This window comes from Coptis chinensis, chromosome 2 (assembly GCF_015680905.1).
Source record: "Coptis chinensis isolate HL-2020 chromosome 2, ASM1568090v1, whole genome shotgun sequence".
NCBI lineage: Eukaryota > Viridiplantae > Streptophyta > Magnoliopsida > Ranunculales > Ranunculaceae > Coptis > Coptis chinensis.
Window position 1 is genome coordinate 15011370 of NC_141457.1, and position 72089 is coordinate 15083458.

Below are 72089 nucleotides of genomic sequence, written 5' to 3' on the forward strand. Positions count from 1 at the left end.
AACATGAGGAGCCTCAGGCACGTAGAGATGTACCCAGATCATGCGAAGCTGACTGGTATGCCAGTTGGAATTGGTGAACTGACAAGCTTTCAGACATTAAGCTTATTTGTGGTGAGTCCAACGAGGGAATTTGCTGGTATCCAAGAGCTTGGAAGACTTCATCAGCTTAAAGGACTGTTAATGATTAAAGGACTTCGGCATGTTCCTCATCAGAACGATGCTCAACAAGCTAACTTGATGAGTAAGAACCTTTCCGAGTTATACCTATTGTGGTCAGGTGATGGTGTTGATGTTGATTCCTCGCAGGAAATCAACAGCAAAGAGGTTTTAGAAGGACTCCAGCCCCATGCCAATGTACAAAAGTTGTGGATTGAAGGGTACCCAGGTGTGATCTTTCCTAGTTGGGTGGGAAGTTCTACGGCACTCCCTACATTAACATCCCTCACACTGAACGACATGCCTAATCTAGAAGGATGGTCGTCTGAACATCTACTCCCTAGTCGCCTTAAAGCACTGAGAATTGGGAAATGCCCAAAATTAACATTACCGACACTGCCATCTTCTATTGAAAAATTAACAGTTGAGAGATGCAATGATCCTACATTGAGTTCGGTGGAAAACCTCCCCCATCTTTCTTTCCTTGAGGTTTTTGGGTTTGATGAAATAGAAACTCTGAGAGAAGTTCCTCTAGGAAACCATACTTCTTTGGAAACCTTGTACATCATGAATTTCAGAAAACTAAAAAGCCTTTCCAACAATCTAGAAAATCTAACAACACTAGCAAACTTGAGGATTGTCGGTTGTGGAGAGTTGGATTCAATATCAGAAGGCTTACAAAATCTGGCCTCACTTCAAGATTTTCGGCTATGTGCTCTGCCAAAGCTAAAATCTCTGTCATTGCAAGCTCTAACAGCCCTCCAGATTTTGGAACTTAATACTTGTAGAATTTTGGATGTCTCAGTGGTAGAGTTTCAGCACCTTGTCGCTCTTCGAGAACTAAAACTTAGAAAGTTGCCTCAGTTGACATCATTGCCAGAGGGGATACGGAATGTTACTACTCTTGAGAATCTAGAAATCTGGAGTTGCCGGAGTATGACTAAGCTACCAGAATGGCTGCAACATCTGCCTGCACTTGTTAGCCTAAAGATTCAAGATTGTCATGCTGACCTACATAAACGATGTGAAAAGGACAACGGCGAGTACTGGCCCAAGATTTCCCACCTTCGAGTCTACAATGAAATTGCTTTTTGATCATACTTAGTGGACTATAAGGTATATTTTTCTGTCTCAATATATACATATGCATCTTGTTCACTGCCTTGTCTTGTAAATTTTAATCGTCCAGAGTACATCAGCCGATCAGCTATACAAAATTTGTTACCACAATTGCTTGTATTATATGAATCCGGTCAGTTTCTTAGGCGTCACATTTCCATTTCATCTCATATGGCACGTTCTTTAGGCTTTCCAGAGTTAATCAAATTTGTAATGTTCTTTATTTAGATAGTTCACTGTGGAAGTTTTTGCATTGTTTTTAGGAATTTGTTGTATAAAACAGCATTAAAGTCTAGCCAGCTTCCGCTTATAATCAAGTGGGGACATGCATATCAGTGTAGTTTATATAGGTGTGTGCCCGAACCCGTTGCATCTTTTTTCTTCACCCTCTCAATATATCTTTCTTGTCATGGTGAATAATGGTTTCAGCTGGAGACAGAGCTTCACATGGATGAGGGTGAAACTAATGTTCATACTTCGGAAGGAAAAGTGACTGCAACATAATTGGTAGATAACTGAAGGGGTGAAGGGGACAATTTGGTGGTTGGTGCAGTACAAAGGACGAATTGAAACCAAATGAATTTGGATACTTCAATTCGATCGTAGAGTCGGCACATCAATGCCACCTGGTTCAATCATTCTTATGTTTGTCTTACCACCATATGAAGTCACGAAGACAACAATTGTGGTGTGGACCGTGTTGAGGAACATTTACGATTTTTTGGATTCCTCGCAATTTGTTTTGCAAGCTCCAATGAGGGTCCATGATCACTGATCACTGTACGCTTATGTATAAGAAGATGAAGGAATTGTTAATATAATTATTTTGACTTGAAAAAGATGAAGATGTGTACTAGTTTATTTGATTTGACTCGAAAAAGAGTTGAAAGCTCAAGAGATTGGACTTCAAGGATCAAGGATACAAACATTTGGGTACATGCAAGAAATGTGACACTAGCTACTGATTCATAGAGAGCTGTGGGAACCAGGGCCGGCTCAAGAACATTTGAGGCCCTGGGCAAACGCCCAAATGAGGCCCTTTTAATATGAGTCATATTTGCATTATTAAGTAATAGAAAAGATTGTTTTAAAATACAAACATTTATATATGAGAATTCAATAAGAAAAAAGTATTTTTATTTCTGGAAGAATAATGATTTCTTAGCAAAAATGGAGAGTAAAGGGAAATTAGGCAGCAACCAGCATTTTCCTTGACAAGTGTTTGGAATTGGAGAATTGGACACCTTATAAGGTTATTCAAACAAAACTGTAAGCTGATTGAGCTCACATAAAACAAGGGCTTATTGGGCTTTATTGAAACTTTGAAAGAAACAAACACTGTAAATGATTGAGTGTATAAGGACTTACGGGCTTAACTGAAGAGCTGTTCTTCAGTACGCGAGATGTATCGTGCGCAGGTTATGTAGGCCATAGGATCAGTACTTCTGCCGTCCTATACACGCACCCCCCCTGGTATGAGTGGCTGTGATTTCACAGCGCACCATACGACCTGCGCAGGGTAGATTTAGCCTTAACTGAAAATGAAAGTCACAAATATACAAAAGAATTTTGTTGGACTTTAAATTATGTGGCCCCCTATAGGAAGAGGCCCAAATCAGCTACCTCACCTGCCTATAGGGTGAGCCGGCCCGGTGGGAACTATGATTGCCTATGAGAAATCCACGGGGTATTGCAGTAAACTTGTTGAAATCCACGGGGTATTGCAGTAAACTTGTTGCAGCTATTAGGGCATTAGGCTAAGTCCAATGGTGCGCTATGCCACCAAATATAACGAAAATTGTGATTCAATAGTGCGTCAAAACACCACCCCTCAACGCTATTGCTATTAATTTACCTATATACATCCCGAGTTTTAGCGGAATGGCGTATGGTCTACACGCCACTTTGAAAAGTGGGTAGAATATATTTGAGCTGCACGCCATTGCAAATGGTGGCTAGGAAAGAGAGAGAGGTAGGAAAAAGGGCAAAATGGGAAGAAAGAACAATAAATTTGGCCATTAAGAGTGGGGGCTAGCAATTTGTGAAATGTAGTTTTTGTCTTGTACACCTATTGCATTGGCGGGTGGGAGATTAACCATTGGGCCTAAAACGCGATCCTGCTAAACTCTAAACACTATTATATTGTGGTTTCGTCCGATGGCGCACCAAACTATTGGACTTAGCCTTAGAAAGTACTTCCCCGGTTTGAAAATCTAGAGATTACTCATTCTTACATTATGGGGTTATAGATGTCTTACCAACAAAACACAATGTAATCAAAGTGAAGTTTATATTATGTACTAATTAGCACTTTTTGGTAGGAAACTTCAAATGATTTCAAGTGAGGATGCTAGAAATATAAAATCTCGTTAAATCTTTGAGAGCTATACTTTTGTTCGTTTCTTTTTCTCGATAGGTGGCTTTGTTGGATGCTAACTTTGTACACTTTTACTTCACCCTCAGTCGGTGGCGGTTATAGCGATGACCTTCCAGAAATTCCAATAACGCTTTCATCCGATGCACAAGGTTTGTCAAGAGATGTGTTAAAATAGTGAAGTATCCAGCATTCAGATGGAGTGTTGGCCTTTGTCGCGAGCAACAATGACAAGATGGTTTTTAAAGAAGTAGGAACAATGAAAGCTAAGCTGCATTTGGGGTCCAAAGTGACTGTTATTTGAATGGAGCGATACGAGGGAGAGTGTGAAGGTAATATCCGGATCACAGCTAGTTCTATGAACACTAAGATTAATGACAACAAATTAACACTTGGACTGTCGAAAAAGAAATAGAAAGGCCGACACTTTTATATGTGATTCTATTAAAAGAATGTTGCATATCTGTTGAGCAACTCCCATGATTTTGTTTAATATAAGAAACAAATTTCATATTGCTCAGTGTGCCATTGTATTAATTGGATAATGAACTGTTGTTGATGCAAAATTGCTTGAAGAGCGTCAGGATTCTTTCGAAGACGCGTCCGAATTTTCAGAGCGTGTCAGGTAAGAAAATCTTACCAATTTCTTTTAGATTTCACCAATTTAGGCGATAGGTGATTAATGGATTCTTAATTTGCCTCAATCCCACGATCAAGGACTTTTCATATGAATAAAAATGAGAATCAAGAACAAATATTTCTTACTTAACAATTACTATTAAATCGATATAAACTAAATTAAAGACTATGAAATCAATCTAATTAAATAAATTCAATTGAAAGTGATGAACAAGTACAATAAACTAACCTTCAATGGCTTCAACAACACTCTTGAAGTATTTTATTCTAACTCTAAGTTTTACTTCTAAATTACAGAGAGCATGAATGAAAGACGTACAATAGTTTGAAGAATGGTTTTAAGTGTGAATGATGTCCTCTGCATTCTCCTGCATGTTTTCTTTTTATACTTGAAAGCTTGTAACTACTTCTAACTTCTTGTTGTGTATAATTGCTTGTAACTTCCTGTCTTCAGATATTAAATGTTGTCTTCTCTGCCATGTGTCATTAGTTTAAATGAGCACTCTTCAATAGTTTGAAAAATACATATCCTCCGATGTAGGATATGTATTTTTTGGAATAAACAACTGCAGAATTAAGGTATTGCCTTAGTATTTGATATTTAATATTTCAGTTCTTTTCTCTTTTCTGATAGATATTAATGTTGTAGCTGTCTCTCAGGATTGTTTTCTATTAATTAAATGTAAAAGATCAAAGGTAGCAAAGATAAACAGAAATACCAAATTGATCAAAATATGTTGACCCTAACTATAAACTCTTTGCAGGTGCCAACTAGCAAAGCTGGTAAAACCGTATGTTGGGTGATGATACCAGAGGTTTGGGGCTCGAACCCCGCTAGTATCAAAGAGTTACTGATTTCATTTAAAATAAGCTTGCTAATAAATAAAATAAAATAAAAAACTCTATCTCGTTGTTAAATGAATCTAATTAATCTCTAAATTGGAGAAGTAGATAGACTTATTATCATAGTACAAAATGCCTCCGTATTTCTAAAAATATATCAGTTTTTCAAAGAAACGACATAGAAATATAGCTTATATATAGATTTACTTTTAGAGAGTGATTTGGGTAGTGAAGATAAATAAAATAAGAAGATGATGGTAGATCTTACTTTCAAAGACTGGGTAAGAAGATGATGGTTCTGCAGTGAAGACTGTTCTTTGAGTGACAACTGATGTGTTTCTCAGTCCGTTACTGTAAACTCATCCTACCAGCATATTATCGTAATTTGTCATGACATTTTGAAAAATATCGATAATTTTCGATAAAGTGACTTAATTTCTCCGTTTGAAGCTTCAAGTTAAAATAGAAAAGGAGGGATCAACTTGATATCTGGCTTTATTATACCCGCATTCTACCATTGCCCTTTCTCCTTTCAATATGGGATTTAAAACTCATAACAACACTTCCGATCCTCATCTTCAATTGAATTAACCCATGCCAACAATTATATCATATCTTTTGTTCTTCTTTTTCTATCTTAAATTTTTTGTCAAAAAAAAAAACTCATGCGAATTTTTGGAAATTTATTAGATGTTGAGAATAGTAAACATGTATTTTTTTCGATAATTGAACTGAATTTAGTTTCATTTTTCCCTAACCAAATAAAATTTATTCTCCAAAACGAAATTACACATAAAAGCAAAAAAACGACTCTATGAAACATACAAGTTTTGTATGAGTACATACATAGATGTAATTATATTGACACTTGACACTACTATTTTTTTTATTGCTAAAAAATCACAAAAACATAAAAACAAAATCTTTCAATTCTCTCCAAATGTGTTCTTCCTTCAAAACCCCCCCGTATGAAAAACAAAATCATGTCAATCAGTTGAAGATGCATTTAAAATATCTATAAGTTAAGCAATTTGGATGTCAATCAATTAAAGATTTTATTAGTTACCTAAATAGAGAGCTCAACAGCGTGATATCCAAACTATAATATTTTAAGCAACAAAAAACTTTTTGTTCACCAATTAAATTTTTTATATTAGAAATATAGAAAGGGAAATGAGGAGTAAACCACAAAAGTTTTTAAATGAAGTCCCTTGAAATATATGGAGTTGAAGAGGTTGTTTGTAGTTAATAAGGTATTGTTGAGACCTTAGCTATTGCACCTTATCTCTATCTTTTCAACAATGTCTTATTGTCTTACTAGGTATAACCCGTGCCTTCGGCACGGTTGCCTACACATTTCTTGATGCATTTTGTTGTTATAAAAAGAAAGGTAACATACTTCAATATTCACTAAATATCATTTGTTTAGTGTTCATGAAAAAAAACATATATTCCTAAGACATGTAAATTTTAACATACAATTTATTTCTTTCAATTATATTACTCTGCGTTTTTGTGGTCGACACATTTTTATTTAGATATTTTAGCATGCAAGTTGTTGTTGTTGTTGTTGTTTGTTTGTTGTTGTTTTGTTTTGTTTTGTTTTTTTTTTTGACAAAAGAATATATTTAATTAGATTTTCAAAATAAATCATACAAAGGATCTAGAGGTCAAGCACACAATAAATTGAGCTGGAAGACCTTTCTGAATAGCAAAACTAATCCTACTTGTAGACACATATTCATTGGAACCAGTAGTCATCACATTGTTGTCCATTACTTTTCGCCAAATAAACTAAACTACTTTTGACGCTAAAAAATTAAATGTATCAAAGGCAAATGGAACAAAACCATATTGGTTAGTAACACATGGTCCTTCGTGTTTCTCCATTTTTGCTACAGTTGCGCTAGCTATTAGCTACTTCTCCTACACATAAATCTTCATTCCCAAACCCCATCATTGGAAACACTCTGGTAGCGTTAACACATACATGCTTACCCTTAAACCAATTATAAATCAACACATCTGCTGGTCGGAGCGTCTATCTACCAGTTATTTATTTATTTATTGTTATATATATATATATATATATATATCTGCAGCTTGGTTGGACTCTTTGAAAGTATGCATAATCTAGTTGATGTATAACCATATTTCTGCTATCGGATTATTAATTGTACAGTACCAGTGTGGCTTATCTATCTTGTTGTTGGTGTTGTTAACTACTCAATTTTGACCACAATGTCATAAACCCATATCGGATACTTGTTGCAGTAATTTAGCTAGTGCTTGCAAATCCTAGAACACAACTGACTAATTGCTAGAGTTGTCAGTATAAGCATTGAGTGTGTCCTGAATTCCTAATGAGACCTCCATATCCACACCCCTTGATCGGCAATATATTGTTCTCTAATACACTTTCGAATTCTGTAAAATATTTATCCAGTAAAACTCCAAGGACATGAGTACATTGTCCATATATTAGTTGCCTGTCGGAAAAAATAAAGTAGCTAGTGATGCAAAAAAAAAAAAAAAAAAAAAAAGTATGAAACCTGAATAGTGCCTACCTTCGAATCTAACAGAAGAAATTCAAAAAAAAAAAAAAAAAAACAGAAGAAATTTGAATCCCAGGAGGTGTTTTTATTTTTCAAATTAGTGGAGTCCCACAATCTTTATATCCATTATCACAGCCATATCCATTATCCACATTCTTGAGTTCCTGATGAGATATAGCTCCATATCCACAATCATTGATCGACAATGTTCCATCTTTGTTTAGCACATAACCCCCAGGTTCAGTCAAATCCATTATCACCGTTGAGCTGATTTTATATTATCATCACAACAAAATATCCTTACCTTGACAAAAAATTCACCACCAATCAATATAACCAAGCACAATGATAATCTTGATTTTGCTTGTTGAAACTATTAACGTTACTATTTGTAGATGGTTCTGTTTGTATGGGTGGAGACAAATAGGGGTGAAATAAATTTGTTGAGAGTAGAGTGAAACCTAATAGGCAGAACCTGCTTGGTGAAATAAGTAAATTTATAGAGCTAGGAATGGCACAAAAATAGAAAGAAGGAGAAGAATCTAACAGTGTGGGAGTAACTTTAGAGGAGGATTTAGTTAGAAATTAATGTTCGTTAAGAAAATAAAGTTAGGAAAATGTTCGTTAGACGTTATATATTGATTGTGTGGAGGTGGGAGTGACAACAAATTAGGAAAATGGGGAAGAATCCCATGTTGTTCAAGGAAATTTATTTCACCCAACTCTTCAAACTTCAATTGTCTCCTATCATACGGATGGTTTTCTCGAGTATAGCTTTGTGTTGCGTAACTCCAATCATCTCTTTCATTTTCTTTACCCCTCCCTTAAGCTCCATCTATGTGATCACTGCGTCTTTGATCAATTGGCTATAGTTGCAAATTAAATAACAGAGGAAAAGGGAGCCACCGAATAACAATGTAATTACGGATCTTTGGCACGAAATGTCATTGATATTTCTCGATTTCTATTTTTATGCTAATAAATTTGCACTAAATATGTGCCAAGTTTGAGTTCGAGTGATTGCACCTAACCCAATTTATGAACATGGTGTAAATTGTCTTCACTATTGGAAAATGTAACAATACGGAAATTGAACTAAGGTAAAATAATTACGCAAGGTAATAAATGGTTTTACAGGCCTTGGTCTAGCTAGTAACCTCAAAGAGGGAGGAAACCTCTATTTTTAAGCCTTAGAACCATGAATGTAGAAATTTACACTTATGAATGAAGAATGGGAATATGAGATAACATAAAATTACTGAAGTTGGTGATGAAAAAAATGCTCGTGGCATTAACAATTGTTGCGAATATAGAATATACGTGTCTAAATAGTTGGCGAGGTACACAACATACTCTCTTATAGCAACCTCGTTCCGTTAGATCTGCCTCCAATTAGTTTCTTTTATGTTAGTAAGTGATAACCACCCAAAACTGTATTATAAAAACCTGTAGAGACATAACATTTCGGTCAATTTTGTGCTTAATAATCATGAAATAATCGCATCTTCGTGCTTTTTGCAGGTTGGAGCAACTAATGTAAAAATGATGATAAAGCCAGCATTTAAGCACAGAATAGGGAGTATACACATGCCTTCCGATCAAGCCCATGTGAAGCCCAACAAATTCGGACTAAAGCCCAAAGACTCAAATAGTACAGAATCCAGTCAGAAACGGGATTATGTGCACAGAAGCATCAAACTTCCGGCTCATATCTCTTGAACCCGGGACTCGAATCGCGACGAGTGAGCTGCTCCGACGATCGGTCGCGATGAACTCTACAAATAGGCGGGAAGTTGTAAAATGCCAAAAGACCGGACTGCCAATCGACATCATGACGTGGACCCACTAGGTGGGCCCATAAGATTTGATGAGTCATCATGCAAGTCAAGACAAAGGTGCAAATAATTGGTGCAAATTTGACACCTTGCATGAAGTTAATGAGTTAGTTGGATTTAGGTGATGATTATCTAAAAATGAAAGGTGTCAAATGGGGGTTAGTTGTGGATAAGTGAAAAATAAATGAGAGGAGAGTGTTTCACGTGGGAGAAGAGAAAAAGGCTCTCTTATGTAAAGGGGGGCTGATTTTGGGAGTTGGAAGCTTTTACTTCCTTGACTTTTACTTTTCATTTACATCCATGTCTTTAATTTTGTTTTTTTAGTTCTTAGTTTTTAGAGAAAAGCTTGTAACTTGTTAATGGGGGAACTCTCTCTAGTTTTTAAAAACTCTTCTTCATTTAGGTAAACAGGTTGTAGTTTTCTTGTTTCATTCTCTTTCTTTTTCATTTCACATATCTTCTTGTAGTTTAATTCAATCCTAGGATCATGAGCTAAAACTCTCCCAAGGGGAGGGTTAATGATGCTCATGTGAGGATCATGCTACAAATTTAGGATTCCAAAATCACTACTTAAAAGACTTAGGTTCTATTTTTCATCCTGTCCCAAAATGACAGAGATTGACAATTATCTGATCAATTGTTGTAAAGTAGAACTAGGAGTTGGAATGATATTTCAGAGATGAAATATCATTTCAATTCTACATGCTAGCATGATATGTTTAGAGATAGGTATATTATGTTAGGGATTTGAGATGGTAGTGACCTGTTTCTAAAAGACTTGTAGCTAGGCCTTGCATGAGTAGGATTAATCCTTCCCTATCTATCTCTCTCTTTCATTTAACTATAAACAAACTTACAAATTTTAGATAACTTGTGTAAAAAAAATCTATCTATAAAATCCTTCTCACTTAGTTCTCCAAAGTGTAGATTCCAAATTGTGATCATTTAAATTCTTGTCTTAGAAGTTGGAATGAAATCCCTACTCGAACTAGATTGACATTCTCAAAGAAAAAAAACAGTGAGTAAGGAATTATTGAGTTTTAGCACGTAGTAAGTCAACTTCTAAAAACACTGAAAAGTGCTAAGATCAAATGGCGCCGCTGCCATTCTAAAGACCCAAGCACCTGTGCTTGCAAACTGGAATTGCTCCAAGGGGAAACCCCCCACGCTCATCCTTTCATATATTTCTTTTTCTTATGTTTTCTTCGTTTTTTTTTAAATTTCCCGCATTTTTTGCTCTTGATAAACATTCGGTTTTGGTTGAACCGACAGTTCCAAATGCTAGGACACTGGAAACTAGGCTACAACAATCACTAAGCTTCTTGTGAAACATTTGGTCTGTTGTTGTGCGCGTTTCTTTTATTTGGTGGACTTCTTGGGGAAGCTTGCGGGTTCCAAATTTTAAATATTTTTGCATGCTTCACATGTATGTAGTTATTATGTTGTAGTTAATGGACTATATTTTATGATTAGGTTAGTAATATGCATGAATCATGTGAATCTGAATTGAATATATATATGCGATTAACTCGGTCATGAATTACATATTAATGTATATATACATAAAAATAGAACTGTTCTGCATGGTTATCTATATATATATATCTAAGTCACATGTTTAGCATATATATTACTGAGTGAGTGATTATTTGCATGTTAGCATCTATAACTTAGGAGTTATACATAGTAATTAGGATGTGTTTTGGTATTTTGGCCATAACTTTGGCTACGGTTATCTGAATCACGAGTGTGAGCTCAATTTGGAAAGATCTCGACGGCGCGCACGCTGTCTCCACCGAGCTTTCCGAGGTCAAAATCAACTGTTTTCCCCTCCAAAATCATCATTTTAGAAAATGGTGTTGTTTAATAAGTCGATTTTGTCATGAAAGAGGAGAACATTCCAACGAGGGTTAAAATCTGAGTTGGGTAAGTTGTTTTTAAACCCTAAGGGGTGAAGCTGCTCTCTATATGACATTTGCAATCTCAATGAGTATTGACGAAATCGAATTATTATGCAATACAAAAGTTGTATTTTAGTCTAGGTAAAATACGTTGCCTGTTTAGTTTACGTTTTCACATTTTAGTATATATATGCGTACGTATAATATTTTCACATGCTACCATATCTAAATACGTATGAGTAATTCAAATTTGTTGCAGAATCGTAGATATCACGACTCACGCAATATCGATTTACAAATTAGCGTATATATAATGATATTATTGATGTATATTTGCCCTGCGACGTATGGAAATATTTATCGATGATACAACCTTGCCTATTCGTATAACTATACGTATGAGTAGAGTATCTTCACATGCTACTGCATCTAGTATAGTATGAGTAGATCGTATTTGTATGTTTGTATTTTCACCCTTGCATAAATCGTAAAAAAAAAAAAAAAAAAAAAAAAAAAAAAAAAAAACGACCTTGCATAAATTTTAATTCCATAACTCTTAATCATATTCCAACGGTGTCTAGGAAACTTGACAGATTGAGGTTACTTAATTAGAACCGTGCTTGCACGGAAAAACCTCCCTCATATCTCTCTTGTGACTTGGTCATTGGTTTATGTACACGTATTCCTAGTTTCATCGCTACTTCGTTAGCGAAGAACTTAGGCCTACATTGTTCAACTCTAATGATTAAACATAATTATAAAATTCAAGTAATAATAAGTTCCTTCACAATTAGATCTAAGTTTATGCTTGCATGAGATTAAGGTCCGGTTCTACTAAAGAATTTGAACATACTTATCGTAGAGAAAATACGATAAGCGGTTTCAAATAAGTTCTCACCTCCACAAAGTTCTTCATCTATTAATCAACAAGATTCCTTGTCACATTTTCCATCATTCATTATGGCTGACGAAAATCCAGCAGCTGAGAAGCCCCTTTCGGACTTCTATACAGCCTTACAGGAAGGACCTTCTTCCTGCATCAAACTTGAGGACATTGTCGGTGATTTTCGAATTCCGCCAAACGTTTTTAGTTTGTTACCTATGTATCATGGTTTGGATCATGAAAAACCGTACAATCATCTTCGTAGGCTACAACAAGTAGCCACAACATTTCACCATCCAGCCGTCTCTAAGGAACAACTCTTGCTTCGGCTGTTTCCATTCACTTTAGCGGATAAAGCGTCAATTTGGCTAGCAGGACAACAGGCACAATCCATAGACACATGGAATAAACTTGTTCAAGCTTTCATGCTTCAATTTTACACTCAGAAGAAAACTACTAAAATGCTTCAGAAAATTCAATTCTTTCGTCAAAATCCTCATGAATCCTTTATGGAAGCATGGAGTCGCTTCTTGATCTTCTTTTAGAATGTCCTCATCACCAACTAGACAAAGTCGTCCTTGTTCGCTCATTCTTTAATGGACTTTCGATCATCAAAAAGAAACTCTTGATATAATGAATCCACGGTTGCTTCATGGACAAAGGAGCTCTTGAAGCATATACTTTTCTTGACAAACAAGCGAAAAAAGGTACACATTGGGGTAACACTAATTCTTCTAGGTCATCTAAGGATAATGTTACAAAAGCTACGCCTATTTTGAGGTAAAACCCGATCCCCGTTGAAAAAAGCCGATAGAAACCCTCACTAAAAAAGTAGATGCTCTTGTAGTTCAAGTAAACGATCAACTTCCACAACGGGCCATGAACGTTAACACTTCCCCATGTGTTCTATGTCTTAGTCCGGACCATCTTGATGCTTATTGTCCCTTGTTACATGCTACCCCACCCAAACACGGAGGAGGCATGTGCATTCAATATTCCTAATGCACCATGGAGACAACATCCTAATTTAAACTTGGCCGAATAACCAACAAATGGCTCCTCCGGTTTTAGCAAATCCACTTGTTCGACCAATCAACAATTTTATTCCATACCGCCAAGGAAATAATCAATAATACAATACCAACAAAGTCAAAATCAATTTCAAAGTAATTCAAATGCTAACTATCAAAACAACCGCACCTTGTTCCGGCCAAATTTAATCCAAATTAAAACATAATCAACAACTTCTCAGCAATAATCGTGAATTAGTAACTATTGCACAACCTATGCCTCCTGCTACTGATAGGACAAGTGAGATGTTCTTCGCTTATATGAACCAACAATTACAAATCCTAACGTCTATCCAACAATCAATTCAACAATTAGCACAAGACAAGAGCCAGAAAGGCGTGTTTCCTGGCCAAGCAGTTCCGAACCCTAAGCCAGCAAACACTGCCTTTGAACTCACCAATATACCTGGTACAAGTACTCCAACCCAAGGTGAGGTGAATGCAATCACTACTCTTCGATCTGGGAAAACCGTTGATAATCAAATCCGTATGTCAGATGATAAAACAAAGCGATACGGATGTTCCAAGGAACCCGTTTGGATAATGACCCTCAAATGGACACACCAAGTTCAACAACGTCACAATCTAAACAATTGGGAAGCGAAACGGTGGACCCTTATGCCAAATTACGCCCTAAGGCACCATTTCCTGCCCGTTTGGCAAAGAATAAACCGGATGAAAACTTTGATGAAATTAGGGAAACCTTTAAAAATTTGACAATAAACTTACCTTTTCTCGATGCCCTAAAGCAATTACCAAAACATGCAAAATTTTTGAAAGACATGTGCACCACAAAAAGAAGAACAAATGTGCCTCAACAGGCTTTCCTTACTGAACAATTTCCTTCCATCCATCGAATACAATGGTATAGTAAAATACAAGGACCCGGTAGACCAACAGTTCCATGCACATTAGGTGATAAGTATACGGCTACGGCATTACTAGACCTAGGAGCTAGTGTGAACTTACTTCCTTATTACTTATTCAAACAACTAGGTCTACATGAGCTTAAACCTACCACGATGACTTTACAATTAGCCGATCGATCCATTAAGCATCCGAAAGGCATTGTGGAAAATGTCCTTGTAAAAGTCCAAGATTTTTTTTTATCCTGTAGATTTTGTCATTTTGGATACGAGAAGTTGCTCGTGACTCCATTCCTATCATATTAGGGCGTCCATTCCTCGCATGAATAATAATGCGCTCATAAAGCTGTAGGGATGGGTCCATGACCATGTCCTTCGAAATCTTTAAATCGAGGTTAATGTGTTCAAGTTGATGAAACAAATTCCAGAGAATGATATTGATGGTGAGATTAACATGATTGACACCCTCGGACAAGAATATTTCACAAACTCTTTTCCTGAAGATGAAGTACACCAATTCCATTCTTTTGGCGGTTCTCAATTTGATGTTGATGATTATTCAAAGGAGGTACATGAGTTTTAGAATCAATACCACCAATTGACTCTACTACCATCCTATCAAGCGACTTGGACGAACATAAATCTGTTTTCTCTGTGGAAGACGACTTTCCTCAAGAATCTTTAATACCCACTCCTCCCACCCCTGACTTAAAGCCTATTCCTTCGGACTTAAAATACGTACAATTAGATCCGGATGGTAGTCACCCAATTATCATATCATCACAATTGATTGGCGATCGGGAATCACGCGTTTAATTAAGGTCATTCAAGAACACCGTTACGCTATTGGATGGTCTCGATGACATTAAAGGCATTGACCCTACTGTGTGCACTTATCGCATACATCTTGAAGACAATGCCAAGACATCACATGAACCGCAACGTCGTCTAAATCCAACCATGAAGGATGTGGTACGGGAAGAAATTTTAAGGTTACTTGATGCGGTATTATTTACCCCATCTCGGATAGTGTTTGGGTAAGTCCAAATCCATGTTGTTCCCAAGAAGTCCGGAATTACGGTTGTGCGAAATGATAAAGATGAATGCATATCCGCTCGCATTCCAGTGAAGTGGCGAATATGCATTGACTATCGAAAACTTAATGCAGTCACTCGTAAGGATCATTTTCCACTTCCATTCATTGATCAGATGCTTGAACGGTTAGCGGGTCATGCATTTTATTATTTTCTTGATGGCTTTTCGGGATATTTTCAAATCGTCATAGATCCTGGCCGACCAAGAAAAACAACGTTCACCGCCCTTTTGGTACTTTTGCATATAAACGAATGCCATTTGGCCTTTGCAATGCACCGGTACATTCAACGCCAGTATGCTTCATATCTTCGATGATATGGTTGAACGCGTTTTATGGAAGTCTTCATGGACGCGATTTCTCATTATATGGTAGTTCTTTTGATAACCTGTTTATCAAATCTTGAAAAGGTTTTAATGCGTTGTGAAGAGAAAAATCTCGTTCTTAATTGGGAAAAATGTCATTTTATGGTTACAAAAGGAATAGTACTAGGTCACATTGTTTTGAAGGACGGAATCAAAGTCGATAAAGCAAAGATTGAAAAAATTGCTTCCTTTGCCTATACCAACTTCGGTTCGGGAAATACGTGCATTTTAGGACACGGGGGTTCTATAGGAGATTTATTCAAGATTTCTCAAAGGTTGCCCGACCTTTAACAAATCTCTTACTTAAAGATGCCGTATTTGACTTCACTTTCGATTGCAAACAAGCTTTTGAGACCTTAAAGTACGCCCTGACTACAGCTCCGATAATTCAACCACCTGATTGGTCTAAACCTTTTGAATTAATGTGTGACGCGAGTGACTACGCTATTGGAGCTGTGATAAGAGCCCAAAACTGTAGTTTTAACCCCTTAATAATCATACTTTTAGACCAATTATGTGAGTAATAATTAAGAGTTAATACTGATTACGTGTTTTTATGTATTTCAGGCTTCAAAGTCCATTATGTGCAGATATGCACCACTTTAGCGAGATAATGGAGCAAGGGTTGGTTGCTAAGAAGTTCTATGATTAAAGGCCAAGATTCAAGAAGACAAAGCCTTTGTAAAGCCTGGTCAAAAGATGAAAAGTCAAAGTCCACGCGGCGTAAACAAAGCACAAAGTCACAGAACTTCCTAAGACCATATCTTTGGACTCGGACCTCGAATTGGGTCTACCTTATGTCAAAACGACCGACTCGGAAAGAGCTTTCCAATGGTCCAAGCCTTGACCCAATCAGAGGAGAAAAAGTGGACAAAACATCTGTCGAAGCCAACTGCAGCTGAAGAGTCCTTTTTTGGACTGAAAGAATTGGGTTTTGGGCCTGATTCTCTGGCCCAAAACATGGCTCCAAGCCCATGCACGATTTTTGGATCTGAAACATATAAAAACAAAGTAAAACTTAGTTCTTAAGTTATCTAGTTTTATTTAGAAAACTAGTTCCTTGTAATGATAGCTAGGGTTAGGTTAGAAAAAGTAGATATAGATCCAATTAGTTTTTACATTCAATTAGTTAGTCTAAATTCATATTTAGTTTTTAGAATAAAGTATTAGTTCTTCATTTTCAATTTAGATTATTGCTTAAATTCTTATTTAGATTTAGTTGTCTTAAATTTATAAGTAGTTTTAGTTTAAACACCAAACACATCACTCTCACTGTTCCTTGTGTTTGATAAATTGAATTCTATTTAAGTCTTGAAGGTTTAAGAGTGGAACGAATCCTTACTCATTATATTGCATGATTATGTTTTGAGAGTAAGAAGAATTGATTTAAACGTAAGAACGGTAGGATTACGTATTAGTGTTCTTGTAGCATTAATATTTAGGATTCTACTGTTTTTTTGGTTATCAAATAAACGCCGCTGCCATCTTAATCTCGTTCAAGACAAGAATTCAATTGCTTGAATCCAAGGGGCAATCCCCCATTCTCTACCCACCCACCCTTTTAATTTTTCATTATTATTTCTTGAATTTTCGGACTGTTCACTGTTTTTAGCATAGGGGCTGCGGATTCACAGAGACAAACACTGCGGTGAAGGTATTTCTAAATTTTCGAAAATTCTGAAAATTTTCAGACATAATATTTAATGTGTTGTTGATTTACTGGAATATTTTCAGATTTTTCAAAGTTGGTTTACCTTGTGAAAAAAATACGATCTTTACAGTGCTGCATTTCAGTTTTCACACCGTATGTTCTTAAAAAACAGACGAATAAGGTTACTTAGGGAGCTCTAAAAATTCTATAATTTTTTCAGGAGTATCTATCCTAAGTCAGAAGTTTTTAGTAAAAATTTGACGAGTTTGTTATTTGTTTTGACCTCCTAAATAGTAGAGTGTTTCCAGTGTGTTTCTGCAGTGTTGCAAACACTTAATATCTGGAACACCAGCCGATAAGGAGAGGTTGTAGAACTCCAATTGCTCTAAAATTTTTACAGGAACAAGTAGGATCTGTTAGGAGTCTCCAGTAAAAATTTGGCAATTTTTGGATTTGTTTTGATGAGTTAACCATTCGGTTGTTTGTATTGTGTCCGAAAACCGTTTTGCAAACTTTGAAGGGCTGTAGAGGGACTTTCACAGCTCCGATTGATCTAAAATTTTACAGGATACTTGATAGACGTCTTAGCAAATTACTGTAAAACTTTCAGATTTTTTGGAGTACGATAAAAGGCCTAAAACTTGAAAACCCTGGAGCGCGACCCGCGCCCAAACCGAGCGCGACCCGCGCCAAAACACTGTAATTTCAACTTACCTTGAGTGCGACCGCGCCCAACCCGCGCTTAACCCGCGCCCTACAAGGAAAATTCATCGTGAACAGCCCGATTTTCACAGGAAAGTTCAAATTTCTATTCCTTAAAGTTATTTAGTGTTTCTAACTTGTTAAATACACTGAAATCGCGTATACAAGACGCTATTCGTAAGCGAAGCAATGAGGCATTCAGGTACTCCTTCTTTCACTCCTTGTTTCTTCTGTCAGAGGAGTTTTAATTCTAGTATAATCAGGCTTGTTTTCTTAAAACGAAATACCACACGCCTATCTAGAAATGTATGCTTAGAGTTGTGGTTGCATATTAATTGCCCTATAATATATTTGAAAAACCAATATGGCATATAAATATGTAGACCAACAATCATATGATAATTATGCAAACCCTTCACCATGTTCATGTTGTGGTAGTCCTGACCATTGGGCTTCTCAATGCCTATCATATCAAGAGCAATCTTGTAATTATTATGAGAACCCTTCACCATGTTCATGTTGTGGTAGTCCTGACCATTGGGCTTCTCAATGCCTATCATATCAAGAGCAATCTTGTAATCATTATGGGAACCCTTCACCATATTCATGTTGTGGTAGTACTGACCATTGGGCTTCTCAATGCCCATCATATCAAGAGCCTGAGCCTACTATAGGATATAGTAATAATTATGAGCCTCAATTTTCAAATTTTTATAGTGACTCATACAATCAAAAGTTTCCTAGTCATCCAAACTATTCATGTAATTCCACCAATAACAATCAACCACCATTCAAATTTCAACCTAACCCATCACAATGCGACATCAACCGAGTCACTCAAACGCCAATAACTATGACTATCAAACACCATACCAACCAGACCCACACCACTTAGCTTCACCTCATTAACAAAGATTCGATGAAATGATGGCCCAAACCAAAATAATACTTCGAAATCAACCGAACCTAAAGATACTAGGTTCACCTGCGCCAGACATTTCTACCATCCCAGAGATCGACACTATTCCCATAACTAACCCAGTCAACCTAGTTCACACCTACCCTACATTTCATGAACCATTACCTTCTGAAAACCCTCCCATTAACCATGATATAAACTCCACACCCCACCTGGATGAGAAAATTCTTGTAAACGACTCTTTAGGACTAGTTTCGGATGACCACTCAAACTTGAGCGATGTCTCCGAGAAACTTCCCACTGATCCACCTGACGATGAATATAATGATTACACTTTAGAAGATATTTATAAAGATGTGACGAAGGAAGAATTTGATAACTATTGGCATTTTCGTAATATGGACCCTCCTGTTGAGCATGTCCGGGCCTTTGAGTTTGCAAACCGCGACTTTCGGATGATGTCTCGACACATTCGAATGAGGCCATTGAGGATACTTGTAGTGTTTTAGAGGAAGAAGGTGAGGACATGGAGATTAACAATTCAAATCTAAGGCATGAACAAGTTAATGTGCAAGAAAACGAGGAAGTTACATCTTTAGAGCAATGTGAATCTCAATTCAGTTTGGCGGTGGAAATAAATAACAATGGAAGAAATAGAGGAAAATCTTAAAGATAAAGCCACGAACCACAACCTTGTGGATTCAAATTTAAGCCAGATGTAGAGTTCTTAAGAGCATGTGAGGATCCACCACCCGATGAACCACTAACCAACCACCATCCACCTGAGTTACCACCTCCTATAATCCAACCATCTACCACAACTAAGCCATCCTTTCACCCATCATTTAAAAGGAACATCGATTTTGCCCTTGAGCCAATTGCCTCAGAGACCATCTATAATTTTTTTCAACCTTCACAGTGAAGAGTGTTTGCCTAGCACACAATCCCATGAGTACACCATTCCGATAATTGAGAGACAAACTCTGACCGAGTGTAGTGAAAAACCTAGTTTGTCTTATTTTTTTTCATCTAAGCTTAATGAAAGACATCAGGATCCACACTTCATTCCCTTCTCACCTAAAGTATCGCTAATTCATCTTTGTGGTCATTCCAACTATTTAAAACAATTACAACATAATGGTTTGCATATGTTCTTTGATAGGATGCATAAGTTTTCATTCCTTTGCTTACATGTTTGCTTCCAATTATACAACATTATTCTGTTTGGGAGTACATTTAGTATCATGTTTTTATGGCTAGACCCCCAACTCTTCCGACTATTTGTTTATAGTTGACCACGCATCATCCACTTTGTGCCACCCCATTTCATGCTTGTTTGGGGTGTGTACCGCGATCTAGGAATCGGCGTAAAATGACCCCACATTAAGTCTCGAAATCGACTTTAAAAGACCCGTTTTAAAACAAATTTTTACAAACCTATTTTCAAAAATTGTTTTGGGGGGTGTTTGGTTTTCCATTCTTGATCACTCAAATTCCTATTCTTACCCCCACCTCGCTGCCTTGAAGAGTAGCTAGATTTCTTCTTGTTTGTTGTTTTGATGTTGTTTTTATTATTTTTTAGTAGATAGGATGTTACGTTGTTAAATTCGTAGTTAACTTTGAATTTGGTAGTTAAATGTTGTTTGAATTTCAATTTTAATGTAATGTCGTTCTTTTCAAATTGTGCATGGTTTTATTGTTAATCCCACCTTCCCAATTGTTTGGGGGTGGTATTATTTATTCTATCATGATTTGTAGAAGATCCTCCATTTTAGAGTTTGTTTTGGAGTGAAGGTTGAGAATATTGTCATAATTGGCATACCTATGATTAGATGTGGTGGTATGATGAAATCTAAGAGAGTTTAGAAGTTACTAGTCTAAATCCAAAGATAAAGATATTAGGGTTGTTATAGAATCAAGAATATGAGTTGTTTCCGCGTTTTGGGTTTTAAATTTTATTGTTTCGGAAATTGCCTTAAAGCTTTTTGGCAACTTACCGATTCGTTTTAACAATTCAAAACCTATAAAAACTTCATTCATTCTACACTCACAACCCACACTACACCTAACTTCCATTTCTCACCTTTCACTCCCACGTTTCCCACGTTTAAATCGCATTTTTCACGAATCAACACCTCGGAGGCCGCCCATACGCTTCTGAGGCCTTCAGCGCCCTACACTTTGTCGAAATTTTGTTCAGAGCCGGCCGCTACGCTTCAAGGTAGCGACTTCGCTCAAACACTGGAATTCCAAATACCGCAGAGCGCTGACTTCGACTTCAGTTAGTTGAAGCGCTTCGCACGACTTCCGTCGACCGAAAAAATTCCGTTTTCGCGGGTTGTTCCCGGTTCATTCGCGGTTGTTCCAGGCGTAGTTCGAGATGACATCTCCTATAATAATACCGGAACAGTCTTTCAAAGATTTGTTTCAAAGCACTACTTATGGTGCTTGGTTTTGTGAAGTGATCACACACGTGAAAGTGGGAACCGCTTATGGTTCTTGCTAGCATTTGTTCTTGGACTTGCTATGCCCGGCTGAAATACAAGACCCATGGTGCTATTGGGTAGATAATATGTATGTCTACACTTATGAGTTTTGCATGAGTCGTATGGGGCGGCATTTTCCGTATCGTCGACCAAGAGGAATATAACGTCGCCTCTTGGTAGCCTGTCCCATGAACATAGGAACTGTTATGTTTTGGATCATGCTAAACATTTTAGGGGAATGACATTTTTTCTACGTGAATGATGCCACTTGCAGGCGTCTTCCTTGCTTTAGCCACGGGGACGTATGTGCCATGACATGACCTTCCCGAACGTTGATGTCTAGTTTAGCTCGAGCCCATAGCATGAGGCATAAGTACCTTCTTATGCCCGTTTCTAATTTCCGTATTATGCTATGTTTCTTTCCTATTTTTTGTGCCCGTTTCACGGATTGGGTTGGGGTCGACATTGTGAGACCCACCAATTATATTATAAGATCTTTCCGTGCAATGACTTGGCAAGGGTGGAGGATACAACCTCATCAGGTTGCACCTTACACCCCATCCGACCAAGTGGCGCTTAATAGGTTAGCAATTATAGATGATAAATGGCGTGAAGCATGGCAAATTATCATGGCATGGCAGGACGCGAAGGAACCTCACTTCTTTATAGAAAAGGAGGATGACGAGTTAAACGCTGAAGTGGAGGTATGTTTTTAGTTTCAGTTAGTGTCTGCTTATGTCCCAAGCAATTTATTTCTTGTTAACCCCATAATGGATGGAACTCTTATAGAGTTCGTCCGTTTTTCTTTCTATATTAGTATGTTATAACCTTGTTTTGCGGATGTTCCAAATTTCCGCGCGTTTCCATGGTATTTTTCCTACACTCTCTATTTAAATACTTTGAGGACAAAGCATGTTTCTTGTTTGGGGGTGGGCATAGAAACACGTGTAATTAAGGCATCTGTTAGGATATAGATATGTATAATATGCACTTGTTTTCTAGTAAAAATTTCAAAAATTCAAAAATATAAATAAAAAAGTATGCTATACACTTAGGAATATTGGTATTGTTTTCTTTCTCTATGCTCTTAACAATTTAGAAGTCTCACATAGCTTTTGCATCAGAATAATTGTTAGAAACTTAGGTTAATATGTAGGTAATACTTTTTGCATCTATCTATAAATATATTACATGAGTATCTATGATTGTTAGCAGTAAGTTTCTGAAATCTAGGCTAGAGTACTTATTCTACAAATCCTGTGAGAATATAGCCTAAAGTCTTATATGAGTGAAACATTTGAGAAATGACACAAGGGAGAAGTAAAATCCGGATAGAGAAATCACACGTCCACTTGCTTGATCACTAAACCATATCCTAAGCGAGAATTTAGGCCCTCTTTGGATCGATATAGCCAGAAATTCAAACCTATGAATTATTTTCCGCTAGTCGCCCCACTGAGCCTTTCATTAGCCCTTCCATAAACCACAATTCCTTTACCATGTTAAAAAAACAAAATAAAAAATATATATAAAAAAAAAAAATCAATCAACCTACCCATTTTAGAATAAGTCTGAGAATAGAATGAGGAAGAAAGAAAAAGAGAAAAACCTGTGTAAACAAAAATTAGTTAGTTGCTTCAGGAAATAAAGAAAAGAAGTTTCCATCCAAAGAAAAAGAAAAAAAATAGAAATAAATCAAAACTCCAAAAATAGAATAAAAGGGAGTCAAAAGCCAAAGAAAAGAAAAAGAAAAATATGGCTAAGGATGGAAACAAAGTGTAGAAGCAAAAGTAAATAACAAGGTTTCTCTAGTTACATAATATGAAGACTTTATTATCTCAGACTTGTCCTTTTTGAATATCCATTTCCTTCCTTCTTAAACCATCTCCTAATCCCCGCAACACCTAATAAAGACCTCTAGCTCAATTAGGAATAGGTTAGTGTGATAGTAAGTGGCAGATGTGTTTGATCGACTCCGGCTTTCTTGTGTGTCATTGAGATTGTAAGGTAAAGTGTGCCCATCACAAGACCGGGAGTAGTGAAACTTGGCGGAAAAAATCGAGTGATTTTTGTCTTGACTTTGATGTGAGGACCTACTTAAGGACGCTATTCCGAGTTTCAGAAACGAACCTGCTAGGCATTTCATAGTATTACTCATAGTATATATATTTGTATTATAGATGATTGATTATTATGCATATATTAGCTTAGGTTTTTGACTTGGTTATTCTTATTCATTTGCTAGTGAGATGTATAGATAGTTGAGACATGAATGAGAAAACAATAGTTTTATTTCTTAGTCGTTGTAGTATAGAAGAAGTTTGTGAGTACCTTCACTAGAAAACTCTCACGAGGTGTAACTTCGTCCACTAGGGAATTCCTAGTGGTTTAAGGCCTTTGTTGCATATATCAATGCAATCGCTCAGTAAAAAAACGAGTAGATAGAACTCCATTTTTGTCACTTATTCTAATTTCTCATATTTGCTTGAGGACAAACAAAATGCTGTTTGGGGTGGTTTGATAAGAGCCCAAAACTGTAGTTTTAACTCCTTAATAATCATACTTTTAGACCAATTATGTGAGTAATAATTAAGAGTTAATCTTGATTATGTGTTTTTTATGTATTTCGGGCTTCAAAGTCCATTATGTGCAGATATGTACCACTTTAGCGAGATAATGGAGCAAGGGTTGGTTGCTAAGAAGTTCTATGATTAAAGGCCAAGATTCAAGAAGACAAAGCCTTTGTAAAGCCCGGTCAAAAGATGAAAAGTCAAAGTCCACGCGGCGTAAAACTTGATTGCAAAGTCGTAGAACTTCCGAAGACCATATCTTTGGACTCAGACCTTGGAATTGGGTCTACCTTATGTCAAAACGACCGACTCGGAAAGAGCTTTCCAATGGTCCAAGCCTTGACCCAATCAGAGGAGAAAAAGTGGACGAAATATCTGTCGAAGCCAACTGCAGCTGAAGAGCCCTTTTTTGGACTGAAAGAATTGGGTTTTGGTTCTCTGGCCCAAAACATGGCTCCAAGCCCATGCATGATTTTTGGATCTGAAACATATAAAAACAAAGTAAAACTTAGTTCTTAAGTTATCTAGTTTTATTTAGAAAACTAGTTCCTTGTAATGGTAGCTAGGGTTAGGTTAGAAAAAGTAGATCTAGATCCAATTAGTTTTTACATTCAATTAGTTAGTCTAAATTCATATTTAGTTTTTAGAATAAAGTATTAGTTCTTCATTTTCAATTTAGATTATTGCTTAAATTCTTATTTAGATTTAGTTGTCTTAAATTTATAAGTAGTTTTAGTTTAAACACCAAACACATCACTCTCACTGTTCCTTGTGTTTGATAAATTGAATTCTATTTAAGTCTTGAAGGTTTAAGAGTGGAACGAATCCTTACTCATTATATTGCATGATTATGTTTTGAGAGTAAGAAGAATTGATTTAAACGTAAGAACGGTAGGATTACGAATTAGTGTTCTTGTAGCATTAATATTTAGGATTCTACTGTTTTTTCGGGTTATCAAGCTGTCTTAGGGCAACGCCGAGAGAACAAGCCAATTGTCATTTACTATGCTAGTAAAACTCTTAATGACGCTCAACGTAACTATACCACCACTGAAAAAGAATTTCTAGCAGTTGTATATGCCCTGGATAAGTTTAGTCCTTACCTAGTTGGTTCTTCTACAATAGTCTACACTGACCATGCGGCGCTGCGTTATCTATTAGCAAAGAAAGATGCCAAACAGAGGTTGATCAGATGGATCCTCCTTTTGCAAGAGTTTACTCTAGAAATTAGAGATAAAAAAGGTTATGAAACGTGGTAGCAGACCATTTATCCGCGACTTCGTTAATGATGTCAATAATGAGTCCGAACCAATCTGCAATTCATTTCGGATGAACATTTGTATTCCATTTTTCATCTCCTTGGTATCTTGATATAGTAAACTACCTAGTTACCGAGGAGGTCCCTTCATCTTGGACTCGAACGGACCGAAAGAAGGTTTTATCCACTGTGAAATTTTATTTTTGGGATGATCCCTACCTTTTTAAGTATTGTTCCGACCAACTGATACGCCGTTGCATTCCCGACTGGGAACATAATGACGTGTTATCCTTTTGCCATGAACAATCTTGTGGTGGTCATTTCAGTGGTAAGAAAACTGCAGCCAAGGTCCTACAATGTGGATTTTATTGGCCAACGCTGTTTAAAGATGCACACGAGCATTACAAAGCATGCAACCGCTGTCAGCAGCTAGGACGCATTACTCAACGCAATATGATGCCCTTAAATCCAATTTTAATTGTAGAAATTTTTGATGTATGGGGATCGACTTTATGGGTCCTTTTCCAAATAGTCATGGCTTCCTATACATACTAGTAGCTGTTGACTATGTGTCAAAATGGATTGAAGCGCGTTGGCATGTCGTGTGAATGATCATAAAACGGTCGTATTTTTCATAAAGGAACATATTTTCTCTCGATTTGGCGTTCCCAAAGCTATAATTAGTGATGGGGGAAAATATTTCTGTAATAAAATTTTTGAATCATTAGTAAAGAAATATGGAGTTACTCACAAAGTGGCAACTCCGTATCATCCTCAGACCAGTGGCCAAGTAGAAGTCTCTAATAGAGAGATTAAATCAATTTTAGAAAAGACAGTTAATCCATCTAGAAAAGAGTGGTCTCTTCGATTATCTGATGCCTTGTGGGCATATAGAACAGCTTTTAAGACACCTATAGGCATGTCCCCTTACCGCCTCGTTTTTGGTAAACCTTGTCATCTTCCAGTTGAACTCGAGCATCGTGCTCTATGGGCTATCAAAAGCCTAAATTATAATACCGATGTGTGGCGAAAAATTGCGGTTAAAATGAGCTTGGCGAGATTCGGAGTGATGCCTATGATCTCTCGAAATCCTATAAAGCCAACATGAAAAGAGTGCATGATAAGCACATATTAAGAAAAGAATTCAAAATTGGTCAAAAAGTTTTGTTGTACAACTCGAGATTACACATTTTTCTAGGAAAACTAAAAACTCGATGGTCTGGTCCTTTCACTGTCTCTGCTGTCAAACCTTATGGGGCTATCTCTTTGAAAAATGAAAATGATGACAACGAATTTCAAGTAAATGGCCAACGCCTTAAACATTATCATGAGTTGCGTTCTCCAGATGTCGAAAAGACTCTTCTCAAAGATCCAGTCTATAAAGACTAAAGATTCGCTGGTGTATTTTTTTCCAGGTGTTTAAAACAAGGAAAGTACACCATTAGGGTAGTCGGGCCCTCTTCTATTTTCTTCTCTAAAACTCCTAGAGTGTGTGGTTGCAAAGCTGGCGGAACCTTAGTCCACAAAAACTCTATTTCAGAACCGAGTATAAATGTCTTACGTTCATCGAGCAAAGCGTGCCTTCCGGTAAACAATGGGTACCAAAATTTCCCCAACCTTCCTTCTCTTCCCTTTTCTATTCTCTTCCTCGCGAACTCCAGCTCATCATTTGGTGTAAATCTCACCCATCTCGAATAGGTAATGGTCGCGATACTTTTGCTGCTCGAAAAGCGGCGTCTTGCGAAGGATGGGGGTGGTGTATGAATTGTCAAACACCTTTCGTCAGTCTTGATTTACTATCCGATATGAGCGGTATAAGGTATATTATTATTGTCCACCAGCTCAGCGGGGATAAACTTTGTCGTCGTCCCGTTGCTCCCCACGGGGGTGGGATTCGTCTTGAGGATCGGCGTTAAAAGACTCACATTCGCCTTGAGGATCGGCGTTAAAAGACTCACATTCGCCTTGAGGATCTGATGTTAAAAGACTCACATTCGCCTTGAGGATCGGCGTTAAAAGACTCCACATGTATATACTACTGTATTTTATTTTCACCCTTGCATTGTGCACAAAGAGAGTCGTGATGAACAACATCGGATAGTCCCATCGTTCGCCCGACAATGGATTTCACCGAGCCAACCCGAATAGTTTTCTATTTGATGACGATTCGGGCGGTTTGAGGCTATACCATATGTACTAAGGGTAATATTATTATTAGACCATTGCACATTGGTCGGGGATGGTACCGCCCCACGAACCCTAGACCCCCAAAACATAAAGGTTAAAGCCATCATTGGATTGGATTGGGTTAAGCCCGAGCCGACATGACATGATTGCTTTGATTTTATCAGAATGATTTTCTTCTTGTAGTCCGGTGTTGTTGTCACGTTCTTTTGTATAATGACACATACATCTTCCTTGTACATTGCCACGTTCATCTCCACTTGTACATTTGTATATAAAATAAAATAAAAAATAAAAAAAAAAAAAAAAAAAAAAAAGGTTGAAGGTGCCTTCTTCATATTCCAGTGGATGACATTTTTAATGCCGATCATTTTAGCATTCGATTCGTTTAATTTGGAATTGAAATGAATCGAAATTCCGTGTTTGAAATTTTGGGACATAAGCGAAATTTCCGGAATTCATTTGGGCTTGGACCAAAAATTAGAACCGACCCAAATCACGTGTCTGGTCACAAAACCCAAATGTTATCTCCATCGTAATTATTAAAAAAAAAAAAAAAAAACGGCCGGATATCCACAAAGCGATCGGATATCCAAAACGGTCGATTTTTTTGCCTATAAATTCCGACACTCCTCATCACCCTTCACTCACCTCATTCTCTCACTATCCAAAGCTTAATCTTCACATATTATCTTTTCATTCAAAACAATGGATCCGATCGAGCGATTGGAAAAGGAGCAACGTGAATGGGTCATCCGCGATTCGTGATAACAAGATTTGTCATTATTCTACATCGATCATGCATAACTTCATCCGAATATCTAGATCTATGTAACCTCCATATCTCTTTCCCTTTGTCGCTTTGTATATTACTATGGTGTGTTAAATAATTCTCAACCATTTGTACGGGTTACGTACTAAATGGAGGAGCATCCTTTTTAATAAATTGGGTATATTAGTTGTATTTTTACCTTATCATAAACATAAAATAGTTATCAAAACCATAACAAATAAGAAAAATCAATAACGCAATAAAATAAATCAAACTCAACTTATTGTTTTCAGAGAAGATTAGCGACGCTACGCTACACCTGCACTTAACACTTGTCACGCACGCAGCTCAATTATTCTATCTATCTTCTATTATTGAGGTATGATCATAAATTTTGAAATTACGTGTAGGTCTAATTGCCCTGTGAAACTTTCCTCCGTATTCTCTATCATTTTAAGACCTCATTAATTGTTTTTGGACACCTGACATGAAAAGACATACTATGGATACCCATAGTTGCTGTACATAATTAGGGATACCAACATCACATGTTTCACTTGTAAGTTGAGATCTAGATGCACTTGACATCCTGATTCGTACCAGATCCTATATTTGCTATAAATCTCTTCATTTCAGCCATTCTCATTTCACAATTTCTACACTATCCTTCCATCAATTATCCTTCCAAATGGATCAACCAAGAAAGATAGTACCCGAGAAGAACTACTTGAATTTTTTTGATGATGGTCGATTTTTTCCTTTTTATGACACAGAAATTGTACGTCGAGGATGGATGCCTCTTCTATATCATGCAGAAGCAGCCTATTCCAGAGATTTGGTCTTGATGTTCTACCAATTTAGCGGACCTGAAAATGGAAAATTCTGTTTCCATGCCTATGGACAACGCTTTGAATTAACTAAGGACGTTATCTCCGACATACTTCAAATTCCAATGAATGACTCGGGGTTCGATCTTTCAGAGTCCCCATTTAATTCCGTCAAAAAATTACTACGGGCCACCGTATCTCATGGCGAAGTCGGAAATAAAAATCACGTTGTTCTTCAACGCTCTTTGAAACAAAATCAACGAGCTGTGCTCCACTGGTTGGGACACAATGTGGTGGGTACGTCACACCAATCTGAAGTCACCAAGCCTCAATTACACCTACTTTGGATTATGCAGAATCAAAGAGATGATTTTTGTATAATCCAACACCTCTGGAATGCATTCACCGGGAAGAACAAAAAGGTTAGCACCTCTGCCTACTTTAGTCACGAAAATTATGATGATGCGTTGGGGTTATCCGGCAAAGTTTCTCGAAATACCTCTTCAAAGAGCATTTGTTACAATACTTCACAAAGACTCGCGGTGGTGGTTCTTGGGCGCTTGGATACTCTGCCGGATGAAATGGATGGCCAAAACTCAAACTCGCACATTTCTTTGATGAAAGTGCCATCGCGCGAACATTTTAATCCCATGGAAGGTATTCAAATTCTTCATCAAGGAATGAGGGAACTCCACGCGCGTCGTCGAAATCATCATCAAAAGTCTTATGGATTTCCAAGAACGTCAAAGCGATGCATGATGCTGATCAAGAGGCACTATTGGAAACTCACTCTCGGTCATTAGAAAATCACACTCTTCTAATAGAGAATCAAACTACGATCTCGGCAAACTGGGAACCCTTCAAATCCAAATTTTAGCCAACAAATTAATGAACTGAATGTTGATTGTTGTCCACAATCTGCATTCCCATCACCATCCTTATCATCATTCTGAACCATAAAAAATAATAATAATAATGGTAAAAAAAAAAAAAAAAAAAAAAAAAAAAAAAAGGGGGTTTTACAAAACTCAACTTTCCCCAAAATAAATAAAATAAAATTATTATTATTAAGTATTTCATCGTGTGCACCTTTAATTAAAATTTTTGTTATCTTTGTATCTTCTTTTGTAAGAAATGCCTACTAAGGATTGTCATATTTCAAGTTGTGATAATAACAATTTTAACGTGTTCTTTTAAACTTGATTACAGGAGGTTTTATCTTCTTTCATACTCATTCCTCCATCCAGTCAAAATTTTCTTGGACATATTTCTTCTCATATCTTTCCCCATCACTCCACTCCATCAAACATGGCATCTTCATCGAACGTAGCATCTTCATCAAACATGACACCTCCGAAACTCATCCCTGAGCAATCATTTCAGGCCATGATGGATTCCAATACTTATGGACTTCATTTCCGTGATTGCATTACTAACATCGGGTGGTCTTCCCTTGTTATTAATTCCTCGACCAAACTTATTCTCCAAGTTTGGCGACCTACTTTTATGCTAATATGGAAGATACACCAAAGATTCAACGCTGCTCATGGTTTTTTCTTAGACGGATTCACAATCAAAGTTGGTGGCACAAACCATGTCTTTTCAGAGGCAACACTTGCCCCGACTTTAGATCTTCCATATCACGAGCGGCAACAACATGGCCATACATTTATCACAACTCTACTCGTTCCTTTTCATGGCACGCTTTTTCGCGGCATCTGGTGGCGGTCTTGAAATTAAAGATGAAGGAACTAAACTTGGCGGATGGCGGACATCACCATTCCCTTAGCCAAAGATGACCATGAACATGGGAAATGCGATGTTGTTTATCCTTCTTAACATCATGGGAGATTGGCATTTTTCTACCGCCAATGATGCCGCATGTGTAGTCTTCAATCAATGCGCTTTGCTCGAGGTCATACATTCTTTGATATCTTAAACTGTGGTTATCTCCAATTTGAAACGAGCTCGTACTTTTCGGGATCGATATATATACTTTTACCAGAATAATCGCTTGCGAATTATGAAGACACATTTCCCACGTTTTCAGCTACTTTTCATGACCGGGTCAAAGTAGATTCTATGTGCCCAAAAAACAAGATAATTCGTTCATTAAGGTTTAGGCAATGGAAACGTCCCGCCGCGATACTTGAGACATGTTCGTTGTTATCCAAGCGATGATAAGATGATGAAACATTTGAACGAATCGGTGAACAAGAATGGACCACCATTTGGGAATACGTTATCTTTTGGCGCCGATACTAAGGAAATGCATTTCATCAAGAAGAGGCCGGACCTTCACCACATCCTGGATGGTAAACTTGAGTAGGGAATTGTATATATATCTAACTGTATATAATTGTATATAGTGTGCTCTTGTTTTTCTTTGTTTTTTTTTTCAGATAATATATTATGTTACCACAACTTTCTCGTTCCAAAGAATCCAAATCTAATTTTGTTTTACGGTTATCGGGTAATTCCTTTCTTTATCTATTTCTATTTCAAAGACTAATCATCACTCTATTTCTATATATATATATATATATATATAGATAAAAAAAAAAAAAAAAAAAAAAAAAAAAAAAAAAAGGCTTGTTGTAGCGTATATAGTTTCTATTTTCTTGTTAGTAAATGTAATTAGTGACAATGTCTTGTTTCTTTTTCAATGATGAAAATCTAGAAGTCTCACATTAGCATTCGAATTATGATTCGTTTTTAAGAAACTTAAGCTAATACGTCACGCAATAGTTTTTATATCTTTTATGAGTATTCATGCCGAAAGTATCATTGATTATGCGTGACAATAAGTTTAAAACCACAGTTAGTCTACTTAAACTATCAATCCTGTGAGAATTTAACCAAAAGCCTCGATATGAGTGATTTGTGAGTAATGACACAGAGGAGTAGTTTTCGAATAGAAAAATCACGATCGACTTACTTGATCACCATCCTAACCTAGGCGAAATTTAGGCATTCTTTGGATCGACATAGCTATAAATTATTACATTACAAATTTTACCGCTAGTCACTCCACTGAACCTTTCATCAAACCTTTCATTTTCACCAAAAATTCCTTACCCATATATTAACCCCAAATAAAAGAACCTACCTACCTAAGTGATGAGTATGAGAAATAGGACGAAATGTAGAAAAATAAAAGAAGACTTGTTCCAAATAAAAGTTAGTTACCTGCTTCAAAAATAAAAATAAAAATAAATAAATAAACAGGATCATGTTTCTTAAGCCTATAAAAAAAAAAAAAAAAAAAAAAGAAAAGAAAAGAAATAAGGCTTAAGAGCAAGGTAGGAAAACTCAGGTAGGAGCAGGAAAAGAAAACAAGGATTTCTCAAGTGTAAATATCTTGAAGACCTTATTCTCTTATACTTATCATTTTTGATCTTCCACTTCCATTTCTTTCTACACTATCACCTAAGCCCCATAATACCTAATAAAGACCTCTAGCTCAATTAGGAGTAGGATGGTGTGATAATAAGTAGTAGATGTGATTGATCGACCTCGGCTCCTCTGACTGTCATCGAGTATGTGAGGAAAAGTGTGCCCACTGCACACTGGAGTTAACAAAACCTGAGTGGGAAAATTATGAGCGAATTTGTGTTTCTACACATACATGTGAGAACCCATTTAGGTACACTCTCCAAAGGATCCAGAAACAGCCCTGCTTGTGCAATTCAATGTAAATTCACTGAATGCATACTCATATGTAGATGTTTTAATTATTGTATGCATATTAACTTGAGTTTCGAAAGAATTAATCCTCGTTCCCCGCTAAGGAGATGTATAGATATCTGAGATTAATTTAGGAAACAAGCTTTTTGTAGTATAAATGAAGTTTGTGAGTATCTTCTCTGAAAAACTCTCACGAGGCTATAACTCGTCCACTAGGGAATTCCTAGTGGTTTAAGGCCTTGTTGCATATGGTCAATGCAACCGCATCTATCTAAAACGAGACTTAGCTTAGAATGCACGTTTTGGCCACTTATCTGTTTTAATGTCTCTTCTTTGCTTGAGGACAAGCAAAATGCTGTTTTGGGAGTGGTGTGATAAGCACCCAAAACTGTATTATAAAAACCAATAGAGACATAACATTTCGGTCAATTTTGTGCTTAATAATCATGAAATAATCGCGATCTTCGTGCTTTTGCGGGTTGGAGCAACTAATGTAAAAATGATGATAAAGCCAATTTAAGCACGGAATAGGGAGTATACACATGCCTTCCGATCAAGCCCATGTGAAGCCCAACAAATTCGGACTAAAGCCCAAAGACTCAAATAGTACGAGAATCCGGTCAAAGAAACGGGATTATGTGCACGTAAAGCATCAAACTTCGAAGCTCATATCTCTTGAACCCGGGACTCGAATCGCGACGAGTGAGCTGCTCCGATGATCAGTCGCGATGAACTCTACAAATAGGCGGGAAGTTGTAAAAATGCCAAAAGACCGGATCCATCGACATCATGTCACGTGGACCCACTAGGCGGGCCCATAAGATTTGATGAGTCATCATGCAAGTCAAGACAAAGGTGCAAATAATTGGTGCAAATTTGACACCTTGCATGAAGTTAATGAGTTAGTTGGATTTAGGTGTGATGATTATCTAAAAAATGAAAGGTGTCAAATGGGGGTTAGTTGTGGATAAGTGAAAAATAAATGAGAGGAGAGTGTTTCACGTGGGAGAAGAGAAAAAGGCTCTCTTATGTAAAAAGGGGGCTGATTTTGGGAGTTGGAAGCTTTTACTTCCTTGACTTTTACTTTTCATTTACATCCATGTCTTTAATTTTGTTTTTTAGTTCTTAGTTTTTTAGAGAAAAGCTTGTAACTTGTTAATGGGGAACTCTCTCTAGTTTTTAAAAACTCTTCTTCATTTAGGTAAACAGGTTGTAGTTTTCTTGTTTCATTCTCTTTCTTTTTTTCATTTCACATATCTTCTTGTAGTTTAATTCAATCCTAGGATCATGAGCTAAAACTCTCCCCGAGGGGAGGTTAATGATGCTCATGTGAGGATCATGCTACAAATTTAGGATTCCAAAATCACTACTTAAAAAAGACTTAGGTTCTATTTTTCATCCCCGTCCCAAAATGACAGAGATTGACAATTATCCGATCAATTGTTGTAAAAAAGTAGAACTAGGAGTTGGAATGATATTTCAGAGATGAAATATCATTTCAATTCTACATGCTAGCATGATATGTTTAGAGATAGGTATATTATGTTAGGGATTTGAGATGGTAGTGACCTGTTTCTAAAAAGACTTGTAGCTAGGCCTTGCATGAGTAGGATTAATCCTTCCCTATCTATCTCTCTCTTTCATTTAACTATAAACAAACTTACAAATTTTAGATAACTTGTGTAAAAAAAATCTATCTATAAAATCCTTCTCACTTAGTTCTCCAAAGTGTAGATTCCAGTTGTGATCATTTAAATTCTTGTCTTAGAAGTTGGAACGAAATCCCTACTCGAACTAGATTGACATTCTCAAAGAAAAAAAACAGTGAGTAAGGAATTATTGAGTTTTAGCACGTAGTAAGTCAACTTCTAAAAACACTGAAAAGTGCTAAGATCAGTAAGTAGCTCAAATCAGTATTCAATTAGCTAGAAGTAACAACGCCATCAAGTATCAACCAACCTGTACTTATAAAACAAAATAATGGGTTTCAAAACTTCAAACCACGACATGAACTACTTGTCTCGAACTCGAATCAACTAAAAAAGGGATGTCCATAAGGAGACACTATCAAAAAATACAAAATAATGTCGTGTTAACACTAAACAAAAACCCAAAGAAAAAAATTGTAAAGGGTATGATATCATAAAGGACGTGGTATCTAGTGGACAAAAAAGTAATATAAAAAAAATCCAAGCAACTGAAAAAATGAATGTTCATAAATGGAGCAAATTAAACAAACAAATTGAAATTTCAAGAAAATGATGAAAGGAGACTGGCTGAAAATTGAGAAATCAGCAAGACGATGAACACGTAAACTTAGATTGACCAACAAAAGTAGGCAGGTATTGTTGAAGTGATTAACCATATGTTCAATAAAGGAAATAGAGAGTCAAGGTGGAAGACCAAAATAAGAGGTCTAGTGAAGAAGTCGAACTTGTATGGGGAGAGAATATTAAAATTATTGCAGCAATGGAAAGAGAGGGGGAGATTGAGGTGTCAGTTCATCTTTTTTGGGAAAGTGGACATGTCGTATCATGCAGTAAACTAGTCATGGCTTCCTATGTAATTAACTAATTACTAGAGTTGTCAGTATAAGCATTGAGTGTGTCCTGAGTTCCTAATAAGACCTCCATATCCACACCCATTGATCGGCAATATATTGTTCTCTAATACACTTTCGAATTCTGTAAAATATTTATCCAGTAAAACTCCAAGGACATGAGTACATTGTCCATGATGAAGATTTCGACAAATATATTAGTTGCCCGTCGGAAAAAATAAAGTAGCTAGTGATGCAACAAAAAAAAAAAAAAAAAAACAAGTATGAAACCTGAATAGTGCCTACCTTCGAATCTAACAGAAGAAATTCAAAAAAAAAAAAAAAAAAAAAAAAAAAAAAAAAAGAAATTTGAAGCCTAAGAGTTGTTTTAAAAATTTCAAATTAGTGGTGTCCCACAATCTTTATATCCATTATCACAGCCATATCCATTATCCACATTCTTGAGTTCCCGATGAGATATAGCTCCATATCCACAATCATTGATTTGCAATGTTCCATCTTTGTTTGGCACATAACCCCCCGGTTCCAGTCAAATCCATTACCACCGTTGAGCTGATTTTATATTATCATCACAACAAAATATCCTTACCTTGACAAAAAATTCACCACCAATCAATATAACCAAGTACAATGATAATCTTGATTTTGCTTGTTGAAAATATTAACATTACTATTTGTAGACGATTCTGTTTGTATGGGTGGAGACAAATAGGGGTGAAATAAATTTGTTGAGAGTAGAGTGAAACCTAATAGGCAGAACCTGCTTGGTGAAATAAGTAAATTTATAGAGCTAGGAATGGCACAAAAACAGAAAGAAGGAGAAGAATCTAACGGTGTGGGAGTAAACTTAGAGGAGGATTTAGTTAGAAATTAATGTTCGTTAAGAAAATGAAGTTAGGAAAATGCTCATTAGACGTTATATATTGATTGTGTGGAGGTGGGAGTGACAACAAATTAGGAAAATGGGGAAGAATCCCATGCTGTTGAAGGAAATTTATTTCACCCAACTCTTCAAACTTCAATTGTCTCCTATCATATGGATGGTTTTCTCGAGTATAGCTTTGTGTTACGTAACTCCAATCATCTCTTTCATTTTCTTTACCCCTCCCTTAAGCTCCATCTATGTGATCACTGCGTCTTTGATCAATTGGCTATAGTTGCAAATTAAATAACAAAGGAAAAGGGAGCCACCGAATAACAATGTAATTATGGATCTTTGGCACAAAATGTCCTTGATATTTCTTGATTTCTATTTTTATGCTAATAAATTTGCACTAAATATGTGCCAAGTTTGACTTCAAGTGATTGCACCTAACCCAATTTATGAACATGGTGTAGATTGTCTTCACTATTGGAAAATGTAACAATACGGAAATTGAACTAAGGTAAAATAATTACGCAAGGTAATAAATGGTTTTACAGGCCTTGGTCTAGCTAGTAACCCCAAAAAGGGAGGAAACCTCTATTTTTAAGCCTTAGAACCATAAATGTAGAAATTTACACTTATGAATGAAGAATGGGAATATGAGATAACATAAAATTACTGAAGTTGGTGATGAAAAAAATGCTCGTGGCATTAACAATTGTTGAGAATATAGAATATATGTGTCTAAATAGTTGGCAAGGTACACAACATACTCTCTTATAACAACCTCGTTCCGTTAGATCTGACTCCAATTAGTTTCTTTTATGTTGGTATGTAGCTCAAATCAGTTTTCAATTAGCTAGAAGTAACAACGCCATCAAGTATCAACCAACCTGTACTTATAAAACAAAATAATGGGTTTCAAAACTTCAAACCACGACATGAACTACTTGTCTCGAACTCGAATCAACTAAAAAAGGGATGTCCATAAGGAGACACTATCAAAAAATACAAAATAATGTCGTGTTAACACTAAACAAAAACCGAAAGAAAAAAATTCTAAAGGGTATGATATCATAAAGGACGTGGTATCTAGTGGACAAAAAAGTAATATAAAAAAAATCCAAGCAACTGAAAAAATGAATGTTCATAAATGGAGCAAATTAAACAAACAAATTGAAATTTCAAGAAAATGATGAAAGGAGACTGGCTGAAAATTGAGAAATCAGCAAAACAATGAACACGTAAACATAGATTGACCAACAAAAGTAGGCAGGTATTGTTGAAGTGATTAACCATATGTTCAATAAAGGAAATAGAGAGTCAAGGTGGAAGACCAAAATAAGAGGTCTAGTGAAGAAGTCGAACCTGTTTGGGGAGCGAATATTAAAATTATTGCAGCAATGGAAAGAGAGGGAGAGATTGAGGTGTCAGTTCGTCTTTTTTGGGAAAGTGGACATGTCGTATCATGTAGTAAATTAGTCATGGCTTCCTATGTAATTGCAATTTCAATTGTACTTAATAAAAAAAATACGAAACTACTTCCATAAAAAAGAATAAAAAGCTAAAAAATTTAAAGTAATGGATAAGGTTTTAAAATATAATATATACACTCGTAACAACATATCAAACTTTTCTTTAGAATTTTATTCACCCAGGAGACTGCTGACAACACGTTGAGTGTCCTTAGTTACTTAAGGAAATACAAAAATATATACCACCCTCAAAGAAAATAAGTTATAAATTAATTCACCTAGTAGTTTCCTTTAACCATATAAAGCAGTATCATACAACACGCTTTTGAGTGATAGCTTGATGTCTCCGTCTTTGGTTTCCCTATGAGATGCCAAAAATGCAGTGATAGTGTGCCCAATGTATTTTGTGTCCTCAGAGTGGGTTCTCACTATCCTACTTCACTTTCTACCTAGACTAAGCACAATACAACAAAATTAATACTTTTCCTATGAAGTTCTAACAACCATTGTAATGGTGAACCGTAGTCCTTTTCCTTTATTAGTTGGTTTGTATAAGTATAATCCCGTCGAAGGTCACGTGTTATATATGTAGAGTAATTTGGAATCCAAGGTACACAACCTATTACTATAGAGTATAGACATAGTGGTTCCAGATACTTGTATGGTGGAAGGGTTGACCTCATCATGTAAATGAGATTGGTTTATAATGAGTTCCACAGTCCTAGTGTATTCTTTACTCTATTAGATTAAATTAATAATGAAATACGCAAAAGAGAAAGTATAAAGCATAACTACAAAGTACAAACTATCATTAAACCCCGCCATGCATGTTGTCAATTCCGATGGTAACATTTTACTTGTTGATATTCATTTTCTTTTTATAGTTGTACGCCAAACTACGAATCCAAACAGAAGTAATAAGTTATTTTTAACTAAACCATTACAACAACTTAGACTCTTCATAGTTGATGATTGTTGAAAGGAAATAAAAAGAGATGATACACATGGTCATATTCACAACAAAAAGAAAAACGAAGAATAACCCTAATAATTGGCACAGAAACAATATTTACCTCCACACCATTCATTGTAAGTCTCTTTCAACCATTTTGCTATCAATTTCAACACCTTAGCCACTGAGCCTGAGCAGGAAAAAAATTCACACAGATCATTGAGGGAAAAAAACCACTTCATATACAACAGGTTGACTCCCTTACAAAGAAAACAATACTTAATATAGTAAATAACAATGCATGTAAATTACTCTTTCTACCGGTTGACTATTTTCGAGACTTGATAGTCCATTTCAACTGTTTTTCCAACTCCACGAAATCAAAACAATATGCAGTCTAAACATTTTTAGTTCAATTAAAGCTCAACCTTGCAGGAGAAATATAATTTGGCCATGGCACTTCTCCAACACTTGTTATACAACCCATAACATTATTGTAACACTCTGAAACCAAGTTAAAATGAGCTACAACATTATGCTTATAAGTAATATCTTCAGTTCACACACTAAGCAAATAAGCCACAAAAAATAGTTTGATAAAACGGGATAAAATTTACCATAGAATGTTTAGCCCTGGTGTTGCAATGGGATCTAAAAACCACATTACAAAGATGAAGATTCAGAGCAGGTTGAATCCTAAGGCAGAAGATTATGATTTAAGTCAAAGAAGCCTTGCTAAAATTGGCGGCTAACTCACTCAGTCTCTCTACTGATGAAGGGAATACTTCTCTTTTGACACTACTAAGTAATCAGAGCTCTAGAAAAAGAAATAAACATGTAAGAGAAGTTAGCCACAATACGTACCATTGTGATAACACCAAGAAACCAACCAATCATTATAAAATCAAGTAAAAGTGAAGAACGCCAAAACCAATACAACGAAGGCATAATTCAAATCAACCCATGAAACACCATAGCAGATTGAAGAAATATAGCCAAGCCAATTAATAATGTTGGACTTCAAATGACATAACATGTATATATAGTTAACAATAAGAAAATCATTGAAACATGGTAAATTTCAAATCAATAACTTGAAATGAAAAATATAGTTAATGAACTATTTCATGCATAAACGAATAATGAATTCACACCTACTTGTATGCAAAAGAAAGAAAATATGAACACACATTTGATAAGGTAGCACAAGATAGAGTTGTAAATCATGTAACACTGGGAGAGTCGCAGAAAGTGCTACATAGTACATACATATTTTGCCAGAATTGCCCTTTTGGTTTCTTAACTTCTATGTAGGAAGTATTTACGAGATGGGATCATGGGTTTTAATTGAGACAATTGCAGCCCAAGTTGAATGGTGGAGCTTCCCCATTGGAAATTGACTAATAGTGGGCTATTAACAGGGTATCATGTGAGAGTATGATGTGGGAGCATGGCCTCTCCAAAGTGGTCTAACCATTAATCACAACCAGGAAAATGTATAGTAAACTCCAACTTTATTTTGAAAAAGGTGATGTCGACAGCTGATAAGAGCCCAAAACTATAGTTTGAACCCCTTAATAGTATTATATTTAGGCCAATTATGTTTATAATAAATAAGAGTTAGTAATGTTTACGTGTTTTTGTGTATTTCAGGTATTAGAATCAATTATGTGAAGAAATACATCACTTTTGCAAGAGAAAGGAGTCGAACTGCTTGCTAGAGAAGTTCTATGATTAAAGCCCAAGTTTCAAGGAGAAAAAACCTTTTTAAAGTCTAATCAAAGCTGAAGAGTCAAAGTCAATGCGCGCAAAAAAAGAATAGAAAAAGTCAATAGAACTTCAACAGGTCGTATCTTTGGACTCAGACCTCAGAATTGGACCTATTATATGTCAAAACTACCGGTTCGGAAATAAATTTCTAATAGTCTAGGCCTTGACCCAATAAGAGTAGTAAAAGTGGACAAAAATGGTGTTACAGTAAATTCCAGCAGAGAAATTCATTTTGAACTTAAGTAATTAGGTTTTGTGCTTAATTTAGTGACCCAAAACACAGCTCCAAAGCCCATGCATGAAATTGTAAACCTAACCCTATCCTATATAAAGAGGATTAAAGTATAACTCTAGTCTCTCTCCCATTAGTTAGAATAATTTAGGGCTCTCTTCTCCTAGCTTTTCTTTCTTTAGTTTAGTATAGTTTAAGTAATTAGGGTTTATAATTGTAGCCTCCATAAAACCTCCATTAAAATACCTTCAAGTTATTATTATTCAATTCAATTGTTTCTCTTTCTATTATATCTTCTTCTCATTCTTTTATTTATGATAGTCCCATGAATCAAAGCTAAACCTTAATTAGAGGGGATTGATTTGTTAGTATATAATTGTTGGTTAGAACTTCAAGTTTAAGTTTTTCTTGACCTAGTAATAAAAAGAGTTTAATCTAAACTAGATAATGATGAGTTTTGCCATGAGAATGGAAAACAAACTTTCTCTCATGCTAATTAGTTATGACTAGAGATACCATAATTGATTAGAGACCATTAAAGGCCTAACTTTTATGTTTGAACCTTGTGTTTAAACGTAAAGATTAGGGTTTTGCAACAACTCTATGCTAGCATGTTAAGTATTAATTAAAGTGAATTTCAATCTCTTTCTATTCTTCTCCATATTTTATTCAAGTCATATTCAATTGCTTTAATTAAATTAGTATAAGTTAAATTCATATATTTAATTAGTTTCGTAGTATAAATTCACATCCATAAATATTGCTTTCACCACTATTTCCTTGTGTTTGATTAGTTGAATTCGTTTAACTCTAGAGAATTAAGAGTGGAACGATTCTGTACTCTATATATTGCATAAATATATATGTGAGAGTAGGAAATAAATAATTGATAATGTAAGAATAGGTTAGAGAAATCTAATACTGTTTTTACATTTATCAACAGCCGAAAGGGTGTTCCACGTTCTTTTACTATAGAAGATAGATAAGAATTAGAATTGTGTTTGATTAGGAAACAACAATCAGCAATATAGAAAATGTTAACTTCCCTCAACAACCAATACAAACATGCACTAAATAAAACTCACTCCAACAAACAGAGAGAAAAAACCCAAAGCAATTAGAGATAGCTCAGCAGTAGTAAGTGCATCACTACCATCAACATTTACGACGCAAAATAGGAAGAGTCAACTATTTCTATAGACCATCAACACTCCTAGGTTCCCAAGCCCCCCCACCAGCTACTTTTACACCACCTAGATTACAAATTACACTTTCTACCAATGCCTAGCTCATAGTCAGGTCGAGGCATGGGGAAGGAGGGAACGGTGGCTCTTCCAACATATACTTATTCAGTAACACTTAACTCATTTCCATTATTACTGATGTGGGCATAGACAACCAATGATGAGACCCAAACCATGTATTTTCTCGGTCTTTTGCAAAGGGCAGTTCTAACCATTCTTTCGTGATTATTATTATTTTTCTTTACTTAAAAAGAAAAAGAAAATAAAAGGAAAAAAAAAATCCTAGTTGGTGATTGTTCTAGATATGGAGGGGGCGAAAGACTCAATCTTTGCCCATTTTTATCCCCATTGAAATACGATTCAACAGTTATGACACAAACCCTTGATTCAGTTTAAAAGAAGAAAATAGTCAAGAACAAAAGAACCTTGAGTAGAGTGAGATGTGTATACACCAGCTACACTTGATTTTTTTGGAAGAGATGAGGTGACCATTAGGTGGTCGTGGTGGTCCTTTGAGTGCCATGTTTTATAAGAAAAAATTATTAAAATAATCTGCTTGTTGACAAATAATGATAAATAAAACATAAAATAGATTGGCAAATAGATACATGTCGATCGAAGATTTGTAAATTAAATGATAGTTAAAGTCCTTGCTTACCATTGAAAATCATCAAAAAGGCTATTTCACTTTTGATTGCCCATAATTGATGTGTTTAATTTTTATTATTTGTGTTATTTGTAGTTTATGTGATGAAACTAAGAAAATCAAGAAAATAAATGATTGTTCACTTCTACTGTGAATGCAAATGAAATAAAATACAACAGCTACAAAGTACAATTATTGATTGTAATATAATCTTACAATAACTCTTTATTTCAGAATAACTCACCTGACATTGGTCGTGGAATATAATCAACTTTAGAATTTGCCATACGTTGAACCGAACGCTCAAAACACAATTTCAAGAGAATTGGTAACCTAAAAACCAAACCCCCTAATCTTTTAGTACATTGAATATTTGTTGAAATAATGAAAAAATAAGCATGAAAGAATAAAAATAAAATCAGCATGTAGATATAGATCGATAAATTTGTACCTTGAAGAAGGTAAAGTATGTACCTCTTTCTTCTCAATGATAGTTGTAATCATATCTAAAGCTTGGAGAAAATCCATATCAAATGGAAATTGTAAGAAAAACTGAAAAATGGTAGGAGACACTGGATTGACTAGAAAGGTGGTGTTTTATATCTTCCTATTCTCTGGAGAAGAAGTTGAAGGGTTTAATAATGCAACTCATAAGTGTGATTGTGTGAAAAGTTATGAGAATAGCCCACAGAAGTTCACACCCTTAAACGTTGACTGTATTAGAGGCTCAAGGCCACAAACTCTTTAATAATGTTTTAACGTGCCTAACTCACAAATTGTGTTTGGTCCCTTTAATACAACATTTATATTTAACGAATTAAACCCAATAGTTAAGCATTATTTTATGCTTTTATTCCAACTTTTAATTTTGACATTTTTACATATTAATGTCCTTTAAAAAACTACTCATAAGTGTTTCAAAACAATCCTCATCGCACATCTGCTCCCTATCTAATGCAGATCCCCACACAATCCTGACCATCATTTGTCTTCCCATTTTATTTTATTATAATAGATATCTACAACAAGAATTGATGAGAGCAAAGAGGTTGGGAGAGGCCAAGAGGAAGGCCAATAGAACCTTGCTCATAAAACTTTTAAGAAACTTGTCAACGAATAGTTTAGTGAAAAGGGAAAGATATTGCTAACTATGTGTGTATTGGACTTACCGATGCATTTTTCTCAAGTATCAAAAAAGGAAGTACTGCTACTTTTTTGTACGACCAATACTTCAAGTTATTCGCTATTATTATCGGAAACACAAAGGAGTTGAACTACACAACACATATGAGAAACTCGACATTATGAGAATCCTCAAAATATGTCGAATTTCTCCAAGATTGTTGGTTTGGAAACACCTCCATCATACTAATCGGAATGGACAATCAACACTGTGTTGATTTTGTGGATATAAAAACGAAAAATAAGAAATCGATCTAATCATTGGGAAAGTATATAATTGAAACGACTGTCCATAGATAAGTACAGTAGTGGAGGAGTGTACCTGTGTTGTTATTAGGGTTGGTGGAGATCGAGGTGGTTTGTGAAGCTGATTACTTAGCTAGCAGGAACTATGAAGTAAAATTAATAAAATGTGAAAAATATAAATACCTTCCTAAGAAAGTGTGGGATGACTTAGGGTGGGTGGTGGGAGTAGATTTTTAGTAGGGCTTAGGTATTCATGTAGTGGTCATTGAGTTTAATGTTGTACTCATGGAATTGTGGCAGTGGCCGCACTACCACAGTTCAAAATGCGCGGTATTTGCGAAATATATATCACTTTTTCAAAGATCCTAGCAGCATATTATCGCAATTTGTTGTGATATTTTGAGAAAAATATCAATAATTTTTGGTAAAGTGACTCAATTTTCCGTTTGAAGCTTCAATTTTATCCCTTTTCATATACTCAATTGTCGTAGTTATTCCCTGTTCTTCGTGTTAAAAGTGTAATAAAACTTTTATTTATACTATGAAAAAACCCAAAAAAAAAAAAAAAAAAAGTTAAGAACAAAATTGATGAACTTGTTTGGAAATGGCCGAGACTTGTGTTTAACACAATGTCCTAAAGTTGTCCTAAAGTGGATTTCGCTCCTGTTTTAGTACCACAGTTTGTGAGTGTCCACCCTTCAGGATATAACAACCAAATAAGGATCAACTAGGCACTACAATTGATACTTCCAGCGAACCCTTACTGCGCTCTCACACACTTGGAAATTCGAGGAAGGCTTTCTCAAAACACTTAGATTCTTAGGAAGATAAGAGATATAACTAGGAGATGTTTTGAGAGGGAGAGTACAAGAGAGTTAGTTTTTTCTGTACCACAAAGATGGTTTTATCCGTTAGCCTAGCGAATTCTTGAGGTCGGTTTCAAAAGCCCCCCTAAAATCCACTTCGTTGGTGTCTCTCTGTAACCCTTCCCCTAAAAAAAAAAAAAAAAAAAAAAACTTTCCCCCTTACAGAATCTCCCTCCACATTTTCTCTCCTTCTCTCTCACCTCATCTCACTTCGAACTCTTGAGGTTTGTCTCCAAAAGCCTCGCTAATATTCACTTCGTTTCTGTCGGTCTGTATACCTCGCCCCTCATCCTTTCTCTACTTCTTCACCATACCCAGCTTCTTCTCTTCTCTCTCTGTCTCAGTCTTCTCTCTTCTCCACCTCCGCTACGCTCACACCCACTGCATAGCAGTAAATCTAGTGAGAGGAATGTGACTCTTCCAAAAGGCACATTGCAAAGGAAAGACACCTATTCAAAATGAAGAGATATGGAACCAAGAAAGACACACACACACGTAGGGGATGTTCAATGGATGCCACAACAGTCAGAAATAACTCTTTTGAATTTGAATGTAACTGCTTTTGTGGCAGTTATCCCACAAATTCAATAACTGGTCACCTTATAACCGGCCAGTAGTTATTTCAGCATTGTGTGTATCAAACAACACCTTCACAATGCAATTGACACTCCTGACGCACTTGGAACCATAAGAGTTTTCATTCACAAACTCTTGAATGTATCCTCACACTCCCACACTTTGTCAGAATATAGAGACCAACTGTAACAGTGCCGCAAGATGCAGAGTTTATAGGGTTAAAACATTATCCTTCAGATGGATATAGCCCAGTTGAAAGTCACCGTTCGTACCCTGGTACTATCTTAATGTTATCAATCTTCGATCTTAACCCCTTCCAAGCACTTTAGGTGCTAATTTGGTTGCGTTGTGACTTGTGAGTTGTAATGTACTGATGTATCCCTCGGCATGCATGTAGTCAACAATATGATCAGAATCCAGGTTTGAACGTAAGTCTAGACTTCGTCCAGTTTGAGCCAGTAACCTAGTTTTTGGTGTTTAGGTACCACTCAGATGCCTTTTGTTACTTTTAGTTCTTCAAATGCAGAGCTAATGGTGTGTACGTACCATAGTGTGACAACTTGGTATAATAAGAACTTGTGCACCTGATGTCCAGAACTGTAATATAAGTACATTTCTTTTAGCACCACTTAATTGGGTGTAATTTATGCACCTGAACTATAAAAGTATAGGACTAGGCACCCTTGAGGCCTTGACGCATACAACCTCCTGAGAACAGTGTACATCGTGCAATTCCAGAATGACTAGAACCTGGATTCTGAAGGGCATGAACACGATGAGAGACCAACTCGATCTTCTACCCTGCGATAACAGTACATGGGCTACTTTAACCTTAATGCAGGCTGAATCTAGTTAAAACCAGAAGGAGCAAGTAAAACATTATAATTAATGAAGTGTCTCACAACTTCAAATCCATCCTAGCTAGAAGGGGACTTCTGATTAGCTTGTGCAGATCATAACTCTAACACAATAGGGAGGTTATCTATTGAAATTAAAAACCAAAATGAAGATGCATATTCTTCATCAGTAGAACTGTTGTTCCTCCGATCCTTTACATGAAAGACTACTAAACACGTTTCGAGTTACATAGATCTCCCCCTTTTAGCCAGTCGTCCAATTTTCTTTACTTTCCTGTATGATCTGAGGCACTCTTTGCTGTGGTAGAACTGCTCTCTGATTGATTTGAATCCATTGAGGATTCTGCTAGCTCATCAGTGTACATCTCTTCAATCATAGGCTTCCAAAGCCGTACTCGAGCGTTTATGAACCAATTTGAAACCTGAAACAACCATTATTATTCACGATTATGAGTTTAATGTCAAACACATCAGAAAACTTTCAAGTCGTGAGATGTCAATAAATTACTTGGTTTTTGGTCAGGCCTGCCTGTGATGCCAACATTAGCTTCTCAGAGTCGTTGGGATAACTGCAAGAAACCCATCAAGAGTGTAAACACAATGAAAAATGCAGACAACATATTTTTTGTTTCTTCTCCTATCTTGTAAGTTCATTTTCATTTATTTATTTTCAGCCCCCAAGCCAGGCTTGCACAAAAAAAAAAGACAACATAAATTGACAAAGCATGCCGGAAGCACTTACGGGTGGAGGAAGTGTTCAAAAAGCCATGCTCGAAGAATTCCAACAGAAGTTTCCGGTAGTCCTCTTGTTGGTCTCCATGACTGTCGTTGATTTCGAATCATTTCAAGTTCTTGCAGAGATGCTCCATTGCGTCTTGTACCCTGATCAAACAGACTGAGTTGAGAAAGCCCACTGTGAGGTCTTGGCAAATCTTGAGAGGATTGACCTTTTGCTAATCTTATGTGAGTGATTATGGCTTCTCTTAAGCTGCAGAAATGTCTTGACATGGCTTGGAGTGCCAATGCAGTGTAAGATTTGGCAGCTCCTAAGCCTGCTACCACCTCAAATGATGACACCAATTCCTCCATTTGATGGTAGTAACGCTCATATTTGCTCTCAAGCTGATAATCAAAATAAACATGTGAACTTCATATACTACTGTTATTTAACAAAACTAGTAGAGTGAAGTGCATGGTAGTTGAGAGTGTTGTCTACCAACCTCATCCAATAAGAACACGAGTTTTGTGATCCTAGTCTGAGTATCAGGCGAGAATCTATCGCTGCACAACTCTGCTTGCAATTGAGCTGAAACACCAGGAGCTCCTCGTCCGTGGGCATTACGTATTCGTTGCACAATGGATTTATCTGAACTCAAATCAATAGATTTACCACCGACACTAACACCTTCTTCGAGGAGGGACTGGGCAGGATTTAGAAACTTCGAATTCCCAATAACAGCGGCGAAAATTTCGTATGAAGTTGAACAAGATTGGTTCTGGGAGATGGAAGTAGAGGCATTTGCATTACTTGTGAAGGAGTCATTATCCCTAAGGTGTTGCGCATGACTTGCATGAGATTGAACTAGAACGTGAAATGGGGGGTGGGAACCAAGACTTAGGGACAATCTCTGGCGTTGGTAATCTGTCTCATTGGATGCTTCAAGAGGATTAACAAAATTTCTCCTTGTACAGTTTTGGGAATCTTCTGATAAGGAAGGAGGTTGAAGGAGTTCTACTGATCTAGAGAAACGCCGCTCAAGCGATTGAATACTGGGCAACATGCCTTGCGATTGAGGTAATGGGTTCCTATCAATCCTATTAGAATGCAGAACAGGATAGTCATGTTCACCAAAGTTGTTCCGGTTTGCGATTGTGTTTGGGAAAATGAATGGATGTACAGAACTTGAATTTGGCTCCATGGAGGATTCTTGAGAAACCATTGTTATCAGACTAGGAAGCAAAATCTATGAAAACAAGTGGAGATTTGGAATTCTAGTACGTGCGTCTAGCTAGAAATCATGCACATAAAATTCCAGTCACATTGAGCAAAATCTATGGCTATGTAGTCTCAAAGCAACTGAAATCAATAATATCTGTCATTAATAAAAGATGGATACACAAGCTTGTAAAACATTATGATTATATTAAAGGAAATGAGTCTTTGATGTGAGCAAAAGTGTAAAACTAGAGCAGTACTCACCAACACAAGGAAGCACCCCAGAAGAGTTGAAATCAAGAAAAGAACACCATCAGATCAGTTGAGAATCCTATACAAATCATTTGAAAACACATGAATTTTGTACTTATTATGAAACCATCAATGTACAAACCCTCTTAGAAAGCTACTTACTAGAAGACCACTTGATTCAACAACATCATCACAATAAAGCAAGGGGATATCCCCAGTCTCCAACATATATACCAGCACTGTCTTCTCTCAAACTTGTCACAATCTCAAGAAATATTTAAGCTCATGAACACTTGGTCCTACAAAAAGCAAGGTAAGTAAATGCCAAAAAGGGTAGGAAAAAATGGTCCCCTCTCCCATTCTGACATGAAAGAGAGAGAGAGAGCAAAGGTAAAAAAAATATAGTTCCTTCAGCTTTAAAATTAGGCTTTTAAAAATTCTCAAACTGATTGAGTTCTGTTTCCATCGTAAACAGTTTCAAGGAGGAGTTGTGTGTTCAGTGTGTCGAATGGGTTCTAGGAGTAAGTGGATCATCTTTTTCACACACTCAGGTTAAGTTTGAATGTGGTTGTGCACTTTTGTGGCTTGTGACTGTTGTGTTGTAAATTAACAAATATAGGGACGTACCTTTTTCCATATTAGTGTCGCAATAATATAGAGTACGGGGATGTGGAAAAGGACACTAGTATCTCAATCTCTGGAGAGAGATTTAGACCCACTATTGTCTTTTTGTTGGTGTGCTGATGGTGATAAGTGATGGGAGATTGATTCTGGGTCTGATTGGTTGGATACTATAGTAATGATTGCTACCTTTGTTCCTTCTGGCCTTTCCAGTTGTCTCTCTCTTATTATTAATTTTTGTTCTTTTATTAGGATTTTGTAGGGCCTACCTTTAGATTAAAGTGTGCTTGATGCACACAGAGTCAGAGTGGCTCATAGAAAAGGGAGTGAACCTGAAGTGTTTCATCACTGTTACTTGTCTTTCCTGTTTGTCATGCCAAATACTGTCAGTTTCTTTTGGGCTGAGGAAAAGTCATCTTGATTGATGTCTCTTTGCCATGTGAGTTTGAGATACTCGATAATGGGGTTATGAATGAAGATTGAAGAGAGATATAGATGGAAATTTGATGCCCAAGAAAACATTTTATGGGAAATTAACATCTTAGAGAAAACATTTTCATATGAAAACTGTGTAAAATAAGAATGACTGGATAACATTTTATTCAACTGAGGTGGTACCTTAAGTAACTCTTTGTTGATGTAAGTCTTCAAACATTCTTGGTCTGTGAAGTCATTTTAAACGACTACCATGGAAGTATGGAACACAAGTCACAGGTATCAATTGATTAAGGAGAAAAGATTTGAAGATGTGATATTTTTTGGGAACCATGTAAGTATGCACATTGAATGCGTAAGGCAGAAAGTTTGTAAACTGCAGTGCTTTTGATTGGAAGAAGAAGCCTCACTTTATGCTAGACAAGAAAAAGTACTTTGCTTTTGGTAGGCTCAGTGATAAAAGCTTGGTAGATAGGTGTATAGGACGCATCTAGGATGTATAGGCAAAGGTACTGACCCAATATAAGTAGCTCCTCAGGCTAGTTAGAGCAATAGGCTATATAGCAATATAGCATTAGAGCCTAAGCTAGAGGCCCTGGATTTAATTAGTGTCCTCTGGCAATTTGAGATAAAGTAGCTGTCCAAACCAGGGCCCAAAATATCGCCGAGATATCCGATATCTCGCCGATATATCTCGGTAAATTGGTACACCGATATCGATTTTTCTGAGATATATCCACCGAATATTGAACCCCTTTTTTTCCGAGATATATCGGAATTTCCGATATGAAAGTTTATATCGCCGAGATAATCGATATTTCCGAGATAATCGATATATATCGGTTGACTTTTTGACCAATTGTTAATAATTTAATATTGAAATTTCCGAAATATCCTATATATCCGAGATATATCGGCGAGAGATCCGAGATATCCGAGATATATCGGTGAGATATCCGATATTTTAGAAACTTTGGACTGGTCACCAAAAGAACCGAGATATCCGATATATATCGGTTTTTGGGTATACCGATATATTAACCGATATCGAAATTTTGGGCCTTGGTCCAAACATTCTCATTCAAGCTTTCTGATTTATTCCTTATTTTTTTCCATTACCTTTTATTTTTTTCCTTTTCCAGCCCTTAGCAGTAGAAATTAGGCATTTTGAATGGTCACATTGCAAGGTTTTAAAAAAAAAATGGCCACATTGCAAGAGTTCATCCGAGGGCCAACGTCATTTTCTTTATTGCTCTTTGCCTCTTTGTCAACTAAACTGGCCAACTTTCAGATTTGCATATTAATAGTTCTCTTGTCCAGTAAATAATGATGCTATATTGCCTAATCCCAGAAACTTTTCCAAAAATAAATAAAATAATGATGCTATTGATGAAATTGTCGCTGCTGCTTAGTCAGAAGGCTTATTATCGGAAAAGAAAAAATAAAATAACAAACTTGATTAAAAAGTTTACAGGTTTTTTAAATCTGCAGTAAACCACAGGATTGTACTCTGCCAGCAATTAATTCAACTTTCATGGATATTTAAGTACTTTAACTTTCCTGCATATTTAATATATAGAAAAAGAGGAATGCTAGCGTCCTGACCCTTGAGAGGGGTAGGACCATTCTAACCCCATAAAAACAAAATAAACTTACTTGTTGATCCATTCTACATGTTCAAAACAAGTCCATCGAGTTCACTCAATCTCTCCCACTTCTCTTCCAATTCTCCTCTTTTTTCTACTGATGAATTGTCTTTTCTTCTTCTACTATTTTTATGCCGCCACCGACTGTTCAAGATATATTTCAACCCCATTGTAACCAATTCCTCTCTATCACCACTTAAAAATGTGGATATAATTATATCAAAAAATCAAATCCATATCTTAACAATTTTAACATCAAATCCATATCTTAACAATTGTAACTACTAAAGATAGAGAACCCAATGTTCTTAGAGAAATTCGTTTTTACAAAGAGAGATATTTAGATAACTAATGGATAGACTAAAATCAATATTTAGAAGCAGATTAGAAGATCTACTGCTAAGGATGCTTCAAATAAAGCTGATTGACAATTTCATGGAAACTTAATAAAAAAGATTGTGATTTTGGAGAAGAGTTAAAAGATTGGAAAAAGAGAAATTTAATAAAGCATTTAAAAGATTTAGAAGATTTAGAAGAAGAGTGGAGGGAGGAGATGGGGTGGAGAAGTGGAAAACATACTGAGTTATTTTCCAAGGTGTTAAACACTTAACCTGTTCTACCCTTATGTGGTCGAATATTTTTGTTTTTTAAGAGGTAAGATGGTCCTACCCCTCTCAAGGGTCAGGACACTAGCAATCCTCATAGAAAAAAGAGGAGCCGAGTGAATAGTGAATGTGTGTGGACGTAGGGGTATTTTGGTCATTTCATTTTTTAATTATTTTTTTAACTTTTGAAAAGTAAAATAGTAATTTAATGTTTATAAACTTTAAAAAAAAATTCTGTAGATCCCACGTGCACAGTAGCTAGTCTTATATAAACACTAGCAATTTGCTTGTGAATTAAACATGGTTGTGAACTGAAAATGCTTATCAGGCTTCAAAACTATTAAAAGAAGGATTAAAATATGAGCTGATGGATGAATCAGCGAGTGGTACATGCGTGCTCTACGGCAGTGTACGTGATTCCGAACGAAATTTCGAAATTCCGTCCAATATTTCAGTTTTTCAAAAAACCGGAATTCCGAATATAGAGTCGAAATTTTGATTATTTCAAAATCAGTTGAAATTCGGAATATAAAGGGGTCGAAATTTGATGAATTTCGATTTTTGGATTTATTGGAATTTCGAGAATTCCGAAATCCCGAACTATGGCTCTACTTACATATATGCAGAATGCTAAAATGCATACAAATTGGTCTTTGTAATTAGACTATAATAACTTAGACTGGCTCTTAATTTTTTTTTTATGGACTATTTTTAAAGCAGTGTTAAATTGTATGTTAAATTGAGAGAAACTAAGAAGAAGAACAATAGATTGAGAGATTGGAGATTGATTAGGGTTAGAGTGATTGAGAGATGAGTTATTGTTCTCTACCCAAAATTACATATTTATACTAACTTACCTTGGGTGTGAAGTAACCCAAAACATGAGAATGGAAACTACTAGATATGGATGTCCACACTTATATAAACGTGAGACTTTACATATAAGACATATTCTAATACTGACATATTCTAATACTCCCCTTTAAGCTGTAATGCCGCAAACTTGCAAATTACAGCTTGAATGACAGAAAGAAAAGATAAGAATACAGCTCCCCCTTTCGCATAGAACTGCCTTTAGTTGAAGAACTAAAACAACTGTTGAGACGAGACGTTCTGGAAAGTGAAATTATCAGTGTAAACAATGGCCTAACCTGAAAACTGAATTTGTACCATAGGCACAAACTGGAAACAGAACACCTGTGTGATGATTGCAGCCTGAGAGATGAATCTGAATAGTGCAGTGATGATGTGATTGCAACCTGAGAGATTGATGAAAACTGAATAAGGCAGTGATGATGTGACTGCAACTTGAGAGATTAATACTGAGTACCTGGCACCACTGCGACATAAAAGGAATTAAAACCTGAAAAACAAAACCATCAACGACAGCAGCATATGAGAAGCTCCTCAATAAAAAGGCGAAAACAGAAAGCCGGTGAAACACCATAAAACTCAGAACCATGATATTAAAGAGATTTAAACCCTAAAAGAACTTATCAACTAATAATCAGGAATTTTACCAAATCATATTAGTTGAGACGAGGAGAAACTGCTGTGAACAGTACCAGTGAACAATGCGACGAATAGAGGAAGATAGAAAAAATAATTCCTCGCGAGATAGAAGACGTGTGCCCCTATAATACTTCAAACAAACAAGTTGAAACATATAACAAATACTTTGAACTGAAGACAACGCAAACTTAGGTTATTGGAGGTCAGGGCGCGGGCGCGCTCTGAGATTGTGGAAAGTGGGCGCGGGCGCGCCTATGGAGAATAATAACATCGATTGCGAGATATAGAGATATAGATATGAGTGCGTGTGCGCCTTGACGAAGGCACTCTAGAGGGCGTGCACGCCCTATATACTGACTTCGAAATAGAGAGATTATGGTGACAGAGAGATTGCAGAATTTGAATGTTGACTTTGAACATATAGAATAATGAGACAGAGAGATTGCGGAACCTTGAATACTTACTTCGAACCATAGAGAATAATGAGACGAGAGATTGCGGAACTTGGAATACTTGAACATGACAATGAACAAGATCGTGAACAAGATTTGGTGAACAAGACTGAACCGAACGATGAACAATCATCCGTGAATAGTCTTTGGTGAACAGTAAATCTATCTAGAGAAAGATTGAAACTTGAATTGAATTAAATACTGAAAATTGAAAAAGAATTAATTTTGATTTTGATTTTTTTTTGGATATTGATTTTGAGAGATTCCTCTCCTAGCATACCAGTAAACTTTGATTTGAACTTGACGCTCTGATACCATGTTAAATTGCATGTTAGTGGTGATGCTAGGAGAGTTGTGACATTGATATATTGAGATAAACCAAAAAGAAGAACAATGGATTGAGAGATTGGAGATTGATTAGGGTTAGAGTAATTGAAAGATGAGTTATTGTTTTCTATCCAAAGTTACATATCTATACTAACTTACCTTGGGTGTGAAGTAACCCAAAACATAAGAATGGAAACTACTAGATATGGATGTCCACACTTATAGAAACATGGGACTTTACATGTAGGACATATTCTAATACTGACATATTCTAATAAGTTTGAATGCATTTTCACCTGAACTGATTGAAAGTTTGAAACTATTTTTGTCTATAACAAGATATGTTATATTCCTATCGTTGTCCTTTTACTGCTTGATCTCAAGTCGTTGACCGATAATTTGCACCTAATTACACTTTGAAGAAAAAAATCAAATGTGTAGAAGACTATTAGACTAACATTAATTAGGGCGTGAATACATAAATTAACTAACTATGGTCTATATAGGGAACCTTGCTTTAATTTATTGTAAATTTAGTAACAACATAACACAGGAATTGTTTTTTTCGTTAATCATCATCTATTAATTTAAGTCATAAAGTCTAAAATATGAACCAAAAGCCAACTTGGAGAAACGATCCCCACCTGGCTAGATCATGAGCCTTTCCATAAAGTTTTATGGGAATCCATAAAAAATTACAGGGTGAGCAGAATTCTAGAATACTAATGGTAGACTGGAATACACTAAATATCTTCCAGCTAACTGCTTCAGGGTTTTGAAAGGCTTTGATCACCGTCTGACTATCTTCTTGTAGGCTGACAAAGTTGACTCCTCTTTTGGCAAGTAAAGTAACAACTTCAGTAACTAAGTACTCAGCATCTTCTGGAGATCCGGCCAGCTCTTAATTCCCTTGAAAGCTACTGCAACCATCCGTCCATCCCTATCCCAAAGAACAGCCCCAGTAACTCCCATCCTGGTATCCCTGTTGTATGCAACATCAAACTATATTTTAGCCCAAGAATTGTCAGCAAATTCAGAGTCATTATTATATTAATCATTTACATATAAAGATTGCATAAAATTAGGACATATAAGATGAGATTCTCCCTTCTCAAAAGCCTTGCAACTCTTGATTCACAACTTGTATGTTTTCCTCAACAACTTTTCCTCATTTTGAGTTCCATTTTCAAACTTGCATACATTCCTTAGAGTCCAGATACCATGCAATAGGATACATGGGATGCGTAGATGCCCAACTTAGCAATATGTTTATCACAACTTTTAACCCACTGCAAGATCTCATCCACCCAACCCCTAATGTCCTAATCATAAACATCTATCATGTACGATGCTTAATTTAGATTTAAACCATAGACCCCTAACCCATTAGCAATTGATGAAAATGTGTAAACCTATTTCACCTTCTTTTCCACAAAAAAGATAGTCAAAATTGCCTTCAATGTGTTTAGTATATAATTTTCAGAAGGTAGTATACCCATATATAATTTCCACATAAACATTTGCCAGGTGGCTGCCAAATCCGTTGCCCAGATCTTAGACTCAGTTTTCTGCTGATAAGTAGAGTTTTGTCCTTCATAGCTATTTAGTAGGTTTAGCTTGAAAACACTTTTAACTTAAACCTTTCCATTCTCAGTACCAATCCACTTAGCAAAAATTTTGTGTTCCAAGAGGTCTGATGCTAACCTCTTTTATATCATTGATTATCTTGGTTGGAAACAAATTCTCCAACCTAGTCATAACCCATGCATCTCCATCAAAAGTGAAAAGTTCTTTCACCTTCATATTAGGATTTGGCCACATCTTCTCTTAAGCAATGATCTCTTAAGAGAATAGGTTTATCATGTTGAACCAAAGATTGGGTGTAGGCGTAGTCCCACCTATGTGGTGTAGGTGTAGTCCCACCTGTCTCCCAAGACTCTCCTAATATATTAATAGAATTGCCCCTTCACATAAGTTCGAGCTTATGGAGAAATTGGCAATTTAATATGGTCTCAAAGCCTCTGGTTTGTGAAAGGTCTTAGGTTCAACTCCTACCAGGTGAAGTGTTGTAAAAATAAAAGCAAGGACCACCTGATAAGGGGGAGTGTTGGCATGTGAAGATGTCAAGTCCTTCACATGTCCCTGAGACCTCCTCTCATATATTAATAAAATTGACCCTTCACATAAGTTCGAGTTATGTCAACACTCCCTTTCAGCGGGACACGCTGAAAATAAACAGATAGAAGGACTGGACATCTTCACCTAGTAGGAGTTGAACCCAAGACCTCTCAAAAACCAGTGGCTCTGATACCATGTTAAATTGCCAATTTCTCTATAAGCTCGAACTTATGTGAAAGTTAATTCTATTAATATATTAGGAGAGTTTTGGGAGACAAGTAGGACTACACCTACACCTAGTCTTTGGGTCAACATATCCATGGTTAGGACCTAGCTAGGGATCAAAAAGAGCTCTGGTATGAGCTCCATCTCCAATATATCAAATAAAGGCATGACCCATAGAGGTGAAGTTCTTATACACCCCTCTCTAGAAGTGAGAGGCAGTGTAAGGAAGATCTTTCCCACTTCCTTCTGGCCACCAAGTGTGGTAAATGGCTTTAAAAGTCTTATACCATAAGGACTCATTATCAATTATGGTCTTCCAACTTAACTTAGCAAGGAAAGTATTATTAATTTGCTTTGCCATCGTGAAACCTAACCTTCCTTGGTCTTTAGGTTTACATAGATTCTCCCATCTAGTAGTATGGAAAATTTTATCATTATTCCATCCATGCCACCAAAAGGATTTGCAAACAACATCTATCTTGTCATAAATGCCTTGTGGAATAGAATAGGTAGATATTACATATAGAGGTATGGCTTGCGCCACTGCCTTTATAAGCACAATCAACTTGGGAGAGGACCTTTGCCCTCTACCCATTAATCTTAAAGTGGACCTTGTCCAATAAATAATTGAAATCCTCAGTTTTCTTCCTAGAAAGAAGAATAGGAACTCCAAGATATTTATCTCTCCTAGAGAACTCTCTCATATGAAGGGTTCTCCTTATAAGCCTTTGTTGATCAGGGTGCACATTTTTGCTAAAGAAAATACTAGATTTCTCTTTATTAACTAATTGACCAGAAGCATTGCAATATTGCTCAAGAATATATAACATTAAAAGTTACAGCCTCATCTATAGATGCTTTGGAGAATCTGATCAAGTCATCAACATACAGGAGATGTGTAATTGGGGGAGCATTCCTCCTGATTTTTATACCATGAATGTGTAGGAATCGTTATTTTCAGAACGAATATTTCTACAAACCGCGAGAACCCACTACTAAAAAAAGGTTCTTTTATCTCAGTTCCAATTTTTGCGTTATCTCCATTGTACTCAATACCGAGATAATACCTCACCTGAATAAGGTTTCATATTATTTTTGTCAAAAACAACAAACATATTACCATGGTTGACTCTTGACCGAGATGAAAATTGGTCTGTTATATCGGTTCATCAGTAGCCAAATTAAAATAAATTTCGGTTACCTCAGCTACATCTTTATCGGAGATAATTTATCTTTCAATTATCTCACTGACTGATGTAATAGGGGCGGGAGTGAAAAGTAGAAAACACAATCTTACGAATTGTCCACTAAGTCATGGTCTCTCCAAAGTCCAAACTCAATCTCCCACAATTAACTAATTTTTTTTAAAAAAAAAATACATCCTCAGTCGTTGCTTTCGAAGAAACTCTAATCTCCACTAATTGTTCTCTTCTTCAACTTCATACTATCGAAGTAGCAAGCCTCAAATACGGTTGGAAACTTGAAATTAACCGTTTCTCTTGAAGGCAACAATTATATGTTCCCTAATCCCTAGTAAGCTTTCCTTCACAATTTTTTTCTGTTGACGACAGTTCATTAGAATTTTCAATTTTGTATTTTGCTTGGAAAAGAATTGTTGCAATTTTCTTATTAAGAATCGCATTTTTCAAACTTTGATCTCTATTTAAAAAATAGATGCGAAAACTGGAGTCGTGTTACCGCCATTTGCTCGACGAATTTCCTTAGAGAATAAAATAGTGGCATCCATCATTTTTTCATCTTTTTATTCAATTTGATTCTCTGGGAACTATAAGTTTTTGGTTGTTTGGGGTTGAACTGAATACATGTACCTCAATCATGTAAATATCTCGTGATTCCGTTAACATCTCATGTAACATGTTTCACTTTAGTTTTAGTTCACTATTGTTTCGAATGGTAAACATTTCAATGTGATATACCTGTAGTATTATTCCTGAAGCTATTGAATCAACCACTCTTTTTACGCAGCAATGCTCATCTAGACCAGATAATGGGCTTGCTTCAAGTGGCTGTTTATATAGGTGCTTCGAAGGTCGATTGTCAGCGTCATTCTGGATTTGGTGCAGTAAATGTACCAAGTTTACCGGCGACTGAAGAACCAGGTGATAGTCAACAACATGCATCTATAGCTAATGTAGATTCCTGCCAAGAGTTGGATAAGAGTATCTATAGCGAGATACCGGCCCCAGCCATTAAGAGAACTGTTGATAAGTATTATGTCTTTCTGAAGCTCCCTGAGCCGGATTTGCAAAACTTGTGCAGGCTTCTTGCCCGTGAGGGGTAATTAAAATTTATTTTGTTTTGTATGATATGATTGACTTAAGTATGCTTTTGGTCAACTTTTCTGTCTCTTTTCAGTAATGTCATTTGATTTAAAATTGCTAGGCTTTCAAATAAAGTCTATTTGCTTGCGGCCGGAGGCCTAAAGAAGATGGCCTCCGTTGCTAGTCCCCATAGGAAGTTCTTTATTTCGGAGTTGGCAGGTTTAGCTCATGGCTTGAGTACTTCTGCTATTGGTGAGCTCATCACATTAAAGTGTACACACATCTTTGGGCCCGAGTCTTTGGTTCCATGGTCAGGCAGCTATTTTACGTGTTCTACAAGCACTTGGTGCATCGACTACACCGACCGCACTGCGGTAGATGCAAATAAGGGTAAAATGAATGATGGGGAGGAGCAAACTTGAATGTAGCTCTTGAACCACGTGGCATGAACTCGAAGCGATTGTATATGCACCATCGAGACAAAACTTCGGGCGGGCTCGCCTCTTCTAGTCACGAATGTTGGCGCGACCACGTTGAGGCGCTTCTTCTCGTTCCCACCTCTTCCTCCCCGGTGCGTAGTGGTTTCTTCCATTTATTGAGGCTTTCTTTGTTTTGTGTGAGAAGCCTTAGACGAACCATTCCATTCTCCTCAAGATAATGCCAATGTCACCGCTAGAGAAGTAAAAGAATCGGTGGGAGTTCAACCGAATCATGCATCTACTAAATTTGGTGGTGCACTTCGAGACGGCCCGATGCTTCGTGACATTTGCAAGGTTTGCTTTGAAGCATCGGCGCCTATTGAATGCTTTCATCGCGGCGAATCCAGGTTTGCTTGGAAAAATCACTCTATGGTGCTTAAAGTACCAATACTTATTGATTTTGACAACAAGAGAGCATATTTTCGCCGAGAATCGGGGCAACAACACGAAACAACATCCTTCCTCCCCACCGCGTATTAGTGTTAAAATCGTGCATGTGTTGGAGGACTCCTATAATCGAGTTAAGAATGCGTCTACTCAAGACTTGAAAGGGCGCCCCCGACCGCAGCTTCAAGGTGAGGAGGGCATTGATGCGGTGGCCCGACTAGAGAATGGTATCGATTCTTGTCGAGGTCATATTTGACAAAGGAGCTTTGTTGTTCACCACTGTGGGCAGCGATGCAACTTTCCAACCGAACCCCAATTCGGTATACCAAACTAAGCATCTTTCTTACTTCAAATTTGTGGGCCGAGTGGTTGCCAAGGCATTGTTTGATGGCCAACTTTTAGACATTTACTTCACTCGCTCCTTCTACAAGCACATTCTTGGGGCAAAGGTGACTTACCATGATATAGAGGCTGTTGACCCAGATTATTATAAGAATTTGAAATGGATGCTAGAGAATGATGTTAGTGATATACCTAATTTGACATTTAGCATGGATGCTGATGAGGAAAAGCACATTCTTTATGAGAAGACTGAGGTTACTGATTATGAGCTCATACCCAGAGGAAGAAACATTTCGGTAAAAGAATAAACAAAGCACGAGTATGTAGACCTTGTTGCGGAGCATATCTTGACAAATGCCATCCGTCTTCAAATCAATTCCTTTTTAGAAGGTTTCAACGAATTAGTACCGAGAGAGCTTATTTCAATATTCAATGATAAAGAGCTTGAGCTTCTTATCAGTGGGCTTCCAGAGATTGACTTGGATGATCCGAGGCTAATAATCGAAAGTATACCGGTTACAATACCGCATCTGCCATTGTCCAAGTGTTCTAGGAGGTTGTCAAAGCATTCAACAAGGAAGACATGGCAAGATTTCTTCAGTTTGTCACTGGAACATCTAAGGTACCCTTGGAGGGTTTTAAAGCATTACAAGGTATCTCTGGCGCTCAACATTTTCAGATTCACATGGCATATGGAGCTTGTTATAATTTTTTGTCATTTGGATTAATAAAATATATTAATTGTCAAACTAATCATTTAATTAATATCTTCATTTTGGCTTGGTAGGTTCCATGCGAGTCACTTTCAAAAAGAGATGATTTTGGAGCTTTTATTAGTTTTATTAGCAAAACTTTAATGTAAATAACTATTTAGCTTAGCTACTTTATGACTTGATGTAACTATTAGTTATGTTCATGTTCCACATTGTCTGTTCAATTCTCAATGAAATTTGATTCTTCAAAGAAATTTACTTTTGTTGATTGGTGTTGATGTTTATGAATATGAAGGTGAATGTGGTTGGAAAAGTGTTTTTTATCTGCAGGTTGTCATGATTAAGTGAACAATACCAGCACAATTTCTCAAAAAAAAAAAGTGTTTAGTTATGTCGGCTAATTAAAGAGGTGAGGTAAAAGGTTGTACGTAAAACCGGCTTTCCATAAGAATTTATCACGGTTGTTTCTATTATCATCTCGGTTCCAATCACTAATTATCTCAGTTTTCTTCTATACTATTTGGTTTCAATCACAATTTATCTCGGTTTTATTCCATATAATCTCTTTTTGATTGAGAAAACTGAGATAATAGATTTAGATAAGATGTCAGACTTCTGAGATAATTTAGTAGCTTATTATCTCGCTTTTATAGAACTCTATTATCTCAGTGGTTTTTACCTCGACTTGTTTTTCTTAGAAAACCGAGGTAAAAACTCTAACATCTCACCTTTTAGCTGAGCTTATAAGCCATTTTTTTAGTAGTGACCCACACGCAGCAGAATCATTGGGGTTCTCACGATTTTGGATTGAGAACATACCTTTTAGATCTGGTTTAGATAACTCTGAGAATCCAAGCTTTATGAAATCTGAAATCAACCCCTTGATCTTCTGTTGTATTCCTTTAGAATAGATTGGACGTTGTGTGGACAACGATCTACCAATCCCCTTCTTTCTCACAAAGCTAGATCCAATTTTGGATCTATCTTTCCTTGCCTCTTTTTCTAAACCAGGTGAATAGTGAATTTCAGCCAGAGAGAGAGTATTCTATTTATAGGCTACAACAGGGACCATGAGGAGAAATTAGGGTTGGGCCTCCTGACGGGCTTGGGCTTCCCATGTTCGCTCAGAACACACGGCCCAAGTCCGTCAACAAATGGCTTATTCCACTAAAGGCCATTGTTGCATTACCGCCCTAATCCCAAATTACGTGTCAGTGTTTATGGGCTCCATATTATATGCTCGTTGATCTCCCCATGTTTAAGATATCGAATGTCCGTTGATTAAGTCAAGTTACTAACAACTACATTAATCAACTTTTTATGTCATTGAGTAGTACCACTCAACCTCATTGTCATGTCGGAATAAATCCACCTGCAGGGTTTACATGACAATCTTTTTGAGCTCCTCAAGGGGACATCATCAACTTGACTTCTTGCGGGACACAGATTCCTTCTATAATTAACAACACACCTTACATATAATGTCATTACCCAATCCATCGAGTTTGTTGATTCACAAATGAATCTCACTCATTGATGATTTAAAACAATGTACAATGCATGTAAGTGCCCGTTATTATATCCGGATTAGGAGGATACCAGATTATATTACAACTGTACTAATGGTTTGTCCAAATTCATCTAGGTTGTGAACGATTACTTATACTTTATAAGGTACTGATGATATGATCTTCTATGTGTTCACACCATATCATCTACAATATAAAGTATTAGACATATGCATATAACTAATAACATATATAATTGCATAATATTTGCCCATATGATTCTCATTCAAAATATAAAGAATTAGAGTTAATACAAAAGTAATTCTTTTAGTATATAACCTTATCAATCTGCCACTTATACTCAAAGCATTGCTTTTTAGTATACTACTAACAAATCTCCCACTTATACATAAAGTTATGCTGCCAAACATCTGATTCCCATCCCTTCAACATGCCTGTCAAAAGACTTAGCCGGTAAGCTCTTTGTAAAGGGGTCAGCCAGGTTATCTTCTGATGCTATCTTGGTAACAGTGACATCTTCTTTCTTTACGATTGATCGTATCAGGTGGTACTTGCGCTCAATGTGTTTACTTGCTTTATAGGCTCGTGGTTCCTTCGAGTTAGATACCGTACCAGAGTTATCATAATAAAGTGTGATACTCTTAGGTAAACCAGGTACCACTGTCAAGTCCAATAAGAAGTCCCAGAGCCAAACTACCTCTTTGGCTTCCTCAGTGGCTGCCACATATTCAGCTTCCATGGTGGAGTCAGACATGCATTTTTGCTTGACACTCCTCCATACTATGGCTCCACCTCCCAAGGTAAACACACAACCTAAGGTTGACTTACTCTTGTCCCTATCTGACTGAAAATCAGAATCTGTATACCCTAAGGGAACCAAACTATCTGCATGGTATACTAACATATAATCCTTAGTCCTTTTTAGGTACTTCAGAATATGTTTTACCGCAGTCTAGTGCCCTTGTCCTGGGTTCTTCTGATATCTGCTAACCATGCCTACAACAAAACAGATGTCTGGCCTCGTGCATAGCATGGCGTACATTAAGCTTCCTACAGCCGAAGCATAAGGAACCGCTTTCATGTCCTCTATCTCTTTTAGTGTTTTGGGACACATATCCTTTGATAGAGGAACTCCATGCCTGAAAGGCAAGAAACCTTTCTTGGAGTTTTGCATGCTAAAATAAGTCAACACAGTATTAATATAGGTAGCCTGGGATAAGCACAACATCATTTTCTTGCGATCTCTTATAATTTTGATCCCAAGGACGTGACCCGCTTCTCCCAAGTCCTTCATATCAAATTGCTTTGATAACCATACCCTTATATCTGACAACACTTTCACATTATTTCTAATGAGTAAGATGTCATCTACACAAAGCACAAGAAATACCACTACGTTTCCATCAAATTTCTTGTACACACAAGATTCGTTTGGGCTTTGATCAAATCCATAAGATTGGATTACCTCATCAAAACGAATGTTCCAAGATCTAGAAGCTTGTTTAAGTCCATAAATAGATCTTTTAAGCTTACAAGCAAGATGCTCTTGACCTTTTTCAATGAATCCTCTGGTTGCTTCATATAGATGGTTTCCTCAAGACTTCTATTAAGGAAAGCTGTCTTGACATCCATTTGCCAAATTTCATAATCGAAATGAGCTGCAATGGATAAAAGAATCCAGATAGACTTAAGCATGGCTACTGGTGAAAAGGTCTCCTCATAATCGATACCTTCTCTCTGAGGCCCTTTGCCACCAGCCTTGCTTTAAAGGTTTCAACCTTACCGTTTGCCCCTATTTTCCTTTTATAGACCCACTTGCATCCAATGGTTTTAACACCATTGGGTGGCTCTACAAGCTCCCAGACTTGATTAGAATCCATAGATTCTATCTCAGAAATCATTGCCTTTTGCCAAGATTCTACATCTTTATCTTGGAGTGCTTCAATGTAGGTCCAGGGATCAGGATCTTGGTTATCAATGGTTATGTCTGAAGTCATTCCCAAACCAATCCACCTGTCAGGTTGTCTAACAACCCTCCCACTATGATGAAGTACCTCTTGTTATTGTACGTCATTATTGACACATTGTGGTTCCAGTTCTTGTACAATTGGTACTGAAGTAGTTGGTGTCTCTCCTCTTAATTCTTCTAGAATAATACTACTTGGGGTTTTGTGGTTCATCATATAGTCTTCTTCTAAGAATCGAGCATTGGTGCTAACAATGATCTTCTGATCCTTAGGACTATAAAATAAACCACCCTTCGTTCCTTTAGGATAGCCTACAAACAAGCGTAATTTTGTACAAGATCCCAACTTATCAACATCTCCTAACACATGTGCTAGGGTACCCCAAATCCGAATGTGTTTCATACTAGGCTCACGCCCGGTCCACAATTCTGTTGGGGTCTTAGGTACTGATTTAGAAGGTACCAGGTTCAGAATGTAAGCTGCCGTTTCTAAGGCATATCCCCAAAACGAAATTGGTAAATCCGAATAACTCATCATCGATTTAACCATTTCCATAAGAGTCCTGTTTCTCCTCTTTGCTACACCATTATGTTGGGGAGTCCTAGGTGCAGACATTTGGGATGTAATCCTAACCTCTGATAAATAATCCCTAAACTCTCCTAAGAGGTATTCACCACCATGATCTAATCGTAGTGATTTGATACATTTTCCATGACGTTTCTCTGTCTCAGCCTTGTACATTTTGAATTTTTTAAAACACTCAGACTTACGACGCATCAAATAAATGTACCCATATCTTGAATAATCGTCAATGAAAGTGACAAAGTATTCAAAACCACCTCTAGCTTGGACAGTCATGGGCCCACATAAATCAGAATGAACCAGTTCCAACGCATCTTTGGCTATATACCCCTTGGCTGTAAAAGGCCTTTTCGTCATCTTACCTTCCAAGCAGGATTCACAGATAGGAAAAGTTTCCACTTTCAATGAACCCAAAGGTCCATTGGCTACCAATCTCTGAATCCTCCTCAAGTTGATATGACCTAACCGTAGATGCCAGAGATGTGTTTGGTTCATTTGAGAAGGTTCCTTTCTCTTATTTGAATTAGAAATTGTGTTATTAATTTCCATTTGTTGCACTGTGGGTGGAATAGGATTAATGATGTATAAATTGCCTTCTAATATACCAGAACAGATAAAATGTTTACTTTTCTTAATGACTACCTTGTCATTAAAAGAAACAGAATATCCATCCTTAATTGCCATAGAAACTGAAATTAAATTCTTTCTAAAATTAGGCACATAAAGGCAATTTTTTAACACCATAGTCTTATTTCTACCAAAAGATAAACAAACATCTCCCACTGCAACAGCCACTACTTTCGTAGCATCCCCCAAAGATATGGTAATCTCTCCAGCACTTAGTTTTCTGGAACCCTTGCATCGAAATGCATACATGGTCAGTGGCTCCTGTATCTACACACTAGGTATTGGTAGATAACACTGCTAAACATGTTTCAACAACTAGTGCATGAGACATACCTCCATTATTCTCTGGTGTGAGAAGAGGACCATCTTCGTTCCAGTCTTTGTTATAAGGGACAATAAGTTTGTTTTCCTTAAGAATAGTTGCTAGTGGGTTGAAAGTAACCATTTTGAAAACCTGAGAATCACATAAAATAACTATTATGTAGGGCAAAAACTTCTTGAGTTAATAACAAAAATTAATTAATTAATCAACCCATCACTTGCACCCTCCACATCGAAAAGTAGTAAGCCACGATAGTGTGGATGTTTACTATTCTACATTCGTGGAAATACTTATGGAGTTAACTTAAAAATCAATTAATTAACCCAGCAGCACCCTACACACCGAGATGTAGTAAGCCACGATAGTGTGGATGTTTACCCTATCTACATTCGTGTAGAGAGGTTTTTCCTATTAGTTCTACTTCTTGTCGACTTAACAGCACACCACTCGTTAGAGTGGACACATGCCATTTAGATAAGTAAAACTAAAATGCTGACCTTCTTTGGTCCTACAAATAATAGCAGTGACTCCGATGGGGAGGATACCATTACTTGCATCTAAGTGTATACCATTATTCAACTTCTTAGTCCATTATTTGTAATGAATCCCTTCAGATGGAGAAGTGAATCCATACATTAATAACTTCATATAGTTGTCCTTTAGAAGTTTGTTCTGGTAATCCGTAATTAGACTCATCCGATATGGAGGAAGGCACTAAAACCGACGCACAAGTATAATTACATTACCAACAAACCAGTAATGGAGACCGTGAGATTTATACGAAACAAATTCCCGCTCCCACTTAGTTATTTAGAACTGAAGATCTTTTTGTTTACTGGTCAGGTCTATGTTCATGTTATCTATTATTCATGTGGGCTTAGTTTTTAGCAAACATCCACAAATAAAAACATGCATATAGAATAAGCAAATATGAACAATAAAATGGAAAACAAATTCCCAACTGTTGTGGCCCATATCCATTGCTCCATCCTGTTCGTTGAACTCTTTTAGTTGCCTTCGCAAAGTCCGACAGGGTTTGACCTGCCTGGTCATGTCGTTGGGTTCAGGGCAGCGCCCCGATTTTTTTTTAGAAATCGTGACTTGTTTCCTTCACTGGAAACCTCACGAAATCACTTCATAGACCCCCGAACAGCAAACAAAAATCATCTCATCTTAGAGAAAAAAATTTCTCTTTCTGTCTTGAAGGGCGCGACCCGGGCTCACTTCCAGGCGCTTTAGCGCGACCCGCGCTCTAGTTGTGCCTGCATAAGGTGCGACCCGCACTCACTTCTAGGCGCTTCAGCGGAAAAAATTCAAATCAAGATTTCGACCAATCCAAATCTTGATCTTTTTGATCTTTTGATCTCTACAATAGATTACATCAATGATAAAAACAATAACACAATACATACCGTGATTTAAATTACATCCATTGATAATCAAAACTTGTAAAAACTATCAATTTTTCATAAAATAAAAAATGATCCATTTATTTCCAGAAATCATTCTGACCATAACAGTTGGTCTAGATGCCTACAAAACTATGTTAGAACAGTTCTATATCTACCAACAAATCTACATGCTTCAATACCAATTGTAGGAACCGTTATTTTCAGAACGAATATTTCTACAAACCGCGAGAACCCACGCGCAGCGAAATCAATGGGGTTCTCACGATTTTGGATTGAGAACATACCTTTTAGATCCGGTTTAGATAACTCTGAGAATCCAAGCTTTATGAAATCCGAAATCAACCCCTTGATCTTCTGTTGTATTCATTTAGAATAGATTGGACGTTGTGTGGACAACGATCTACCAATCCCCTTCTTTCTCACAAAGCTAGATCCAATTTTAGATCTATCTTTCCTTGTCTCTTTTTCTAAACCAGGTGAATAGTGAATTTTGGCCAGAGAGAGAGAGAGAGTATTCTATTTATAGGCTACAACAGGAACCATGAGGAGAAATTAGGGTTCGGCCTCCTGACGGGCTTGGGCTTCCCATGTTCGCCCAGAACACACGGCCCAAGTCCGTCAACAAATGGCTTATTCCACTAAAGACCATTGTTGCACTACCGCCCTAATCCCAAATTACGTGTCAGCATTTATGGGCTCTATATTATATGCTCGTTGATCTCCCGGTGTTTAAGATATTGAATGTCCGTTGATTAAGTCAAGTTACTGACAACTACATTAATCAACTTTTTATGTCATTGAGTAGTACCACTCAACCTCATTGTCATGTCGGAATAAATCCACCTGCAGGGTTTACATGACAATCCTTATGAGCTCCTCAAGGGGACATCATCAACCCGACTTCCTGCGGGACACAGATTCCTTCTATAATCAACAGCACACCTTACATACAATGTCATTACCCAATCCATCGAGTTTGTTGATTCACAAATGAATCTCACTCATTGATGATTTAAAGTAATGTACAATGCATGTAAGTGCCCGCTATTATATTCGGATTAGGAGGACAAACATCCATAATAACAGAGGTGTTTGTTCTCTTATATAGTCAGTATAATGAGAAACAACTTCACTTGGTCCTGTTCAATACACACAAAGTGTACTAGTGTAATATTATAGTCAAGATAGACTAATACTAGATTATACTACAACTGTACTAATGGTTTGTCCAAATCCATCTAGGTTATGAACGATTACTTATACTTTATAAGGTACTGATGATATGATCTTCTATGTGTTCACAGCATATCATCTACAACATAAAGTATTAGATACATGCATATAACTAATAACATATATAATTTGCATAATATTTGCCCATATGATTCTCATTCAAAATATAAAGAATTAGAGTTAATACAAAAGTAATGCTTTTAGTATATAACCCTATCAGAATGGGCCCCTCATTTTCATATTTCAAAATTAATCTTGAAAGTGCTTCAGTTACATTATAATGAACAAATATGGTGTTAAAGGATCCCCCTGTCTAAGTCTTTTTTTAGGGAAATTGTGTGACAAAGGAGACCCATTTAATAACACTCTGAAAGAAACGGTAGATAAACAACTCTTTATAAGCCCTCTCCACTTGACACTCAAGCCAAACCCTTTAAGAATATTATCTAAATTATATGCCTTGGCCATGCCAATCTTAAGAGCCATCCAACCATCCTATTTCTTAGTCATGTGATCCATGTTATGAAAAACTTCACTAACCGTCTCCACATTGTCCCCAATATTTCTCCCTTTAACAAAAACACCTTGGAATGGTGAAACAATCTTGTTGAGCTGAGGTAAGGTTTAAGCCTATTACCAAGAATTTTTTAGGCAACATTATAAGCAAAGTTACAAAAGCTAATAGGCCTAAACTTGGAGATGTGATCAGGATTACTAACCTTAGGGATGAGAGCAATGAAGGTTTCATTCATCTTGGGATGCATGGATCCAAACATGAAAAACTCTTGAACAAATTGTGAAATGTCTCTACCAACAATGTCCCAGCATTCAGAGTAAAAGACCCCTTGAAACCTATCAGGTCTCGGGGTCTTAGTTTTCTCCATCTTTTGAACCACTTTCCACACCTCGTGATCACTAGCTATATGACAGAAAGGCTCATTTGCAGCACCACACCTCGTCGCTAAATGTACTAAAAAGCGTAGCAATTGATCTATTGTAACGCCAAACGTGGTGTCGCATAGGCACTGGAAAAAAGTGGTCTCAAAAGATCAATTGCAATGCAAACAATGGCGTCGCAAAAATGTCCAATATTTTGCAATGCCTTACTTCGTTGTTAATAGTTTATATGCATTGCTACTTCATTTTCGGAAATTAAATTGGTTTTAAAATTATTTCAAACTATTTGCAACGGCTAGCGTCGCAAAAACAAATTTTTAACACCACCATTTGGCATCACAAATAGTTTATTTTTATCAGCACTTTCGACGTTGCTAACAACTCTACTTCATTGCAAAATCTTCGACTCTATTGCTGCATACAAAGAGTTGCAAAGGGGGCGTATTGAAATATCCTAGGTCAAAAAATGTATTTGCTGCAATATTTTGATTCTTTTGAATATGCAAAATTCTTCACAACTCAATTTATGTAGATAACAATAACAACCCCATTTCATTACATAATGAATCGTAACAAAATATACTTTATTAACTAAAATCATCCATTCCAAAAAAAAGTATTTGAAAAATCTACACAATTACATTCTCTATGCCAATACATCGCATGACATATTTTTCAAAACACTCTACTAAATTAGACAAGTTCTTCAAAACTAGAATTTCCATAGCTGTCATTTGAGCATCATTTGTCCAAGTTTTCTTCATTAATCTATCGACAACCCATCAGCTAATCTGCTAATACAATGAATAGAAAAAAGAAATAAGTACACTTTTCCGAAATATTAACAAAGTTAAAATGCACTCTAGTGATAAGTAATGCATGTGAAAATACTTTTACCAAGTTAAACCAAATGACCTAGCATGTAAAAGTAGCACTACAGCCTGCCACAATTGGTGAAGTTCCATAATACTATTATAACAATACATGGGACTCCTAGTATCTAAAGGATGAATGTTGGGTGTGTCAATATCATACCTAAAGCATAACTTCTATTTGGTTACAATTATAAACTTGTAATTTCAACAAAAATAGTAAAAAAAAAAACGTTACGTATGGATCTTACCCTCTACAAAGAAACCATAATTGTTTTTTAGAATTGGGCCCTCCTTCTACTAAATTTTAAAGATTATCAAAACAAATATATGAGCAATTTAAAAATTGATACAACGCACCTTGAATGAGAGGTTGAGATCGCGATGTGGTGCACTAGCAATTTCCTCATACTCAACTGCATACAATTCCCACTAGTGTTTTGGGTGAAACAACTTTAGAAATAGCAAAATTAACCCCACAACAATCACTCAACCTCATTTTTGGATGGAAAATGAACTAATAAATTTCTCAAAAGAAAGTATTTGTAGGTTAGAGTCTACAACAAACATAGACAGAGATCACATAACCAAAAACGTAACGAATATCAAATAAACAAGTCACGTTAATACTACACAAAGATAGAAATTTGGGTTGGATACCAAATATCACAAACTTTAAAATAGAATATATTAAAAGATGAAATCAATGCCTATGAGAGAAATCAAGAGAACATCCAGGGAACATGTGGCCCTACATGGGAACACAAGCATTACTTAAATATGCACTCATAAAAAAAAATCACTATTTTTTACAGAGATTACAATTTTTTCCCCCCTTCACTAATAGCTTTTCTCTGTTTCAGTTCAGGATTTCATAAATAGTTCCTTCACCCCTAGTCCACAACAATGTATCATGATATGTAATAAACCAATCTCATCAATGCCTATTCCGCACATCGATAATTACTAAACAAAAAAACCCCACAAGGAAGGGAAGCCCATAATTGCTAACCAATACTTACTCCATATTGCTGCCACATCTCAACCTAAACCACAACTTTCCTACTTTATTTAGAGACGAGACACAATCAACTCATTCACACCATCGCCACACAACCATTTCTTTCATACAATTATATGTATACATAATAAAAACTAAAATGCCAAAACAAAACCAAGAAAATAGTACATTCTAGTTTGCCTAAGCAAATCAAGCATCTTAGTCTGAAAAACAGCTTCATCACTAACACTAGTATCACTTTAATGGTGCAAGAATTCAGCACATCAAGCGTATAATTAGAATAGTACACTATAAATGGCTCTAGTGCTATTAATAGCTCTCCTCTAGTCTGTGTTGCTAACAAATACTTACCTGCATCACTTGGGTCCCTAAAAAATTAAACAAGAAAGACCATAAAATGACATTAGGTCCTTTACTTCCATGCATACGATTTTCGCTACACTTGCGTATTTGAGCTAGTATTACGGTATCGTAGCTACAAATTTAGGAAAACAAAAATTCGAATACTGTACCATGGGAACATTAAATTGAAGAATTTAGTGAGATCGAAAGCTCACAATTTTGACTTATGGAGATGCGAGTGAATTGAAGTTGATGAAGTAGAAGCCCTTTGTTGATAAATTCTTCAAAACTTCAAGCTAAAATTCCAAAAATAAATCAGAGCCCATTAAATCATCATTTATAACTCAATAAATAAATAAAACTTAATACCAAATCTTGTTCAAAACCAAACCTTAGCTTTGACGTTGTTGTAAATGGTTTCACTGAGAAGTGCATGATGAGAACCAAATATGTTTAGACCAGACCTAAGAAGAAAATTCAGCTAAGTAAAACTTAATATAAAGTTATTGAAGATACAAAATTAATTGAATTTGGGTTGGTCTGTTACGTATGCCTTATATTACCCATGCTATGTGACAACATGATTATAATAGCATAAATTTTATAACATGGTACTGCCATTTAAAATTTCATTAAATCCAAGTGATTGCATTCATGTACCACATGCCTAAACATAAAAACAAAACCAGTGATAGATTGAACCACCAGAAAAACGATGATTATAAAA

The 72089-nt window shown here is 36.4% G+C and overlaps 2 protein-coding genes, 1 long non-coding RNA gene and 1 pseudogene across 5 annotated transcripts in view; 2 read left to right on the top strand and 2 right to left on the bottom strand.

Annotated features, from left to right (window-relative positions):
- Positions 1-2116, top strand: part of LOC147515059 (putative disease resistance protein RGA3) — a 4242-nt gene extending 2126 nt beyond the window's left edge. Inside the window, exons 1-2 of one of the 3 annotated variants that reach the window (XM_086585890.1) lie at positions 1-1272; positions 1705-2116. The exon at positions 1-1272 is cut by the window's left edge and continues 2126 nt beyond it. In XM_086585890.1, coding sequence (XP_086442016.1) covers positions 1-1251 — 1251 coding nt within the window. In that variant the 3' untranslated portion in view covers positions 1252-1272; positions 1705-2116. Of the gene's footprint in view, positions 1273-1538; positions 1630-1704 lie in introns of those variants that run through there. The other 2 variants (XM_086585895.1, XM_086585900.1) reach the window with 2 other exon arrangements.
- A 34903-nt stretch (positions 2117-37019) lies between these two features.
- LOC147515060 (uncharacterized) lies at positions 37020-40066 on the bottom strand. Its single transcript, XR_015213356.1, has 3 exons — positions 39225-40066; positions 38729-38797; positions 37020-37073 (listed from the first exon to the last, which is right to left on the bottom strand). It is a non-coding gene; the product is annotated as an uncharacterized LOC147515060 (long non-coding RNA).
- A 6152-nt stretch (positions 40067-46218) lies between these two features.
- On the bottom strand, positions 46219-48712 carry LOC147515061 (BEL1-like homeodomain protein 11). Its single transcript, XM_086594438.1, has 6 exons — positions 48577-48712; positions 48427-48493; positions 47447-48303; positions 46969-47348; positions 46735-46795; positions 46219-46648 (listed from the first exon to the last, which is right to left on the bottom strand). Exons 3-6 carry the CDS (start codon positions 48164-48166, stop codon positions 46493-46495), a joined length of 1317 nt encoding a protein of 438 aa, XP_086450564.1. The 5' UTR covers positions 48167-48303; positions 48427-48493; positions 48577-48712; the 3' UTR covers positions 46219-46492.
- A 10303-nt stretch (positions 48713-59015) lies between these two features.
- Positions 59016-60647, top strand: LOC147515062 (E3 ubiquitin-protein ligase UPL1 pseudogene; annotated as a pseudogene).
- The last annotated feature ends 11442 nt before the right edge of the window (positions 60648-72089 follow it).

Bases quoted from the DNA above. Each gene is read 5' to 3' on its own strand.
- LOC147515061 (XM_086594438.1), bottom strand. From the start codon at position 48,166: ATGGTTTCTCAAGAATCCTCCATGGAGCCAAATTCAAGTTCTGTACAT. The intron at 47,349-47,446 runs GTTGGTAGACAA...TTTGATTATCAG, and splicing joins TCGTGTTCTTATTGGATGAG to CTTGAGAGCAAATATGAGCG. The intron at 46,649-46,734 runs GTAATTTATTGA...TGGTTGTTTCAG, and splicing joins CAGGCCTGACCAAAAACCAA to GTTTCAAATTGGTTCATAAA.